The 71,434-nt window shown below is 33.2% G+C and overlaps 3 protein-coding genes across 3 annotated transcripts; 2 read left to right on the top strand and 1 right to left on the bottom strand.

The window, feature by feature from the left end:
- Positions 1-27,812: 27,812 nt before the first annotated feature.
- On the bottom strand, positions 27,813-28,508 carry LOC130810724 (uncharacterized). Its single transcript, XM_057676858.1, has one exon. The coding sequence runs from the start codon at positions 28,506-28,508 to the stop codon at positions 27,813-27,815; it is 696 nt and encodes a 231-aa protein (XP_057532841.1).
- Positions 28,509-38,743: 10,235 nt separating this feature from the next.
- Positions 38,744-58,229, top strand: LOC130809800 (uncharacterized). The gene is made up of 7 exons (XM_057675605.1): positions 38,744-39,094; positions 50,912-51,477; positions 52,366-52,549; positions 52,635-52,699; positions 54,376-54,586; positions 55,644-57,463; positions 57,863-58,229. The coding sequence occupies exons 1-6, from the start codon at positions 38,939-38,941 to the stop codon at positions 55,983-55,985; spliced, it is 1,524 nt and encodes a 507-aa protein (XP_057531588.1). The 5' UTR covers positions 38,744-38,938; the 3' UTR covers positions 55,986-57,463; positions 57,863-58,229.
- A 3,180-nt stretch (positions 58,230-61,409) lies between these two features.
- On the top strand, positions 61,410-69,184 carry LOC130809799 (uncharacterized). The gene is made up of 6 exons (XM_057675603.1): positions 61,410-61,679; positions 64,100-64,698; positions 65,971-66,154; positions 66,933-66,997; positions 67,090-67,300; positions 68,483-69,184. The coding sequence occupies exons 1-6, from the start codon at positions 61,512-61,514 to the stop codon at positions 68,846-68,848; spliced, it is 1,593 nt and encodes a 530-aa protein (XP_057531586.1). The 5' UTR covers positions 61,410-61,511; the 3' UTR covers positions 68,849-69,184.
- Positions 69,185-71,434: the final 2,250 nt, after the last annotated feature.

The raw sequence follows: 71,434 nt of genomic DNA, 5'->3' as shown, positions 1-71,434 counted from the left end.
TGAGTTAATGACTTTGACTTGCATTGAATGAGTTGTGTGCGTGCTAGAGTAATCAAAAACTCATGTTGAATGGGTGATAGTGGTTACTTTAGTATTTAGTTGGTATGACAAAGTAGTTAAGGGAACTTATTAGTTCTATTCCTAACTTGTATAGGTTCCCAGTTCATAAGAGGAAAGTAAAACCTTAGTTGGGTGGCTTTTGTAACTTTTGGTCGTGCAGTGACGCTTATAGGTACGTACACGCAGTAATTATTATCATATTCATCGTTTCATGGTATTATCATTAATTCATGATTATATGCATCGTATAAGAATTATAGAGCGCTAGAAAGTAAACTATTCTATAGAATAGTCGTAATAGTGGTATAGACAATTAGAATGAAAGCAATAGGAGACTATAAGAACAAACTCCTAAATAGTGGAGAACGCAATATGATTATGTGTGGTATCAAAGTGATTTTCTAGTTATTGAGCCTTGATTATGATTAGCTGGCGTGACTCAACTGGATTATGTCCGGTTGATTTAGTAGACCCCTAGGTGAGATCCGACGGGATCACCGTATGGGGGATATGAGCATAATTTTGTCATTGGGCGCCTGGTGGCCGATACCGCCCCTTGACCGAGGTGTTACCATGCGGGCCTTGTAAACCCTAATATGGTGGCCTCTTCACTGGATTCGTACCTAGTATGTTAGTTTTCCTGAAGGTAGGACGCGAGAGGGTCAGCTGGAGGGGGTGTGAGCTCATACTTTGCCATGGACGCTAGGTGGCCAATAACGCCCTTGGCCATGTCACTATGCCATGAATACGGTAAAGATCCACTACTTTTGAATATACTTCGAGGGGTTAGTAGTTTGAAAGAGAAATCATGAGTAAATAGAAGTGTTTAGGCAAATGAGTAGATTCATTATTGCTGTGCTGTGTCGTCGCCTATACCTTTTGTTCTATGATTCACTTGTTATAATTTCATTGATTACTAACATGTATGCGTTTGTTGTTGTTTGTTCATGACTTTCTATGATGTTCCCGCAATGATACATTTGACCATGGTCATTATGTTGAGCAGTAGGAGGACCATAGCTTGGCATAACAGGTAAAGGAGCTTCTTTTGCTTGGCATTGGGGAAAGAGTAGAGTACGATTATAGCAATCACTCTACGATTAGCCTGATGTTGTAGCTCTTGTATTATTTGTTAAGTTTTGGGTTGTATAATTCATTATTTTTGGAGCCATGTGATTCGTTGTAAAGTTATAGTTTGCTGCGTAGTTTTTGGATGTATGATCGTAAGAATAGTTCTTTTGTGTGCGTTAAAACCGATGCATTAACACTAGATACCATGATCCGTGTTGGAGTTGAAGACTTGAGGAGTCAACGATGATTCATTCCATCGTGACATATTTTGAAAGGCGTTGAGACCTCGGACCATCTTAGTTGTGTTATCTTACTTACTTACCTTGGATCACACCTTCAATTTTAGTGGAGGTGTTGCCGAAATCTCCACTCACCTTTTTAAGTTAATCTTTAACATTTATTTAAATTCTTTCCCTTTTCTTTTATGTAACACCCAAATTTCCTCTCGTCCCTCAAGATTTGGTTTCGTTTAAGGGGTTGGAAATTCAAGGGTTTTACATATATACTTGGTGGGCTACTCCTCTCAATAACCAATTGGTTTTCACAAATTCTTGTATGCAACGGTAATATCACATTAGTGCATCGGTGATTCTGGATAGTCCTTATGAAGTATGTGTGTAGTTAACCCTAATCTTATGGATTTTGTACACACGAGCCAATGGTGATTGTTGACTTGTCCAGATGAGCTTATACCCTTTTTTCAATACCAAACTCAAAGTCACATATGGGTAAAATGTTTTGTGTAGAGGTTAGAAGTGTTCAGCGGGCCGGGTCGGGTAAAAAATTATACGGTTCGGGGCGGGGTGGATCATGTCAAATGTCAAACGGGCCGGGGTGGGTCCAAGCCTGTTTAAATCCGACCCACTTTGACCTGATTTTTAACACTTGATAAAATAGTTTTTTTTATCATACTTTATGGCCCGTTGGATTGACCCGCTTATGTATATAATAATATCATTTAAAAATATAAAAAAGAAGTGGTAAATTTTTTTTCGCAATTAATTCTTATAATTATCTGACTCGGCCCGGCCTAACCTTTTATACGAAGGTCCATTAATGACCCGCCTTGTTATTGACCTGACCTGCTAATGACCCGTTAAAATGTGACCCTTGACCCGTTGGGTCGACCTGCCCCGTTGAACACCTCTAGTAGAGGTGTACCTTCGAATTAACAGGTCAGTTTTAGACGGGTGTCATTCAGTTCAATCAGATTTCAAATCGGTTAACTTTTTGGTTGTATCCTGCAATGGGTCATACTCCGGTTAGATCGGTAAGTTATAGGTTGATTTAACAATGATTATTCGTGTTATCAGGTTCACATTGGTTCGTGACTAGTTCAAATTCAAGTCCAGTGTCAATCAGGCTCGAGTAGTGATTGATCCATAATTAGTTTGATTTTTCGGGGTACAAATCTGGTTCGAGCTTTAATTTTTCAATAGCAGTTGGTTGCGAACTTCTATCGATCACGTCAATATCAGATTAAGTTTTGGGTCGAGTAACTTTCTGTTCCGATTTGAGTTTTTGGTCATGTACTCTAATTTAATTAAAGCCAATTAGCCGAGTCGAGTTTAAAAACAATCAAAAATTATTACCTACCTGCTAACAAATTAAAAAATGGGAAATTTCATATACTAACCCTGAGTTTTTGACTTTTTCACAAATATTTTTTAAATTCGCGTGGTGACCTTGAGATTTGAAGTTTTCCATGTGGTAGACAAAATGGTAAGTTTTGGTTAAGTTAAGTACTTATTTCGACATCATTTTGATATATGTAGTCAATTAGAGTGATCACGAAATTTAGTTTTTTGAAAAAAAAATGTCATTAAGTTAGATAAAAATAGCGTAAAGTTAACAAAAATCTTCTTTTTCTATCACGTTCAATCCGCAAATTAACAAAAAAAAAAAAAAAAAAAAAAATCTAAGAGCTAAAACCTCAAATATTTTCATTTAAACACATCCATTGCAATTACATTCATAATCTTTCATAAACTACAATCAAATTTCTTCATTTGGATGAAAAGAATTCTCATACCTCTCTTAGAATAAATTTATACCAAAAATCAGGGAACTAATCGCTATTTTATCTATTTTTCATTACTTTCTAATAAATTCATCAACTTTCTTTAATCCTCGATCAAACTAACTTTGTTTTTCTATTTTGACTTTTATTTACCTCTTAAATATTTACGCTCAATACAAGGACCCATAAAAGCACAAACAAATACATGGCAGCCACAACCTGTGATACACGGACACGGCACTGAACAGGCGTGTCGCGTGTCAGACACGTGTCGGACACGGACACGCGACGGATACGCGAAAATTCGTGTCCGACACGCCAAATGAAGTGTCCAATATTTTAATATTTTTCTGGACACGCGGACACGACAAGGACACGGAAGGGACACAGCAAAAGTCAATGACACGTTTTTAAAAAATAAAAAATAAAAAAATTGAATTTCAGAATAGTCACTCACAATCACTGATACACGAATTCCCTTTCCCAGTTTCCCTTCCCTCTCAATTCCCTCTCTTGCTCTCCTCTCACTCCTCTCAACTCTCTTTCACTCTAACCCTAAAAACTCTACACAACTCTTCCTCCACCTCCACTGTCGCCGCCGCACTCCCGCACCACGCCACCGCCGCCGGCTGCTCCTCCTGTCCTCCATCAGACCATCACAGACGAACACTGCCGCACTCTCTTTTGATTTTATTTAAGGTATTTTCACTCTTTATCCTAAATCCTAATATTAATCTTGTTCTAATCTTTAATCTTAGTGTTAATCTTAAATTCTTAATCTTAATTTCTTGTGAATTCAAATTTGTTAATGTTGAAATTGGGTTTAAAAAACCTGGAATTGGGTTTAAGAATTCTATTTGTGAATCAAATTGTTTCTAAGCTATTGAAAATTTGAACCAACATTTGAAAATGTTGAAATTTTAGTAATAATTTTGTTAGAATGTTGTTTTTTGATTTTTTTTTGTTTATGTTGTTTGAGTGATTGAAAATTTGTTAATGTTAAATTGTTAATGTGTTTGTAATTTGAATTTTGAAAAGTTAAAATGTTGTTCTTGATTTTTTTGTATATCCTCTTTGAATATTTGTTAATTGTTATTTGTTAATGTTAAATTGTTAATGTGTTTGTAATTTGAATTTTGACTTTGGAAATCTAGAAGATTCTATTTGTCTTGGCATGGCGGATCTTTCTCTTGATGAGCCCGAGTTGAAAACTACTTTTGTAGTAGCGGCGGATGATGATGGATGTCATATGGATGATGTGTGATGATCAAACTTAAATTTACCTATTTATTTGGTTTTCTTTGATTTGGTTTGTATGACTATTTTTAAATACTCATGTTGTTTATTTGGTACTTATTTGCATTTTATGTGAGTTTTATGTTTTTAAAGTGTTTATTCACAAATATCAAATGAAAGATTATAAAATTATCTTTAATTTGATATATTTATTATATTACCATTTTTCGTGTCCCCGTGTCCGCCATTTTTAAGTTGGCATTTTCCCGTACCCGTGTCGTGTCCGTGTCCGTGTCCGTGTCCGTTTTAGTGAAACCTAGGCCACAACCTTCCCTGTAGTTAGATGGCACATTAATGTAGTAAAGGGGTGTTTGGTATAATTTACTGTAATGGAAAGTGAATGGAAATAGATAAGAGGGGGATTGGAATTTAATACTGTTACTTGCACTATTAGTTTGGTTTAGAGGAATGTAATGGAAACAGTTACTCCTTCCCATTTCTTTTCTCATTCATCTAAATATTGACCCAATTAGTTTGGTTTAGAGTAGTTGTTCTTGTATTGGATTTGTAGAACGATTAATTGTAAAACTTAAGCTCTTGATTAGTGTTTGATAAAGAAACCTAATTGCTGGTAGAGGTCTTGTTCTTAATACTTTGCCAAGTTATGCAGAATGATCACTCAAGAAGATGGTTGTTCCTACAAAAAGCAATGAGGGGTTATCAGGGCCCGGAATGTTTTTCCGAGGACCTACTCCGACGCCCAAGTTAGTAACAGTATAAGACAAGTTTGGCTAATAGGTCCTTCCAGGAGCACTGTGGCTGCAAGGTGGATTACTACTTATGATTTATTTAGACGTGAGGTCTTTTTAATATCTGATTAATGTTCTTTTGAAGATTGATCGGAATAATTGCAATTACTCTTAGATTAGTAATTATGCTACCAAATTGTTTCTCTGAAAATCAAAGTAGGTCCTTGAAATTCAGTTGTAATAACTCTTTAGAAATAAATTGCTTAAAGTTCTTTTATCTTTTTCTCTTAATGATGGAGAATTTAAGTTACTTCATTTATGTGCTCTTTGATCCGTATTTATAGCTCATGAATGTGCTTGTAAACATTCTTCTGATATTTTATTAATCCCCATAACTTTCTGCATGCCACCGTGCTTGCTTTTGACGTGTCAATCCTACATTTATTCTATTGGATTTTATTCTTTGCTTCTACTTGGGACATGTGTCCTAATACCTTATAATGTCTTTCATAGTTGACAAGTGTCTCTTAACCACTCGTGAGCTTCCCATGCATTAATATTACTACATACATACAATATCCTTTTTGACCTTCCCAGATGAACGTTGCCAGATGACTATCTAATCTAAATAATTCTTCCAGATTAGTATTAATCTAGCCTCTTTGGATAATCTTTTACACACACAATTCCCCCCCTCCCTCAAACCTTTAAATTCTTTTTTTAAGAATTTATGGGTTTGTCCTTTAACCTGAACTCAGATTTAGAAACTTTCATTCTCCCGAATCTATGTAGAAATCAAGCAAACCTTTTTTCATTGTTCCTTTATCTTCAATATCTGGCCCAAGTTTGATCTGGCTACCTCTTCTCTGGGACGTTTGCAAGCAAAACTTCATTTTTCAAATTCCCGACAATATGAAAAATCTAAGTACTTTTTCCAATTTCTGGCAACATGAAAAATCAAGATACTTTTCCTCTAATCTGGCAACATGAAAAATCTCGTAGTTTTCAAATTTCTAGCAACATGCAAAATCTGAGTAGTTTTCAAATTTCTAGCAACAAGTAAAATTTGGGTACTTTTGTCCCTTCCCCTTTTTCCTGGGAAAGTTTAGAAACTTCCACTAGTGGAAAAAACCTCATTTGCTGCGGTTTTTTGGCCATAATATGCTGTGGTTTTTTGGCCATAATATGCTGCGATTTAGACCCCAAGCATTAGTGATAGCAGCAGATGGCCTATTTTAAATGTTGCGGTTTAAAACCGCAGCACAAAAAAAGACTATATGCTGCGGTTCCCACAAAACCGCAGCATATAGTCGTTTTTTTTTAAATCAAAAATACTCTATATGCTGCGGTTTTGAGAGAACCGCAGCATATAGCACATATATATTTTTTTCTTTTTTCGTTTAATATTAATAAATAATCCAATGATTAATGTACAATGTAATGAACAATTATTAATGTACAATGTAATAATCCAATGATAATCACCAATTATCACCAATAATCACCAACTAATATATATATATACACTCTCGATTGTATATATAATAATATGTACATATACAAATTAAAGTCCTAAATCTCAACTAATTACATTATTTACCAAGAACAAAAGTTAGCAAGATACGCGACAATCTTATCTTTCAATTCGCGCATTTCCCCATCTCTCAAAGGGCGTGTTTCCCTTGGAGTGTCTTATAAAACCTACAATATAATATTAAATTAAATGATACATAAACATTAGATTTTACCAATAGTAAATAAATAATTATATAATTTTAGAACATAACTAATACTTACAGCATCAATGTTTTCGACTCCAACCTCCTTTACGGATTGTAAGATATCATCCATGTATTTAAGAGTGTAGTAGCCGCAATCAACGATGTTATAATCTTGTTGAAAGCACTAAGAGAAAATAGATGTTAGTCTTGTGTGCTAAGTTTTGTGCAAAACAAACCAAGTTTGAGCTACTTTATGCGCAAAAGTGCCAAAAAAGCTTAAAAACCATTAAAATCGCAACTTAGCACGTAATTCTAGCATATGACTATGATTTTCAATTCTAACCACTTCAACACAATAATATGTACCAAATAGTGTTGTGTGCCGAGTTTCGTGCAAAACAAACCAAGTTTGAGTATGCGCAAAAGTGCCAAAAAAGCTTAAAAACCCTTAAAATCGCAACTAAGCACGTAATTTCTAGAATATGACTATGATTTTCAATTCTAACCACTTCAACACAATAATATATACCAAATAGTGTTGTGTGCCAAGTTTCGTACAAAACAAACCAAGTTTGAGCTACTTTATGCGCAAAAGTGCCAAAAAAGCTTAAAAACCCTTAAAATCGCAACTTAGCACGTAATTTCTAGCATATGACTATGATTTTAAATTCTAACCACTTCAACACAATAATATATACCAAATAGTGTTGTGTGCCAAGTTTCGTGCAAAACAAACCAAGTTTGAGCTACTTTATGCGCAAAAGTGTCAAAAAAGCTTAAAAACCTTAAAATCGCAAGTTAGCACGTAATTTCTAGCATATGACTATGATTTTCAATTCTAACAACTTCAACACAATAATATGTACCAAATAGTGTTGTGTGCCATGTTTCGTGCAAAACAAACAAAGTTTGAGCTACTTTATGCGCGAAAGTGCGAAAAAAGCTTAAAAACCCTTAAAATCGCAACTTAGCACGTAATTTCTAGCATATGAATATGATTTTCAATTCTAAGCACTTCCACACAATAATATATACTAAATAGTGTTGTGTGCCAAGTTTCGTACAAAACAAACCAAGTTTGAGCTACTTTATGCGCGAAAGTGCCAAAAAAGCTTAAAAACCTTTAAAATTGCAACTTAGCACGTAATTTCTAGCATATGACTATGATTTTCAATTCTAACCACTTCAACACAATAATTTATACCAAATAGTGTTGTGTGCCAAGTTTCGTGCAAAACAAACCACGTTTCAGCTATTTTATGCGCGAAAGTGCCAAAAACACTTAAAAACCCTTAAAATCGCAACTTAGCACGTAATTTGTAGCATATGACTATGATTTTCAATTCTAAGCACTTCAACGCAATAATATATACCAAATAGTATTGTGTGCTAAGTTTCGTGCAAAACAAACCATGTTTGAGCTACTTTATGCGCAAAAGTGCCAAAAACACTTAAACGAAACGTATTTCGAATAGGGTTGTGGTGTAACACCCCGAGATTTTCTAACGTAATTAATTAATATTTTAATGAATTTTAGGGTTTTTATAATTATATTAAATCAATTTAGAAGTAGTTTTAAAAAATTCCTTTTTTATACGAATTTTAATATTAACGTATAATTATATTAAAAAAATACGATTGTGACCTCTAAAATAAAGAGGTTCGAATAAAAATTATTATTTTATTTATACGTATGAGTACACAAAGGTGAGTCTCTTACTTGAGCCTCGCAAGAAAATGAATCTAGATTAAATAAATAAATAAATATATAAACATAATAATAATAATAATAACCATGATAAAAGGGCATGAAACCCTTGATGCCCCAAAACAAGCCGTCACTCCCTCCTTCTTCCTTCTCCATCTTCCTCTTCTCCCTGTGACACCATACTCCCTCAAAGCCTCACTCACGGCAGCCGGCAGCAGGAAGGCTGCTTCTGTCCTCCTCCACAGCAGCGAGCATCAGGTAGGTTGCGTGTCTCTCCCCACCACCAGCAGCTCGCCTACTGTACTGTCAACAGGGGACAGCCCGTGTGACTCCTTCTCCCCATTTCGCATAGTGAGTCACCACCACCACAAAAACCACCTACCTCCTTGTCCATCTCCTAGGTTCACCTTTGTGAGCCATCTCTTCTCTTTTCTCTAATTAATTTTCTAGTTTTATTTGGAGTTTTATTAAGTGTATTTAGTTTGATGTTGATTTTTTGTTAAGTTTATTGAATCTTTTTGTGGGTAAGAATTTGATTGATGAATTAAACATATTTATGACTTAGGGTTTGAAGTGTGATTTGAAATTATGGGTTGTGTGTTGATTTTGTATTAGTTTCTTTGAATCTTAGTATGGGTAGTAATTAAATATGTTATCTTTGAACACGAAACGATTAGGGCTTGAATTTAGAGATGAAATTACTAATGATGTGTGTTTTATACTATATTTTAGTGATGATTGATTAAATAACTTTAAAAGTTGTTTTAAGATTTAGTCGATTGGTTATTGTTGTGAATAATTAGTAACGGTGATGATGTTAGTTGACTATGAAAGTGATTTTGATTGATTAAATTGGGAATAATAGTTACTAATTGTTGTGGTTTGATTGTTGTGAATTACAAATACCCTTATTAGGTTGTTATTGAAGTTATAGATACATGATATTAGTAAGTCAAGAGCATAATGTCAACTTATCGTCGATGGTTGCTAAAGTAATTTGTTGAGTTGTTTTGACTATATTTCTTAATAGCTTTGGAGAATGTAATAAATGATATCCCGATACAAAAACTCTAAGATTTGCCTTATCGTTATATTAATGCTATATTAAAATTGTAAGATTTAGTTGTGATTAGTTATTTTTGGGTAACGCGAGCCGATATGCTCAAAATTAGTTAATGTAAAGAAACGGTTCACACATACTTCTACTCTAAATTGATGGAAAGACTTATGTTGTGTTGAGTTAATGATTTTTACTTGTATTGAATGAGTTGTGTGCGTGCTAGAGTCATCGAAAACTCATGTTGAATGGGTGACAACGGTTAATTTGGTATTTAGTTTGGTATGTCAAAGTAGTTAAGGGAACTTATTAGTTCTACTCATAACTTATATAGGTGCCCATTTCGTAAGAGGAAAGTAGAGCCTTAGTTAGGGTGATTTTGTGACTTTTGATCGTGCAATGACGCTTACAGGTACGTACACATAGTAACTAATCCTTATATGCAATTTGCTTTAAGATATTATTGTTTATTGTGATAGTATGCATTGTATCGAAACTATGAGGTACTAGTGAGTACACTTTATATGAAGAGCTATCGAATATGAAATCCTTGCGCTTAGAATAGTTTAGAGAATGAGAGTGTTAATAGAAGGCGGGAACCACCCCCTTATTTATTTAAGAATTAGATTATGCCTTAATTGGAGTTAGAATGACTCCTTTATAGATGAATTTCATATTTTTTGAGTGGCTTAGTGGGTTTTAGCGTGCTGCTATCCCAGGGCGCTCATTAATAGTCGAAAGTGGAAGTTATTCCCATCTGATAAAGTATTAGATTATGATTAGCTGGCGTGACTCAACTAGATTATGTCCGGTTGATTTAGTTGTTCCCTAGGTGAGGTTCAACGAGACCACCGTAAGGGGGGTATGAGCATGCTTGGGTCATTGGGCGCCGAGTGTCCGATACCGCCCCTTGACCGAGGTGTTACCATGCGGGCCTTGCAAACCCCAATATGGTGGCCTCTTCACTGGTTTAGTACCCCAGTGTGTTAGTTTTTCCCGAAGGTAGGACCCGAGAGGGTCAGTTGGAGGGGGCATGAGCTCATACTTTGCCATGGGCGCCGGGTGGCCGATAACGTCCTTGGCCGTGTCACTATGCCAGGAAGTAGAGCAAAGATCCACTGATATAAAGTTATTCAGTGATAGGAAGTTTATTCATTGATTGAAAGTTATTTAATGATAGAAGGTTCATTCTTTGATAGAAAGCTTACACATTGATAGAACGTTTACTCATTGATAGAACATCTACTTATTGATAAAATAGTTTACTCATTGAGAAGTGTGCCTAAGTTAAGTTACCTCAAGGGTATTGCAGACTATGATCACACTTACCTCAAGATAGACAAGCTGTATAAGGTCATGTGTTAGGTATTCTGTTAATTCCTTGGTCGAGTTGATACTATACGTGTTTTGCAAGAGTTTATGTTTGAAAAGAGGAGCGTGAAGACCTGCATTCTACCCAAGAACACGTGGTTCGGGTTGGAAAGCACGTAATGAAATTAAGAAGTATAAGTGGCCAATAAACGGTTACTATCTGTGCTTGCGTCTTATGAAATCATCTTATGTTGTTTTATAATATAATGTTATCTAGTAGTTGGCCTTATTATATTTGATGCTAGTTACTGACGTGTACGTGTTTGTGTTTATGTTTGATTGTTGATGACTTTCTATGATTGTCTTGTTATGACACATTGTCCTTTGGTCTAATGTCGAGCAGTAGGAGGATCATAGACAGGTGTAGCAGGTATTGGAGCTTCTTTTGCATTGCATTGCATTTGGGGAGAGTGATGAGGGCGAAGCATAACCTGTGTCATACAACTATCTTTCGATTTTGTAGCTCTTGTTATATTTTGTAAACTTTGGTTGTATATGTTTTGTTATGAGGCCTTGTGTCCTCCCTCGTATATTTGTATTTCCACCGCGTAGTTTATAACTCTGTATGGTTTTAAGGAGTTAAGTCTTTTTAAAATGCAAAAGTTGACACTGGAACCACGATCCATGCTTAGCATGTTGATTTGAGAAGCCGGTGACGAATCATTCCGCTGTGACATAGTTTTGATAGGCCGTTGGTGCCTTTACTTTATTAGCTTCTAAATAACTTTTGTTTTTCTACAAAGGCGCACAGTTTTAAGGCAAATGCTGCTGAAATTTCCACTCACTTTTTTTAAAGTTGATATTTAACATTTATCCAAATTCTTTTCCTTTTCTTTTATGTAACACCCAAATTTCCTCCCGTCCTTTACGATTTTGGTTTCGTTAAGGGGTCGGAAATTCTGGGGTGTTACATGTGGACCTTTACTGCTGTCCATTTCGGAAATATGGCTCTAGATATAGATCCCATTTCTCCACGCACTTTCTTCATTGTGCTGAAACGCATGGGAAAAGTATAACTATTTATATATCAATGCATGTAATAATATTAATATAATACTATTTATATATATATATACATATATATATATATATATATATATACATATATATATATATATATATATATATATATATACATATATATATATATATATATATATATATATATATATATATATATATATATATATATATATATATATATATATATATATATATATATATATATATATATATATATATATATTGTTGGCCTCTCAAGGTTTTGATGATGACTTCACTTTTAAATAAACAAACATATTTTTAGAGATTGTTTTGTAGGTATATATCCGATTTTGTTGAATCGTTGATGAAGCCTATGACTTGGTTCGTGGAAGATGTACATGTCTTAATATGTCCAAGATGTTAGATAAGTGTTATAATGTTCTAAGTAGACGTACAGTCTACTGTTCCTAAAATGAACATTCTGACTGAATATGAAGCTGGAGACAGTACGTTGTTTCTACGTAGCAGGTCTGGAGAATAACATCGACTGGAAAATTGCGAATTAATTATTTTCTGTTTTTAAGTTGACGTAATGGTTTAGAATTAATTTAATTGCTTAAATTAATTAGTAAGTTAATTGGCAAATCTATTTTTAGGTTTTCTAAAAATAGCCCAAGACTTTTTCTTTTAAGATTTAGATCTCCTATTTTTTAGGATCTTATGTTTTAAACTCCTATGCTATTTTTAGCATTGAGGAAACTGATTTTTCTTTGAGCAAATAACAGCCGGACACTTTCTTAATTGCACCACCTTTTGTTTTGAGAATGTGGGGAAGTGGAGGTATGTGTGAGATAGTGGACGTTATGCTTATGGTAACTGCTGGCTGTTCCCTCTATAAATAGAAGGGACTTTGCTCGAACCAAAATCAATCCAAGAAAATCCAAGAGGATCCAAGAGTGTCCATTAAAGGGAGATCATCTTAAGAAAAATATTTTCAGTTTTCCAATGCCAATTAATTTATTATATTTTTCTTAAGTAATTATTTTAATTTTTAATCTCTTGAGAATTGGCCTTGTAAGGGTTGATGTGTGATTTGTTGTAATTAGACTTGTGGGAAGTCTAAGGGAATCAGAGAAAAGAAACGTGAGAAGAGAAAGAGAAAGAGAGAATAGAGAAAGAGAATTAGGCCTAGAGTAGAGAAGCTTCAAGTGAAGCAAACATTGTTTTGTGTAATTGTAATTAATTGCCTAAACATAGTGAGAATTTTGAAATCCCGGGGGGTCGTGGTTTTTCCTTCTTATTAGGCCAAGAAGGTTTCCACGTAAAATCTTTGTCTCTTTTTATTTCTTGCTTCTTAAGTTTAAGTTTTATTTTGTTTGTTAAAATTCCGCAAGTTAGAGCAAAAACGTAGTACAATTCAATACACAACAATTCACCCCCCCTCTTGTTGCATTTGATCATCTCTTCATATTCCAACATATATATATATACATATATATATATATATATATATATATATATATATATATATATATATATATATATATATATATATATATATATATATATATATATACATACATATATATATATATATATACATACATATATATATATATATATATATATATATATATATATATATATATATATATATATATATATATATATATATATACATATATATATATATATACATATATATATATATATATATATATATATATATATATATATATATATATATATATATATATATATATATAACACTTAATTAATTGAAATTGGTAAAATTAATAAAATTACGCATTCAACAAGGCTTTGAATTTTGTATTGTGGGGCGGGCTTAAACCTTTTCATAATGAGTCGAAGACGTGCACAGTATTCGTCAAAGGACATATGACCAAAAGTATCCAATGCAAACTACAAGCGGAAATTTAAAAATCAACAAATTAGAGATTATGTGCATTTAAAAATCAAAAGATAAGTTCAATTTCAAAAATAAACTTACTCTTCCACATTTGGAGCCAGAATGAACGTGTGTTTAGATGCAAGGGAATTACTCAAAGCAGTCTCAATGTATGCTTTGACGTCATCTGGATCATTTACGCTTTTAGTACCCGAAATCGACTCAGGACAAAACCATCCAATTTTTATTGGAGGTTCGCAAGAATTTAGCTCCTTGTAAGCCGCACTAAACTCACGAATAAGAAAATGGTGTCAGTAATTCGGTTATTAAAACAATTAAACAATTAAACAATTCAATTCTAACCACTTCAACACAATAATATATACCAAATAGTGTTGTGTGCAAAGTTTCATGCAAAACAAACCAAGTTTGAGAACTTAAGTTTAAGCTTGAAAAAATAATACCTTGACAAAGAACAAGAATAAGCCCTTATTTCGTGGGTATTTGAAGGGAAGCAACAATGGGGGGTTTTAAATGTTAAAGAAGAAGAAAAGGACGAAAATGGTGGGTTTATTTTGAAATGTTCGTGGGTTTTTTGTGTGGGTTTAAGGAACTTGAACAAGAAGAAAGAACTTGAAGAAGAAGAACGAACTTGAAGAATAAGACAGTAGCAGTCTGTGCATGGGTTGAACAAGAAGACAGTATGCGAAATTGAAGAAGACAATGGAACTTGAAGAAGAACACAGTAGCAGTCGTGGGGTTTTAGGAGAATACAACAGTAGGTTTTTGTGAAATGGAACGTTGAAACGCGGGTTTTAAATTTTTTAGAGAAGGGTATTTGCTGCAGGTACCATTAAAACCGCAGCATTTGATGTGTCCAAAAGCTTATATGCTGCGAGCACCATTAAAACCGCAATATTTGTTGTCTTTTTTTTTTGCGTAATTCTTTTTCCTATTTATTGCTGCGTATATAAAAAACTGCATCAAATGATTAGCAGCAGATACGTTCTTTTCCACTAGTGTTCTTTCATCGATCTTTCTGACGGTTTTCTATTTTGGTGCAATTTTTGAAAACTTGTTGATCATGCTTTGGCTGTTGCAGTATTCTTTCATCATTATCCCTACTGAGCCGCACAAACATTAATTGCACATCCAATCACTGTTCCCTACACCTAAAAAAATTTTGAATTTTTGGCGGTTTCATCTTGACGGTTAATCTTCCTTTTCATCCTAATCTTGACGATTGATTTTCCTCTTGTAAATTTTCTAATGATTTCCCTGCCTATAATATCCTTATACTTGCATTTATTTCAGTTTACGTTTCCTTTAAACCTTAACAACTTTCAAACATTCCCTAATTTAATTCTCTGCAATTTACCCTGCGAATCTTCGTTTCTTTCAACTTATTTTCACATTAATTTCAATCATGGTTTCCTCTAAGACTTCCCTTCGTGACTTGACTTTTGATTTCAACAATGAATTGACTGACGGACTAATTTTTGAATTTCTTCTTTTTATGCAGTTAGAAGCATTACCACATGAACCTCCACCTGATTGGAGTATGAAGACTAATGGCTGGCTGCACCTTTACTGGACTGACTCAATTGTTCCTCCTTCCTTGGACAGTCTCTAAGGCATTCACTTTACAAGCACTAAAATATTATTTTATTATTTTATACTACGAAAAGTAAAATTTTAATATTATATTTACGGTTTTATTAAAACGTTACGTTTCAATTACGTTTCCTTAAACTAACTTTACTACTTATCATTTTAACCTTACAACTTTGATTTAATTATTTTATACCTAAAAATTAATTATTTTTCTTATTAACTTTAGGTATAGTTTTAACCAAAATTTTCTAAGTAAACTATCATATTTTCATAATCAAACCTTAATCATACTTTCCATTAATCTAAAACATTTCACTAGTATAAACTAGAAAAAAAATTTGATGAACCAAAATCCTTTTTACATCAATCCATAATGTTCATCACTTACACGAGCTATCATCATTTCCTTACACAAGTTAACCTTCTTCTACACTCCAAACTCTTACACATCCACTTACACACTCCAACTCTTACACATTCACTTACACACTCTAAATCACTTACACAAGTTAACCTTCTTTTTCATACAATTTTATGAACTAAAAAGTTGCCCAAAACCCATTATAAATACCCCTCCTTAGCCATGAGATCACTTGCACCCCATCATCAAATCTTTCTACCATTCTTTCTTATATCTTCACTTCATTAACATCTTACTAACTTTATACCCTTTTTATTAGTTGAAGAATCAAATGAAGATGGAGCTTGATCTTATCACTTCTTAAGCCAATAATCATTAACTTTTGAAAAGTCAAGTATTATCTTTTGGAGCTTGGATATCATTTTCTTTTGGGTAATTGAAGATCTACTTCTTTGAAGCTTGAGCCTTGAAGACTTTCTCTTTTGGAGCTTATTTCTTTAAGTTCTTATTTTTCCTATTATTATTCTCTTACTTGGTTTAGCACCACCTTTGGAGGAAAATGGTACACATTTTCTTAACTCTCTCGTTATGTGATATTTATTTATGTTTACTCGATAATATAAAAGCATGATCAACATGATTTTATTTTAGTCATTTAAACTTTACATGGTAATATTAAAGTCATATCCAGTTTAATGATATTTTCGTCAAAACAATAATACTTTTGGGACACTCGAAAAAAAAAAGTCATATATATGGAAATTTTTGATTAATATGATAATATAAATATATATGAATTTTACTAGTTAAATAAACTTATGTCTTTAAAATGATTCCATATCATCTTGGTGTTTTGATAATTTTTTTTTATTTTGGACTCAAGTAATTATAAAGAATTATTAATCGGTTTATTGGTAAAATAGTCAAACAAATTTGTTAAAATGCTTAGCGTTGTTTTTCTTGAAAACTCATTTCATATAGATTTTGGACCCTTAATAACTTGTCGGATTATGTTTTTCTTATAGTTATGATAGATCTGTTTTATTATTTTACTGGTTATTTGATAAAATACGTTATTAAGTACTTAGAAATATTACCCTTGACTTTTATGATTATTTATGACATAATAATGACTTAATTTAGCCTCAGGAATCTTAGTATAGCTACGAAAATTTGTTATTTAATTAATATTAATTTATTAGACACTAGTAATTTGTTTCTATTAAAATGGTAGAATTGTCAAAATTTTGACTAGTGGAAGTTTGACTTATAAGAATGTAAACTATTTCGATTTAAGAGTCTTGTTTGATATTGCATGATATTGATTGTATGACTCTGATAGTAAGGTAACGTCGAACCATGGACCGGCATGTAAAATCCCGGCGTCCGTGTTAGCCGGCACGTAAAATGCGGTGTCAGACAGGGGGTCCGAGAAAAACCCATCCTGTAAAGTGTCGAGCATAACAGTATTGAGAGGAGTGACGACTCCCACCACAGTTAGGGTTTAGGACTACAGTCCTCACCTAACCAGACCCTTACATATATCAGTTGTCATTATTGTTGTGATCTTGTGATGTGCTATGATGGTAAAGTTATGAGGCTTAATTGAATTTGATTAAATAAGCATTAAGGTTACCAAGTATTTAGTAGCAGTAATGAACTTCTGCAAGTATTGAGAATGTAACTTAGTGGCTTAGTAAAGGTCAATAATGAGTAATAACCTTCTATATTATGCTTGATGATTATTTTGTAAGCATGATTTAACTATCGCATCATAAGCTTGTTGAGAAAATTATACTCGGCTTTATCGCTGACCGATTTAATCGGCTGTCATCTGTATTATGGATGATAGTATTTTGCAGGAAAATTTAGCTCAGGTTTCAATCCAGGCCGCAACTTTAATTATTCTATCGAGTACTTAGCTGCATTGATTTTACTTGATGACTTTGATGACTATATTGTACTTAAGTTTTTTTTTTTTATCGTATTTAAGCAAACCTTATTTTATATTTTCTCAGTTGTAAGATTTTTTTTTAACTTATGTTTTGAACGGTTTTAGTTTAAATGGTTTTTAGCAGTTCGGCGTTTTACACTTCTGCATTATTTATCTTAAGTATAATTATTAATGTTAATTTTGTAACGAGAGTGCCGCTCTTGCTACATTCAAAGTCTTCGCCAGAAGAATCAAACTCAGGAAACTGAGATTAACTCTCTTCAGGCTGAGGTGGAGAGTCTTAGGGCCAAAAATCTAGCACTCGAATTCAAATCGTCCTCTCTTGTGACTGAGCTGCTTTCTCGCCAGGATCACAAAAATCTAGCACTCGAATTCAAACCCAATTTTTGGAGACTGAGCTCAAATCCCAGATTGAACTGATGACTTTCAAAGAGACTAGGATCCTGACTCTTGACATTGAGCTCACAAAAGCTAATGAGAATTTGAGTGAGCTTAATGCCAAATATACGGAGCTGCAGGCTGAGCACATATCCCAATCCAACTACATTTTGGAGCAACATACTACCATTTCCAAAGGCGTCGAGGAATTTGGCCAACTTTAGAGAGATTTGAAGAAGGTTCAAGATATTTTGACTTCCGTTGAGCAATCTTTTGCCAAAAAGGATGAGGAAATTTTGCATCTCAGATCCCAGCATCAGGAGTCCAAGTATCTGGTAAAGACTCAAAGGGGCATAATGGATGTTGAAGAGAGTGACAAGAACAAGTTAAGGGAGCAGATACCAGCTTTGGAAGCCAATGTGGCCAAACGGCAAACTGAGAAGAAGCATATAAAGAAGGCAACTGAATACTTCCAATCCTAGTTTCAATCTTACCTGGTAGCAGATAGAGCTAGAACTAAGGAGGGTTCTCTCTGGATCGCAATGAATGCAATTTTTACTGCTTACCCTAATCTGGAATGGTCTAAGATTGAACCTTTCTTGGCTCTAGGAACTCCAGTAGCTTCATGCATTCCAGCCATTATGACCCAATATAAAGCATCATCATCTGGTCAGAGAACTGGTACCTCTGCTCTTTCTGTCTCAACAACTCCTCCACCCAGCAAATCATGATCTTTGCCTTTTATTATTTTTTATTTTTTCGTGAGCTTCTGGAAACTTCAAAGAATTTTGTTGTACATTGAAGTCTTCCAGCCAACTTGTAATTACTTTCACCTAACTAATGAATATAATAATTCTGACTATTTTGATAGTATATACATGTTTCTCTTAAGTTAATGATGTTTCTAACTATTCATCTACATGATTTGTAGAGGTATCTGACTAAGTATCTTTATCAAATTTCCTCTTCAATATCTTCTTGACAGATATCTGCCTTTTACTCCTGCCAACTTTTAAGTTTTTTCAGAAATGAAATATACTTGAAAGATTTATGGCAGTTATAAATTTGTTGCATTCTTCCTTATGTCTGATATCTTCTTCAGACATTTTTTGGGTTCCTTAATTGTGAAAAACCAAGGCTTTCCCATGAACTCAGCTGGGCTCCTTAACTATAAAAGTCAGGGCTTTCCAATTGGCTCTTTTTCATCATTCTATTATTCATTTGCTTTACATAATATGGTACGTAATTGTTTTGAAAAATAATTATATTGAATCTCCTTACTTACAGATGAATGATTACAAATTTCTTCTATACATAATATTTTTTCAACATTTTGATGTTCCATTTGTGTTTTAACGGTTTACCATTAGATGTCTTTAACTTGTATGTTCCGTTTCCACAATCTTCAAAAACCATATAAGGACCTTCTTAATTTTTTGACAATTTTCCATGGTCATGCTTCTAGGTGGCCTTTGTATTTCTTAAGACCAAATCACCTATTCGAAACATTCTGTATCTGACTTTTCTATTATACAATCTAGCAATCCTATTCTAATATGCTGTCATTTTCAATGCTCCATTCTCTCTGACTTCATCTATTAACCCCAATCTAGGAGTCTAGATTGCTCATTTTCTTCTTGATTTAAATGTTTAACTCTTATAGTTTGTATTTCAATTTCAACTGGTAGGAGCGCTTCTAAGCCATAAACAAGTTTAAATGGGGTTTGACCAGTTGCTTCTTTCACTGTTGTTCTTAATGACCATAGAACATCATAAATGTCATCAACCCATCTGGCTTTTGAGTCTTCCAATTTTTTCTGAAGTCCATTTAAAATTTGTTTGTTTGCAGCTTCTGCTAAACCATTGCATTGTGGATTGCAAACTGATGAATAGGCCACAACTATTTTAAAATCTTCCAGATATTTTCTCAATGTTGCACAATCAAACTGGGTTCCATTATCAACAGTTAGGACCCTTGGTAGTCTAAACCTGGTGATAATGTTTTGCAAGATGAATATTTCTACCTTTCTGGAAGTGATTGTTGCAAGTGACTCAGCTTCTATCCACTTTGTAAAATAATCAATTGCAACAATCAAAAACTTTTAGCCACCTGCTGCCTGTTTGAATGGTCCTAGAAGATCCAGTCCCCACTGGGCAAATGGGATTGGATTATGAATGTATTTCAGTTCTGATGTTGGCTGGGCGATGTTTGGTGCGTACTTCTAGCACTTTTCACATCTCTGAACTAACTTTTTGGCATCTTCTGTTGCTGTTGGCCAATAATAACCAATTCTAATTGTTTTGTGTGCCAGAGCTCTAGCTCCTAGATGGTGATCACAACATCCTTCATGCAACTCTTTCAATATATAATCAGCCTCAGATGGTGTTACACATTTCAGTAACGGTCCATTCTTGGCCTTCTTGTACAATTCTCTATCTACTATGCAAAATTGAGTTGATTTCAACTTCACCTTTCTGGCAAGAATTGGGTCTGTTGGGAGTTCTCCACTTTCTTTATATTGTATGATGTCTTTCATCTAGTCGGGGACATCTCCTTTTCTAATATTAAAAACCGAGATGTTATATTTTCATGAATTGAACTGAGAGGTTTAACTTCTACTAGGATTGACCTTTTCAGATTTTGCATGCTGGAACTCCCTAATTTAGAGAGTGCATCAGCTTGCTCATTCTAGGATCTGGGTAGTCTCTCAACATGGACAACCTCAAATTCTGACATCAGATCTTGTGTTTTCTTTAGATATTTCTGCATGTTTTCTTCCTTGGCTTCAAACTCTCCTGAAATCTGATTCACAACTAACTGTGAGTCAGTTTTCAAATTGATTCTTTTTGCTTCTAAGGCTTTGCACAATTGTAACCCAACAATGACCGCTTCGTATTCTGCCTCATTGTTGGTAGCTTTGAATTGAAATTTCAGAGCATACTCAATGACTTTTCCCTTAGGTGTTATTAATGCCAACCCAGCCCCTGTACCAATAAGTCTGGACGACCCATCAGTTAACAGTTGCCAGATTGGCTCTTTACCTTCCTCTTGAGTTACACATTCCGCAAAAATATCTGTCAGTGCTTGAACTTTGATCGCCTTTCTAGGTTGGTACTTAATTCCCAATCCATTCAATTTTATGGCCCATTTTCCCAATCTGCCAGATCTTTTAATTTTGTCATGGCTCTTTTCTAGAGGTAAGTCTGTTAAGACTACTTCTTGATGAGCATCAAAGTAAGGTCTTAATTTTCTGGCCGCCTCAATCACGGCATATGCTGCTTTCTCTATCATTGTATATCTGGTTTCAGCATCCAACAATATTTTACTTACAAAATAAATTGGGAGTTGAACTTTATTTTCCTCCCTGATTAATGCTGTACTCACCGTATGTTGTGTAATTAATATGTACAAGTATAACGTTTCACCTAGGGATGCAAACGGGGGGGGGGGGGAGGGGGGGGGGTGGGGGGTATTGGAATTACCATCCGCATCCCCATCTGTTAATGCAATCCCCATCCCCACGGCGGGTATAATTTTTTTCCCTTCCCCGTCCCCGCCCCGATGGGTTTTTATCTAAAACCATCCCCGCCCCACCACCCATCTGGGTATCCATCCCTGTGTAATACCCATTTTCCCCGCCCCACCACCCGTCAAATCCCCGCTTAATACCCATCTGTGCCACATATTTATATTCAATCCTTGTCTCAAACAAACGCATAACCAAAGTCTAAAACAAATATACATGTCTAAAACAAAAGTATTTAAACATCAACTCAAAATCATCCAAAGTAAATCAATCCAGAATAATCTCATCACTATCCAATTTCATTTCGCATTCTTTTTCCAACTCTCCAACAATTTTAGCAAAATCCTTGTCCTTGAATTCTCCACAATCTGCAAATACAAATCTTTTTATAACCAATATTTATTAATGCATAAAAATTACACAATATTGATAGGATTAATACTTACTTTTGAGGGCAGCCCAAATCCAATTTTGAGAACACATTAAAGCTTCAACGGCTTGAGGTAGTAGTCGAATACGATAAGGATCAAGAACTCTACCACTTGTGCTAAAAGCTGATTCGGATGGAACCGTAGAAATAGGAATACTCAAAATATCCCGTGCTACTTGTTGAAGAATGGGGTATGTGCTTACATTTGTTTTCCACCAATTTAGAATATCAAAATTATATTCAAGTGGTATGTTAGCATTTTCCAAATACTTGTCCAAATCAGATTTTTCATAAGTTTGATTTTTGTCCCGCTCTAGAAATTGTGCAAACTCTTCCATATCAACATCATCACAAGAACTCCCACCATTTGCTAAATTGGAAGGTAGTTGCCTCTTACTTTGAGTATTCTCACTCCTAGACTCATATTCATCAACTAATCTCCTTAATAGATTGCTAATTCTACTAACCTCTCTATCATACTCATATTTATCAAATAATTCTGCAAAATAAAATCGAATAAGAGCCATTTTATACCTAGGATCAAGTATAGTTGCAACTCCCATCAAACCATTCATACTATCCTAATATTTCTTATATTTCTCTAACATTACTTCTGCCATCTTCACAACATAATCATATGGAGATGAAAGCCAAGTAGTTAGAGTAATTTTAAGTTTGCAAATTTTAGAAAAGTAAATATTAGCCGTAGGAGTTTTTGAGGCAGAGAAATCAAGGGTAAGTTTAGCAAACACTTCCAATAACTCACATATTTTCCCAATCTTCAGGAGTTGGTGGGTTTTTGTATAGTTTATCTCGACCACTTAAAACAGCAAACACTTCCTTATAATTAATAGCAACACAAAGCATTTCATATGTTGAATTCCAACGAATTTTACAATCAAGGGTTAATTTCCTTTTTTAACCGGAGGCTAATTGATTAGCTACACCTTCAAACTTTTGCACTTTCTTATCAGAACCAGTCCAGAACACAACACTTTCCCTTATTCGATTAACTCCATCATACACTACAACATTTAACCCATCTTGAACAATTAGATTAAGTATATGAGCACAGCAACGCATATGTAAGAACTCACCATCCAAAAGTAGAGAACCATATGGGAAAGAGTCCTTTATGATGTCCATCATAGCATCATTAGTCGTACAATTATCTACTGTGATAGATGCCAATCTCAAATCCAAGTTCCATGATTGAATGCATTGTTTTAATGCATCAGCAAGAACCTCGGCATTATGTGGGGCAGGGACATAAAGAAACCTAGTCAAAAAAAATAATTGCATCAAAAGTAAATAGGTAAGTAAAGTATGTTAGCACAAGTACAATTAGTAGTTGATAGTAATACCTTATGATTCGACTTTGCAACTTCCACGCATTATCAATGAAATGTGAAGTGACTGCCATATAGCCTTTCCTTTGATTACTTGCAGTCCACATGTCCGTAGTTAATGAAATTCGACTTTTGACTTTCCTCAACAAAGCTAGAATATTGTCCTTCTCATCCTCATATCTCTTCATTATATCCTTCATAGTAGTGGTACGACACGGTACTTTAAAACCAGGTTGTTAAGTCTTAGAGTACTTCCTGAAGCTATAGTGCTCAATCATGCTAATGGGATACTTATGCAATATAATCATCTCGGCCAAGTCCTTTCTTCCATCTTCTTGACAGAATTCATAAGGAGCCAAAGTCAAAGAATCACTACTATCATTCACATTATGTTGTGTACCGAATAATCTTGTTTGCCGAAGATCTTGACATATTCGCTTTCGACAACTTTGAATGTGGTCCTTCAAATGAGAAGTTCCCGCCTTTGCACCGGCGGAAAGTAGCTTATTACAATGATTGCATTCAGCCTTCTCTACCCCACCAACTCTCTTTCTCTTGAAATCATTCCAAACCGTCGAAGTGTGCTTAATTGTTATAGGTAACACGTTAGGATCGGAAACAATATGTGCTGGACTTTCATACTCATCGATGCTAATAGGAGTACAACTTGCAGTAGTTGATGGGTTTGAAGCCATATTAATTTAACAAGTAAAATAAAAGGATGTTTTAACCATTAATAACACAATTACAGTACATTACTCACATCGAATATAAACAATCAATTGTATAATATGATTAATTTCAATAAAATCATTTTATAAAACTAATAACATTATTACATAAATATCAATAACTAGTTAAAATACCAATCGACTCATCATTAACAACTTTGAACTCTTTTAACCATTTTTATGAAGACAAATGTGAGTCCGGACGAAGAAGATATCGCATTTACAAAACGAAAAAGAAAACGGAAACTAGCAAAAGACATCCATTCGGACTTAAAACATTATACTTACACAACTTTTATCGAATCCAAAATTATACTTACAATACTTAAAACATTCAAATCAATTTATACATAACTTAATCAGGTTTGTGGGTTACCTTTAATAAGAAAATTCTTCAACAAAATCAGAATTTCAATTCCAAACACCAAAAGAAAATTCTACCAGAAGTCCTAGCAATTAAACACACTGATTTTTGTAGAGATTATTACTTACCTTTACTTTTTTGAAGGATGGAAGATGATGATGATGATTACTTAGGTCTTTCTATCCCAACAGCATCTATAATCAAAATAACTCCAATTTAGTTTCCCATAATTCACACTGATTTTTGTAGAGATTTTAATTGAACTTTGAAATCCCTAAATTCCAATTAGGGGGTTTCTAATTTGATGAAGTACTACTCAAACCTTAATGGTCTCTGAATTTGTGATGGAAAGGTAGATTTAATTTCAGTTTGTTTTCTTGAAGATGGTAGGAAGGAGATGATGATATGTTTGAAGGATGATTAATGGTTGCACAGGTTTTAGTTAAAGAAGGGAGTATAACCGAGAGATACAAAGCATTATCAATAATCACAAACACACACCATGAATAACAAATAACAAAATGATTAAAATCGTGAAGAACTAAAAGGTCTAAAACTGAACACTGGATTCACTTAATCTTGAGACTTGAGAGTACCCATAAAGAACAAAGAAGGAGAATGGTGATGAACTAAAACAAACTTACCCAGTTAATGGTGATGAACTCGATTCTTGTCGACGTCTCAACGTGAATGGTGAAGAAGAAGCAAGATGACGGCGTGAAGATTGAAGAAGATGGGAGTCTGCCGTCTCACCGTCTGGCGTCTGGACGAATTTGAAGATGCAAGCAGCAGCCGCCAGCCAGGAAGAATGAAGATGAAGATTGAAGAGTGAAGACGGGATTTCAAATCAGAAATCAGAAGGCCCAAGGTAGATTTAGGCATTTTAGGTTTTGGCGGCCAAATTTAGGGTTTTGAAAATATTTTTTTTTTTAAATATAAATCGGATACCGGGTACCCGATTTCCCAAAATTTGTACATATTTTGAGGCGGGTATCTTGAGGCGGGGCGGGGCGGGGCGGGGCGGGTATCACCTAAAACCCATCCCCATCCCCGCGGTGGGTATGAATTTTATACCCGTACCAGCCCCATGACCCATCAAACCGGGACCCATCCCCTTCCCGATGGGGCGGGTCTCCTATTAGACCCGCCCCGCCTGCATCCCTAGTTTCACCTGTTACAAGTCTTGCCAATGTTGGCAGACTGTGTAAGTGTTCTTTCAATTCCTTAAAAGCTTGACTCTGTTCTTCACCCCACTAAAAAATTTTATTTCCTTTCAAAACTTTGAAGAACGACATTACTCTCTCAGCTGACTTGGAGATGAATCTGGAAAGAGCTGTCATTCTCCCAGTTAGTTTCATTACTTCATGCTTGTTTTTTGGTTCTTCCAGATCAATTACTACTTGAATCTTTTCCGGATTTGCATCAATTCCTCTCTGGCTAACTAAGTATCCTAAAAATTTTCCAGACCTAATCCGGAAAACACATTTTTTGGGATTAAGCTTCATTTTATACTTTCTCATGTTGCCAAATGTTTCCTGCAAATCTATAATCATTTCCTCCTTTGTTTTGCTTTTTACAATTGAATCATCTACGTATACTTCTAAATTTCTTCCCCTCTGATCTTTAAAAATTCTATCCATTAACCTCTGATAGGTTACCCCCGTATTTTTTAAACCAAAAGGCATCATGATATAATTAAATACCCCTACTGAGCAAATAAATGTTGTCTTTTCTTTATCAGCAGGGTCCATGAAAATCTGATGATAGCTAGAAAATGCATCCATACATGATAACAAAGCGTACCCAGCAGTTGAATCAACTAACTGGTCTATTCTAGGTAAGGGATAACAATCTTTGGGGCAATATTTATTCAAACTAGTAAAGTCTATACACATTCTCCACTTTCCTGGCTAGGGCTTTTTAACCAGAACAATATTAGCCAGCCATTCTGGATAGAGACATTCTTCTATGAATCCAGCATCCAGCAGCTTTTGAACTTCTTCTTCAATAATTTTATCTTTCTCTAGACCGAAGATTCGTTTCTTCTGCTTAACTGGCTTGACCCCTTTAAAAATTTTAAGCTTGTGAGTGATTACTTCTGGGTCTATGCCTGGCATGTCAGCTGCTGAATAGGCAAAAAGATCAGCATCCTGCCTCAGAACTTGGATTAAATGAAGACGAATTTGAGGATCCAGATTTCCCCCAATTCTCACAATCTTGTCAGTTCCTTCAATCAAGGGAACCTCTTCTGTTTCTTGATGGTCGATCTCCATCTGTGGGGTATTCTTTTATGTAATTTCATCCTTAGATGGTCTGGGATCTATCTCAACAGATTTCCAAGTTCCAGACTCAGATGGAGATGTGACAAGCTTCATTTTTTTGCATCTTTTTTCTTTTTCAATTATTTTTTCTGGCACCAATTTTAATTCTGACACCATTTCTTTTTCTTTTTACTTCTGCGCCTCAGTACTTGCTTTACTCATCAAATTGCAAGACCTGGCCATTTTTTGATTTCCTCTGGCCTTTCCCACCCTCCCATCTCTCCCGACAAAAAGTAAAATTTGATGGTGAGTGGAAGGAATGCCAGTTATTGCTACGGTGAATTTCCTTCCCAGAATACAATTATATCTGGTTGGGGCATCGATTACATAAAATCCTAGGGAACTGTGATAGTAACACCTTGTTTTTTTGTGATCGCTATAGGCAGGGTAATTTTTCCCTCTGCCTGTACTGATTCACCCGAAAACCTTACAATAGGAGTGGAGGATCTCTTCAAAACTTTGTCTTCAAGGTCCATCTGGTCCCAGCAAGACTTTTAAATAACGTTTACCTCGGCACCGCTGTCTAGTAAAACCATATGCACAAATTGATCAGCTATATCTACAACCATTACCAAGGGGTTTGAGTGAGGATATGATACCCCTCTACAATCCTCCCAGGTGAATGTCATATTTGGCATAGTTGCTGCTCTCACATGTGCCTCAGAATTTGATATCCCAGATGTCTTAAATATAACAAAAATTGCTTTTTTCTTTTTCTATAGATTCTTCCTCGTTTCTGGCTTGTTTTACCTTTCTGGATCCACTTCTTGTCTGCCTTTTGCCAGAATTTTTGTCTTGCTTGTATTGTTGGAAATAACCTCTTTGTTTTAAGTGTTCTATATTATTCATTAAAGACTTACAATGCTTTGTCCAATGACCTGAACATTCATGGAATTTTCAGAATGCTTCTAGGTTCTTTCTAGCAATCTTCTTCTGGATGGGGCGTTGCCATCTCGTATCTTCCTTATGTACATTGAAAATTTTTGCTCTGAACTCTTTTAATGGTGTGTAATTAGCATAGTTATTGAGTCCTGGCACATCAAAATCTTCAGCTCTCACCAGCTTTCTCCCTTTGTCATGCGTTTCTGCCGGTTTCTTGGCTTTCTCCATATTCCTTCCCTTCTGTTCCATGTTCCCAGTGATAGCTTTAAAATCTTCCACGTCAACATGGGATTGTGCATATTCTCTGACCTCTTTTAGAGTCTTCAGGTAAGACCATTGATTGCTGAATTTTAACGCTTCACTCTCAGGCCTATTAGAATTTAAGCCTTGCCTGAAAGAGAAAGTTAAAATATTCTCTTCTGGATTTAATACCTGAAAGCTTTCTTTGTCAAACCTGGAGACATAATTTCTCAAGGATTCATCCTTCCCCTGCCTGATGCTCATCATTTCGATGGATTGTTTTGTTCTGGCAGTTCTTGACGAAAAGTAACTTCTGAATTTTTCTGCCAGCTCAGGAAAACTGGAAATTGATCCCTTTGGGAGACATTGCACCCATTTCTGAGCAGTTCGTGTCAGAGTCAAGATGAAGTTCTTGAACCAACTTGCGTCGGTATGACTTTCCATATCCATTTGATTGTTAATTGCTTCCATATGAGCATTTGGACAGGTTTCCCCTTTGTAGGTCAGGTGAGCAAAGAATTTTACCCTTTTTGCTGGAGTTGCAGTAATCTCTGGCACGAATGGGGTCTTCCCAGAAAATTTAACTTTCTGACTTTCTGGGAATTTCGGTGGTAATCCTAGAATGTATGGTGATTGTCTTTAAGGGAATGAATTTCTGGCTGCATACTTTTTGCAACCTAAAGTGATTCTCCCTCTCCTTCTTGAATTTTCAGGGATGGCTGTGAAGCTCCAATCCTCTTCTAGATTCCTGATTGACTGGGACTCTTTCCCAGTCTGCTTATTGCATATCTTTTTGTTTTCTTTGATTCCCTTGTTGTTGCCTGGGAATCAGTTTGTGGGTAGACTGTTTCAGTCCACCCTTTTTGTATATGATTCCCTTGCTAAGATGAAGTTCCAGAATTCGATGGAGTCCTATACCAAGCATACTTTTTCCCTGGTTTTGACTCAGCATCCTCTTCAACACGAATTCCTTTGTTTGTCTGAGAGCCCAGTTAGAGTGACTCTCTTACCTTCTATTTTTGACTAGAAAGAGGGATGTATGATTCATCCTCCTCTTCCCCTCTTCTTTCTGAGGAAATCTGTTCTCCTTGGGATGGAGTAGCATCCTCCCTTCAAGATCTGATGACATTAGCCAGTGCAGTTGCCAGCTGAACTAACGCATCCCCAATAAGATTAAACTGTGGTTGAATTCCTCCAGCACGTGGTGTTCTAGGTGTTTCCTCCTGCATCTGAGAATTTGACACATTTTGCTCTCTCTGTGACTATCTCAGATTACGCCTATTATCAACTATTTTCTGTGCTATGTTTTCAGTTCCATTAGATCTCCTCCTATGAGGCCTACTTCTTCTGGATTGACTTGTGTTCTGGCTTTGATTTTGCGAATTTTTCAGCATCTTCTTTTATTGAAAATTTTTAAAGTGAAACTAGTGGAAAAAACTTTATTTGCTGCGGTTTTGGCCCCAAACAATAGTGATAGCAGCAAATGGTCTATTTTAAATGCTGCGGTTTAACACCGCAGCAAAAAAGGGCATTATTTGCTATGGTCTGCCCCCAAAACTGCAGCAAATAAGAGGCATTATTTGCTGCGGTCAGCCCCCAAAACCGCAGCAAATAATCACCACTTATTTGCTGCGGTTTTGGGGTCCGACCGCAGCAAATAATTATTTTTTTTTCTTTTTTCGTTTTATACTAATAATAATCCAATAATAATGTACAATGTAATAACAATGATTAATCCAATAATAATCCAATGATAATCACAAATAATCACCAATAATCTCTTTGTAATGAAAAACTCTCGATCGTATATATATAATATAATATTATGTACGTACATATATATATAATAATATACATTAAAGTCCTAAAAAATCTATACTAATTACAATTTACCAAGGACAAAAATTAGCAAGATACGCGGCAATCTTGTCTCTTAATTCGCGCATCTCTCCACTTCTCAGAGGGCGTGTTTCCCTCGGAATGTCATATAAAACCTATAATATAATATAAATTTAAAAGATTAATAAACATTATATTTTACCAATAATAATAATAATAATTTAAGAACGTAACAAATACTTACGGCATCTATGTTTTCGACACCAACCTCCTTCACGGATATTAAGATATCGTCCATGTATTTGAGAGTGTAGTAGCCGCAATCAACGGAATTAGAAGGTTCTCAAAAGCACTAAGAGAAAATAGATGTTAGTGCCAAAAAAAGCATAAAAACGCATAAAATCGCAACTTAATACGTAATTTCTAGCATATGACTATGATTTTCAATTCTAACCACTTCAACACAATAATATATACCAAATAGTGTTGTGTGCCAAGTTTCGTGCAAAACAAACCAAGTTTGAGCTACTTTACACGCGATAGTGGCAAAAAAGCTTAAAAACCCTTAAATTCGCAAAATAGCACGTCATTTCTAGCATATGACTATGATTTTCAATTCCAACGACTTCAACACAGTAATATATACCAAATAGTGTTGTGTGCCAAGTTTCGTGCAAAACAAACCAAGTTTGAGCTACTTTACGCGCGATAGTGGCAAAAAAGCTTAAAAACCCTTAAATTCGCAACTTAGCGCGTCATTTCTAGCATATGACTATGATTTTCAATTTTAACCACTTCAACACAATAATATATACCAAATAGTGTTGTATGCCAAGTTTCGTGAAAAACAAACCAAGTTTGAGCTACTTTATGCGCAAAAGTGCCAAAAACGGTTAAAAACCCTTAAAATCACAACTTAACACGTAATTTCTAGCATATGACAATGATTTTCAATTCTAACCACTTCAACACAATAATATATACCAAATAATATTTTGTGCCAAGTTTCGTGCAAATCAAACGAAGTTTGAGCTACTTTATGCGCAAAAGTGCCAAAAACGGTTAAAAACCCTTAAAATCACAACTTAACACGTAATTTTAGCATATGAAAATGATTTTCAATTCTAACCACTTCAACACAATAATATATACCAAATAATGTTGTGTGCCAAGTTTCGTGCAAATCAAACCAAGTTTGAGCTACTTTATGTGCAAAAGTGGCAAAAACGCTTAAAAACTCATAAAATCGCAACTTAACACGTAATTTCTTGCATATGACTATGATTTTCAATTCTAACCACTTCAACACAATAATATGTACCAAATAGTGTTGTGTGCCAAGTTTCGTGCAAAACAAACCATGTTTGAGCTAATTAACAATACCAAAGCATACCAAAGCAAGGTGAACTCCTCATTAACATATGCATCAAACACTGAAACGCCTTCATCCCACATCTTTCTCAAATCCTCAACGAGAGGTGCAAGATATACATCTATGTCATTGCCAGGTTATTTAGGACCCGAGATAAGAAGCGAAAGCATAATGTACTTACGCTTCATACACAACCAAGGTGGCAAATTATAGATCACTAAAAGTACCGGCCAAGTACTATGTTGAGAACTAAGATTGCCGAATGGGTTCATTCCATCCGTACACAGTCCGAGCCTTAAATTACGAATCTCATCCCCAAAATTCTTATGCAACCTATCAATACTCTTCCACTCTGGAGAATCAGATGGATGTGTGAGCAAGTGACCTTTCTTCACCCTATCTGCATGCCACCTCAAATTTAACGCATCTTTCTTTATAGAAAACAAGCGCTTTAATCTAGGTATTATTGGAAGATACCACAATACCTTAGCCGGGGGCCCTTTAGCATCCCGAGCCCCTTTACGCTTGTAGCGCGATAACCCACACCTAGGACACTCTTCTAAGTTCTCGTTTTCATTCCGATACAACACACAATCATTCGGACACGCATAAATCTTCTGGTACTCTAAGCCGAAAGGACACGTGAGCTTTTTGGCATAATATTTCGAGTTTGGAAGTTCATTTCCCTCAGGAACCATCTCACCTAACGCTTCTAATAACATTGTGAAACTAGCGTCACTCCAATTGAACTTTGACTTAATGTCGAAAATTGTCAACACTGCTGTTAGTTTTGTGAACATTGTACATCCAGGGTACAAAGGCTTTTGAGAAGCCTCTGTCAACAAGTCAAAAACACGAGGACATTTTCCTAACTCATCCTCGACTCCCTCCATAATCTCATCAACACGATCCACATCCTCATCGACATTCTCTTCATCTGTCTCATACCCATCAACATGATCTACTAAATCCTCATTGACATCGGCCACATTATTGACGTCCTCAACAACACTTTTCTCTTTGTAAACTCCCTCCTCACCATGCCAAACCCAAACATGATATTGAGGCCTAAACCCACGTCGAAGTATGTGCTCCCTAAGGATATCAACACTATCTACCTTGATACATTGCCACAACTGACACATGGACAATAAAAACCAACTCCCCCCGTCCTAACTTGATGTTCAACCGCAATAGTACAAAATTCTAATACGCCATCAATAAATTTCGACGATTCAACGCTTCCATACATCCAAGAACGATCTTTTGTCATCCTAATTAGTGTGATTAATTAATTCAAAACAAAATTAATACACAACTTTTAAACATATATACTTATTTCTAACAAACATATTTAAGCCTAAAAAAATATATACTTATTTATACCAAATCTATTTAACCCTAATTATACATACTTCATATTCTAATTCTATACTTCATACTTCAATATTAAGCACTACATTGTAAATAAAATCATATTCTAATTCTAATAGTTAAAGACATAACTATAACAACAAACAACATTTTTAACAAATTACACAAATATTTAACAAACTAATAACATAAACTTGAATAATGTAAAATTCACAAATATTAAAATTTTGCTTAAATAGTATCCAGATTTGGCATACTAGCATACAAGCAAAAGCAAAACAGTACATTTCATTTGCAAATAACAACTCAAACAAAAATTCACTAAATTACATGTTATACAATAAAGATATGAACTTGCAAATTAGTAAAATAAATATAATTACCTTGATTTCGTGGGTTATGTTATCTACAACGAAAAACAGAGAAAAAAAATTAGTATATATACAAATTAAACGGTTGCCATAATTTTTGAGTTTTTTCATGAATATCTTGCAAAACTTAAATGCTTAAAAAATTAAAAGGAGAAAAAATACCTTAATGTCGTGGGTTTTGAAGATGTACAAGACCAAAGTATTAAATTTCGTGGGTTTATGAACCAAGAAGATGAAGAACTTTGAAGAAACTGTTAACACACAGCGTTTTTCGAGTTTGCAGATGAAGATGAAGAACTTTGAAGAAGAAGGCTGTTACGTTTGTGAAGATGAAGAAGAGGAACGAAGCAGATGAAGATGAAGATGAAGATGAAGCGTTTTTTCAATGGGTTTGAGAGAACGAAGCAAAGTGTATACTGTACGTTGTAGTAATTGAGTTTTGTGAAAAAAGAAATGGCGGGTTTTAAATTAATATTGTCCAACGGTATTATTTGCTGCGGGTGGATGAAGAACCGGAGCAATTATTTTCCAAGTGTATTATTTGCTGCGGGTGGATGAAGAACTGGAGCAATTGCAAGACATATTTGCTGCGGACATGGAAAGAACCGCAGCAATTGAAGCTGCACATGAGTATTTGTTGCGGTCAAGGCCTCAAACCGCAGCAATTAATGGTTTTTTTTTCTCTTATTCTTTTTCCTATTTATTGCTGCGTATATACAAAAACCGCAGCAAATACGTTTTTTTCCACTAGTGTGACTTTTTGGCAAAGAAAGAAAAATTGGCCCTCCTTCTAGCGCCAAATTGTTCCTGTATTGGATTTGTAGAACAATTAATTGTAAAACTTAAGCTCTTGATTAGTGTTTGATCAAGAAACCTAATTGCTTGTAGAGGTCTTATTCTTAATGCTTTGCCAAGTTATGCAGAATGATCACTCAAGAAGATGGTTGTTCCTACAAAAAGCAACGAGGGGTTAGCAGGGCCCGGAATGTTTTTCCAGGGACCTATTCCAACGCCCAAGTCAGTAACAGTATAAGACAAGTTTGCCTAATAGGTCCTTCCAGGAGCACTGTGGCTGCAACTACTTAAGACTTATTTAGACGTGAGGTCTTTTTGATATCTGATGAGTGTTCTCTTGAAGATTGATCGGAATAATTGCAATTACTCTTAGATTAGTAATTATGCTACCAAATTGTTCCTCTGAAAATCAAAGTAGGTCCTTGAAATTCAGTTATGATAACTCTTTAGCAATAAATTACCATGAGTTCTTTTATCTTTTTCTCTTAATGATGGAGAATTCAGGTTACCTCATTTATGTGCTCTTTGATCCGTATTTATAGCTCATAATTGTGCTTGTAAAACATTCTTCTGAAATTTTACTAATCCCCATAACTTTCTGCATGCCACCGTGCTTGCTTTTGACGTGTCAATCCTTCATTTATTCTATTGGATTTTATTCTTTGCTTCTACTTGGGACATGTGTCCTACTACCTTATAATGTCTTTCCATAGTTGACAAGTGTCTCTTAACCACTCATGAGCTTCCCATGCATTAATATTACTACATACATACAATATCCTTTTTGACCTTCCCAGATGAACGTTGTCAAATGACTATCGAATCTAAATAATTCTTCCAGATTAGTATTAATCTAACCTCTCTGGATAATCTTTTATCATAATTACTCATGCTTAACCTTTTACACACACAGGAGTGATCCCAACTCTTATCACTTATGGACTTATGGGAGTTGATGGGTTTGTTGTTTCCACTGGTTTATTAACTCCAACAAAGTAATGGCATCCATTACCTTGTGATAATAAATTCCATTACTTTTTTATCAATCAAACAACCAGAAATGATATGTAATATATGTTTCCGTTACCTACTTAAAAAATTAGCAAACCAAACAACCCCTAAATGTTATACCAAAGAAGTAGCATTGAAGGGAATTGAATTTATCAATTTACAATTTACAATTATCTTTGGACTCGATGTTAGTTCAATTTAGTTAGTCAAATACTACTATGAAGACTCAACTCTCTTAAATGATGATAAATCAAAACACATATTAATTAAACAAATAAATTAAGTAATTATATTTAGTTGTTTAAGTCGGTCCAAAATCATATTAAATATAAAGAGAATAATTAATATATATATTTAAGTTCGAAATATATTGATGAAGTATTTTAAGTTCAAAATATTTTAAGTGTTGGTAGATTATTTAATAAACTAGGTAAGAATGAAATATGCTTGAAATACGTTTAAAGGACTTAAGTTTATCCTAAGGTTGAATTTATAAGTTTCGAAATAAGTTTAAATGGTTTTAAGATAATTATTTTGAAGATAAGGTTATTTTCGTCATTATCATTTGAAATATTTTAATAGGTCAAAGTATATTAAAATAACTTGGAAATATTTTAATAGGTCAAAATATATTGAAAGTATGTTTGAATATTTGAACATATCATTACACGTTTTATTATAAACGTTTAGATATGTGTTTTATCTTAAATTTGTATTTGAGTTTTAAAATAAACTTGTGCCTAAGATATTTAAATGCTCATTACACGTTGAATAGCTTAGTACACGGTTTATATTTGAAATTAAATAAGTTGTTAAGCTATGCTAATTAAAGATCTTTCCTATAAATAAAATGACAATTTAAATTGAAACTAAAAATAGGAAAAGACAATTTTAAATTAATGCTCAAAATAGGAATTAATTTTGAATAATTATTTACACGTTATATTATCTGGTTTTGCTGAGTTTTCAATATCTTGTATGAGTTCTAATGTGGCGGCATAACATTGGTTGTTAATAACAAAAAACGACACACAATGACGTAATTATATGAGTTGTCAGTGCAACGTCAGTTTGAGGTAAAGCTCAAGGTCTTGAAGACTGGCACAGATTAACCAGATCAATGAATTTGACGGATGAAGCTTTCTTGCTCTTCGAGGATATGTTGAGGCATGACATATATAAATACAAGGCTTCGTTCAAGGATTAAGATTGCACCTCTTCTTACAATTTTCTCTCATGTGTAAATAAGATCTAGTATTCTCTAAGTATTCAAAAGAGTTGTAATTCTTAGTTCATCTAGTTCTTACAATTTGTAATAGGAATAAGTGTTAAAAAGAGTTAGAATTTTCATAGATTAATACGCCTAACCTTAGAATACTTTTTAAAGTATTCATCTTGTAATCTCTATTGTGAGATTGAGATTTGCTTTTATTAAGGGACTTGTAAGACGTTCTTCAAGGGGAAGAACATGGTGAGAGAAGATAGAGAGATCTTCTAGTTTGTTTTAAAGTCTATTAATAAAAGGCATTGAATCCTACGGGCTAGAAGAGAACCCATTGGCGGGGAGTAGGTTGTTTAGAACCGAACCTCGTTAACATATCGTGTGTTATTGTTTAAGTTTATTTCCGCACATACGTTATAGTTTTGTTAATTGACCTAAAACTATTCCAGAATACAGTTTTGAAAGGTCATCCAAGCTCTTGAGCTAACTTTCCAAACAAAAATTTCAAATGACCATACTCTCTATTTACCCCCTTCTGGAGAGTATTCGACCTTCTATCAACTTTCATACTAGTTGGGTATAATAGTTTAAAGTTTCATCATAATTAATGAACTTCAAAACTATATAAGTTTATATAACAATCTAATCAATTCTTTAGATATATTTCATATCTACAATTATATCGAGTTTAAAGTATTTAATATCACCTATAGCCAAAGCAACCAGTGTATAGTTAGGCTTATAGATAGTTAGCTATAGGAGTAGTTTTATTCACTCTAAAAGACTAACTTTCAATTATTCAACTTTGTAATATGATCGCTTTATAATCTAATAGCTTAATATGATGTTTAATAGAGTACATAATTTTTTTTAGACATTAACTATAAATATTCTAATAAGTACTCCCTCTGTACCTTAAAGAATCTCCCATTTGTCATTTTGGGATGTTCCAATAATACTTATAGTCCCATAAGGAATCATTCTATTTATATCACAAATTTTGGACTAAAATAGCCTTATTCATCCTCATCTTAATACTTTAATAATACTTATGGTCCTATATATCTTCCAATAACTTTTAATTAAACAATTTTATATTACTTATGGTCCCCATATATTTCCTACTAACATTATAAAAATATTTTTTTATTAGTTGTGGTCTCTATATTTTTTCCACTCATTATCATCATCATCATCATCCTACCCAGTATATCCCGCTCATAGATATGGTCAGGGTTTGGGGAGGGAAAGACGGCGGCAACTCATACCCATAAAGGAGAGCGCGGCCAAAGGAGTCCCCCGACTCAAGGAAGACAAAGAGACGTGATTACACGTGAAAGATAACTTAAAAGCCTATAAAGGAACCACTACAAAAGAAAACAAAGCGCTAGTAGAAAGGAGACGTTAAAAGCAGAAGGTTAAGGACACTAAAAAGGTAAACTAAGAGGCCATTAGTAATCTACGACATGGATATGGCGTCTCCAATTGCTCTTATTCCTAGTCAGGTCTGCAGAGAGGTTTAACTCATGCAAGTCAACTCTTATTTGCTCACCCCAAGTTCTCCTGGGTCTTCCTTGACTCCTCTTACCCTCTACAATAATGCTTTCTACCCTCCTCACTGGTGCGTCGAAAGTCTTTCTCTGCACATGGCCAAATCACCTCAATCTATTTTCGCGCATTTTTTCCACTAACTTTTTAAATATTTGTTAATGTTTATGATTTCCACTTTTTTCCTATTAAATTTATTATTTAATAAAATAATGTATCCACTATCTAAAATATTTCATTTTTCTTAATTTCCGTGATTGTTTATCGTGGGAAATTCATTAAGCAATGGAGGGAGTATAATGCTACATGAATTAATAGATAGTTCATAAGATCACTCCTATTGATCGAGTTTCAATTAGTGAACTTTGGGGTCGAATCATACTACTATGCTATTAGTGTCGATGTTTATTAAACTAGTTTTTTTTTTTTATCAAATTAGATGAACATTATCAAACGTGATTTAGGATTTACAATTAATGAAGTAAACGTTTTAGTTTTGTTTCTCTTGGGTTGTTCAACAGCATTTCAATGATTGACATGCAAACGTTTTACGATGAACACGAATAAACAAAGCATTACCTGATTTGCAATATAACCATTTTCTTTAAATTAAATTACTTATAAATTTGATGAAATTATTCCATAAATTAATAATAACTTGATAAACTAATATCAATCATAACATTCTTGAAGCTTCAACTTGTTTTCAATTTAAAATCGGTTCGAATTTACAACAGTTCGATTAAAAATTAGTTCGAATTTACAAAAGTTTGACTAAAAATCGATTCAGATTAAGTCGGTTTTAGCTGAATCGAGTTCGATTTCGTGCATAATTGGGGTCAGATATGACTCCATTCGGTCAACATTAGGTTCGGGCAATCTCGTTTAATACTTATATGTCGGTTATAAAATCGATCGCAATTCAAATTCATTTTTCTAATTTCGTTTATCAACCAGTTCAGGTTCAACTTCGGTTCAGATATTATCAATTTAATTAACCTACTTAAAAAACATATTTTCATATCAAATAACTTTCGTTTGGAGTTCAGATTTCGGATCTGGTCACATTAAAACAACTCTATTATTGTGGTGGAATATAGTTATTGAATAATAAAAAGCTTGAATTTTCCACATGCATCTAATGTCAAACATAGGAAAATGATATATTATCTCCTTCCTCGAGATTCAAAACAACAAATAAGATACAAAATTAAACCTTTTCTTAATCCATCAAACCTTAAAAACTAAACCCTCCACTAACAAGCTTACATATGTATATATTACTTCTATGTCATTACTTGGTCAAACTCTAAAAAGATTTATATGTACTCCATGATTTTCGTTTTATTATAACATACAAAGAGAAAAGATGGAACCATCTTCTTCCCTAAAGATATGGGATTCATTCAAATGGGTTTTTTGTTGTCCATTAATAAAATTAAGAAGCTTTTCTACAACAACAACTGCTTTGATTTTCTTCTTGCTTTTCATCTTTACTCTTCTTTTCACTCCATGGCTTGATTTTGTAAGTCCTTCTACTATTTTATCTTAATTTTATTTTTCTTTTATTTGATTAAAATCATTTGTTGGGTATTTCATATCAATTTGACTAGTTGTACAAGTTATATCATTTCTTTTTTTAACGTATCATTTGTGTTTAGATATTCAGGTTGATTTTGAAATTTATATATTTGACTCAAAAAATGAGAATGCTAAGTATGGAAGTTTGACTGCTAATGATAACTTAATTTCTTCTGTAATCTTGCACCATTTATTTTTTTCACACTCGTTAATGTATGAATTAAATTGTTTATATCATTAATTATACATATCAACAAATTATGAAAACTATAAACTAATAAACTTCGAATCGAGACGATTCAAACAAAATCTCATATAAAAATGTTTTAATTTATATATTAGCGACAATATGAAAGTCAATATGCTTGATGAATAATGTCGAAGTCAACTATGGTGCAAGATTTAAAGAACGGAAAAAGCATTTGTTTTGGATTGTTGAATATTACCAAAAAAAAAATTATTTTGCATCTCTAAGATACTAATTGAAACTATTTTTTGAATATTGCAACCATTTAAAAAATTTGTTTGTAGTTTCATATGAATGTGATTCATTCAACCGTTATATGTTATAAATAAGATATTTACATAAATTTTTCTTTTGTATACTGAGAAGTCTTATACTCACTCCTATTCAGCTTATGTGTCTCATTTCTTTTTATGGTCAAGTCACCTTAATTGTCCCATTTCTATTTTTGGTATGGGTTTTTGACTTTTATGCCCTTAGTAGTTTTATCCTATTTTCAATTATACTCTTCATTACCCATACTAATTTTACTCCCTTACATTAAAAACTCATAATACCACTATCTTTCCTACCCTTAGAATCCTACTTTTGACTCTCCTTAAAATCCGTAAAAAGTCAAATGAGACTTCTAAGGTGGATAGGAGGGAGTATTAAATTCACCTTTCAGCCACCAAAACCTCGTAATCAGGTCTATGTCTAATGAATAGTGATTTGCATGGTGGATTTTGATTGTGGATATCGTGTTTAGTTGGGATTCTTATCATGTTTTTACTAATTGATTTTCACAAATTCTTCTGAGATTGAACAAGCTCAAAAAGAAAAATAAATAGAGTAAGTTTTTTGGTAGGTATTAAGAGTGTTTTAAGTAAACATATAGAATATTAGAAGTACTTAAGTGCTTATTGGTAAACATTAAGTATATTGTAAGTAAGCATAAGGATATAATAGTAGGTTAGTAGGCTAAGTTTCTCATGACGATTAAAAATATTGTAAATAGGCATTTTAAGTAATGAGCATTAAATATATTATAAATAGGTATTAAAGATAAATTAAGTGGACATTAATGTTTAATGGGCTGGGCTGGGCTTGAAAAATGTCTCTCAAAGAGACAATCTCTCAGGAGATCAGCTGATTGCTTTTTGATTGTTTGGTATTTCAAATACTTCATTTAGGTTTTATTCCACTGAATCCTTAAAAGGGTTTAGAACTAGACTTGTACAATATGCTGGATAAGTTTCGAGATAGGCTCAAATAAAAAATAAATCGATCTCAAATGGCTCGGGGCCTCTAGACATATTTTGATATGCATATATTAGATTGAATAAATGTCTTATAACTTAATTATTTACTATTATTAATTATAATTTCACTATTGATAATATAAATTTATAGTAACGTATTGCAATTCAAGCCAAAAAAAAATATTATAATAATAATAATAATAATAATAATAATAATAATAATAATAATAATAAGAAGAAGAAGAAGAATAAGAAAAGGCCATATAATCCCGGTCTTAGCCCATTTCTTTATCATCATTATACTCAATGTATTCCGCCCATAATAAATTGTGATTAGGAATTTAGGATTTAAGGAGGAAAGAAAGACGACAATTCATATCCATATAAAAGAATGCACCCAAAAAGTCTCTCAACTCGAGAAAAATCTTCAGAAGAAAGATTATCGCAACGAAAAGGATTGAGTGAACAAGTCTACTTACTACGAGTCAATGCAAAAATAGTTTTCGTTTGATTGTGTGAAGATTAAAAGCCAATCATGTTTGACGTTTATTTTGGTTAGCACCATTTCATTAATTAGCTAGTTACACATTATTTGTTACGGAAATAATATTCCTCTCCCAATTTTTAAACTATTGACTTCTATAATCCATTTTAAACTTCGAAAAAGATTTTGACCCTAAATCTAACATACGTAAACTATAAGCTATTATTATGAATAAGAGAAAATATTGGAAAGAAAATTTCAATAAAGCAAATCGTATAAAAATTTAAAGAAATTAATAAATGAGGGGAGTAGGCTAGATTTGTCTAAAGTGTGGGTAGATGCCTAATTGTTAGTAAGATTGGACTTTTATTAGTATTCAGAAGTAATTGGTATTAATTCCTTTCAAGAAAAAGTAATTGCTATTAATTAATATTGTTTGGTCCAATTCTAACCACACATGTTTCTTCATCATCATTCGTCTTACATTCCACTCAAAAATAGAGCGTGAATGAGAAAGATGATGAAGAATTTATATTTATATACTTTTAAAAAAAGAGTTAAAGAACTATGGTCATATTCATCCTAAAAAATAAGAGCCTTACATAAAAAGGAATATATGAGTGATATTGTTGCCTCAAGAGTAAAACTACCAAAAGACGGCAGATGCAAACAATATAGATAAATGAATTACTATTAGGTCGTTATTTTGTTGATTAATTAATAATCAAAATAAGTACAAATAAATTTCATGAAAGAATTAATTTATAAGTAAGTAGAAATAGCAAATAGGTGGTAAAAATTAAAGCAAGTTTCTATAATATGTGTTTGAGGAAGAAAAGAAAAAATAATCTCTCTACATACCAAGTACAAATGATATAGAATAAATGAATATGTGGTTAAGGAAGGTTAGAAAAAATCAGAAAAACTTAATGATTAAAGTTTGCAAAGTTTTCACTAATTTCATACGTTAACGATAGAAATAAACGAGAGTAAGTTTTGTTCAAATAATTGAACTAAATAAAATGGAGTACATATTGCATATAAGAAAGTGAAATATAATTTTGAAACGTGACAGTATATTCTTTCCTTATTAAATTAATTAATTAATCCTCTACAGAATATTATTTTATACTAGTATAGAAACTCGTGCAATATATAAAGTTGTTAGTATATATAAAAGTAAATATAAATATGAATTTTAAATAGAGATGCAGTTACATGTTATAAGTATATAATTATAATATTTCTTATGAAGTAGATAGGGAATTTTAGAGTATATTTCTTAATGAAAAAACATTGATTGTTAATATAAATATTAATTAAAGTTCTCTTGCTTTTAAGAAAAATGTGGATAATCTTTCAACAAAGTTATCATAATGATTTTTTGTCATTCTCAAAATAATTTTTGATGATCATGGATTTTTTGTTTCTTAATGAAATATTTTAGAAATTAAAATTTTAATGAAAAAACTTTAATATAATATTCTAAGAAACTTTAATTAGAAATCTTATGTACCTAAGTACCTTTTAAATTCAAAAATATAATAAACCAAGAAATTTTTTAATATACTACTCATATGTTAAAGGAATTCGTAATATTAACTTTAATAACAATTACTCCATATAAAAAATCACTATGAGAAAGTCATGGAATTTTATAGTCTTTTTATTAGATTATATGATAATATAATTTCTTAGAATGTTGTAGAATATGTACCTATTTTGTCTCTATGGTATTAAATTATTTGTTTTCATGTTGTACAAGATCAACTTCGGAATTTTCTTAAATATTGTAAAGGTAGATGTTGATTTAAATTACCATACCGGCTTATTTTATAAGCTTGAAATTAAGGGTTTTTAATAGTATTTTCTCGGTTCCTTAATGAGGTTTCTATAAGGAATGTTTATAAGAATTAAGAATAATAATTACTTTCAGATAGTAAATATATTATTTTTTTTTGAATAATAAATTTGATAGAAAAAAAGTGCTATCATAAACAATATTAAAATATGGGGTCTACAACTAATAAAAAATGTTTTTATAAAGTTAGTGAAAAATATGTGAGGATCATAAGTAATATAAAAATGTTAAAATAAAGATAGTAGAAAATATGTGAGTACCAAAAGCATTATTAAAAAATTAAAAAGAGAATGAACAAGGTTATTTTTATCCAAAATTTGTGACAAAAACAGATAGATTTTTTGTGGAAACAACAAATGAAATACCCTAAAATGATAAATGAGAACTTCTATAGGAAATGGAGAGAATATTATTTATGTCTTTTTCGATAGGCCAAAGCTTTATTTTGATTTGATTTTAGATTATAATACAACATTAAAGTAAAATGACTTATCAAGTTAAGTGCAACTATGTGAAGTTGCATATGAATTTTATTATGAACGTTGAATAAAAACATCCCTTTTAATAAATTAAGGGTAATGGTGTACACATTAGACTTTTAAATGTAAGAATGACTCGGTTGCGTTTCTCATTAATGATAATGTCAATATATACAAGATTGTCACTATATTTTAGGAAATTAAATATTTCCTAATATTCTACATAATCACAAAGATTATACAAAATAATGCAAGAAATCAAAGAGATATTATTCTAGGATATTCTAAGATATTCTAAATAATTCTAATATTCTAATACACCCCCGCAGTCGAATCGGGCGGTTTGAAGACGCTGAGACTGGAACGAAAATCATCAAATAATACTTGAGGAAGGCCTTTGGTGAAAATGTCAGCAATCTGATAACGAGATGGAACATGAAGTACTCGAACATCACCACGTTTAACTTTTTCTCGAACAAAATAAATGTCGATCTCAATATGCTTAGTGCGCTGATAATGGACCGGATTACCAGCTAAATAAACGGCACTAATATTGTCGCAATAGACAAGGGTAGCTGTGTTAATAGGACAGTGCAGCTCAAGAAGTAAATTGCGAATCCAGCAAGTTTCAGAAACAACATTAGTAACACCACGATATTCAGCTTCAGCACTGGATTTGGAAACAGTAGGTTGTCGTTTAGCTGACCAAGAAATTAAGTTATCACCTAGAAAAACACAGTAACCAGAATTTGAGCGGCGAGTGTCAGGACAGCCACCCCAATCAGCATCGGTATAAGACAAAAGAGTTGAAATATTAGAACGATGTAACTGCAGACCATAGGGAAGAGTACCCTTGACATAGCGAAGAATGCGGTGAATAGCAGCCATATGTTCAATGCGAGGATCATGCATATAGACGCAAACTTGCTGCACAGCATATGAAATATCTGGGCGAGTGAAAGTAAGATACTGTAAAGCACCAGCTAGGCTACGATACAAGGTAGGATCTTCACAAGGAGAACCAGCATTAGCACAAAGTTTGCCGGAGGTAGCAACAGGATTACATTGAGACATGCCAGCCTTTTCAAGAATTTCATAGGCATACCTTTGTTGAGAGAGAAAGAGGCCAGTAGAAGTACGAGTAACAGCAATACCCAAGAAATAATTAAGAGGACCCAAATCCTTCATGGCAAATTCAGAGCTAAGTTTGGACATAATGGACTCACGAAGAGAATTTGAGGAAGCTGTGAGAATAATATCGTCCACATATAATAGCAGATAAGCAATATCAGAGCCATGACAATAAACAAACAAGGAATTATCAGAAATGCTGTTAGAAAAGCCAATAGTAGTTGCAAAAGTAGCAAACCGATGATACCAAGCACGAGGAGCCAGTTTGAGACCATAAAGAGACTTACGAAGAAGACAAACATGATCAGGACGAGTAGAATCACGAAAACCCATAGGCTGATGCATGTAAACAGTCTCAATTAAATGACCATGTAAAAAAACATTCTTAACATCAAGCTGATGAATAGACCAAGACCGGGAAAGAGCAATACTTAAAACAATGCGAATAGAAGCAGGTTTCACAACCGAACTAAAAGTCTCATCACAATCAATGCCTTCCCTTTGAGATTTACCATCACCAACAAGACGCGCTTTATAGAGCTCAAAAGAGCCATCGGACTTGGTCTTGACACGAAAAACCTATAAAGATCGAGTGATATTAGCATTAGGAGGACGCGACACCAAATCCCAAGTATGATTTTCAATTAAAGCATCAAACTCTTCTTTCATTGCTAACTTCCAGTTTGGGTCACGAAGGGCATGTAGAGGAGATGTAGGTAAAGGTGAAAAAGAAACAGATAAAGCTTAAGAGTAGTATTTGGGATTGGGTTTGAAAATACCATGTTTACTCCGCGTAGTTATGCCGGTGGATGAGGAAGGAGGAGGTGGGTTGATTGGGCTGCGTGAGGCAGGCCCAATAGAGAAGGGGGAGGAAGAAGGGGGCTGTTGTACTGGGCTGCGTGAGGCAGGCCCAGTTGTGGGGAGGGAGGAGGAGGTGTACTTGATTGGGGTGGGGAGTTCTGGATTGCGGCTGGCTGGGGGGGACTGGATTGGGGCTGACCCAGTAGCAAAGGGAGAAGAAGGAGGGGATTGGATGGAAACTGGGCTGCGTGAGGCAGGCCCAGTAGGGGAGAGGGAGGATGGAGATTGAGGGATGGTATTTGGGCCTGACAGAGAAGGAGGCCCATGAGTTGAAGAGGGATGGCAGAGAGGAGGCCCAGTAAGGGAGGAAGAGAAAAGAGGTGATTGGAGGGGTACTAGGCTGCGTGAGGCAGGCCCAGTAGGGGGGGAGAAGTAGAGGAGGGAGATAGATGAGTTGGGTTGGATATGAAGAGAGGCCCAGTGGCAGTAGGTTGGCAAAGGGAGGGGGGATTAGGAGTTGGGCTCAGAGAAGAAGTAGGCCCAGAAGGTGGTGTATGGGCTGTTTTGAGCAAATGAAGTGGAATATTAGCATCTAAAAATTGGTAGTTTGGAGAAGATGAGAAAGGTGTTTGAGCAAAAGGAAAAGTGGCCTCATCAAAAAGATCATGCCGAGATATAATGATTTTACGGGATAAGAGATCATAGCACTTGTAACCCCTATGAGAAGAGGGATATCCTAAAAAGACACATGGAGCGGATCGAGGTTGAAGTTTGTGAATAGTATTAGAAGGAAAAAGGAGAAAACATAGACACCCGAAAACCCGTAGATGAGTATATGTAGGAGACTTACGGTATAGAATATGAGTGGGAGTAAGATTACCAAGAAGTTTAGAAGGAAGAATATTGAGGAGATAAGTGGCCGTGTTTAAGGCGTGAGGCCAAAAAGACGGAGGAAGAGAGGCATGACACAAAAGAGTGCGAATGATATTATTTATGGATCAAATTTTTCGTTCGGATTTGCCATTTTGGGATGATGTGTAAGGACAAGAAAAACGAAGTGAAATGCCTCGACTAGTGCAAAATTGACGAAACATATTATTTTCAAATTCACCCCCGTTATCGCATTGGAAAGATTTTATATTAAGCTCAAATTAGGTGTTAATAAAAGTATGAAAATTCACAAACACATCATAAACATGAGATTTGCGATATAACGGAAAAGTCCACAAAAAATTAGTATAATTATCAAGAAAAAGAACATAATATTTATATCCCGATGGACTAGAGATAGGAGATGTCCATAAATCACTATGAATAATATTAAAAGGTTTAGAACTCATAGCCATAGAATTAACAAAAGGTAATTGGATGTGTTTCCCTAAAGGACAAGAATGACAAACAAAATGAGGATCTTTATTACATTTAATTAAACTAGAGGAATACAAAGAATTTAAAACCGCATTGCCCGGATGTCCTAAACGGGAATGCCAAATACTAGAGGAAAAAACGGAAAAAGTTGATGATATTGAGGATGAAGGAGTAGCTCCATGTGCGGATGGAAATGGATAAAGATCACCCGTGCTATTAGATCTCAGGACGATGCTCCCCGTGGCCAAATCCTTCACAGAAAAGCCAAAAGGATCAAATTCAACGGAAACCATATTATCATGAGTGAATTTTCGAACGGAAATGAGATTTTTAATAAGTTTAGGTGCATGTAAGACATTTTTGAGGGAAAGGGATTTTTGGGAAAAAGGAAAAGAAATATGCCCGTGACCAAGAACTGGAATTAAATTACCATTACCGACAACAATAGCATTATTAAATTGATGCTTTAAAGGAAAATAAGGAAAAAGAGTACCTTGAGAACGAGTCATGTGGGATGTGGCACCGGTATCCATATAAAATTGCTCATCCGGAGTAGATAAAGAAAGAGTGTTCATTGCATGATCGATGTCCGTAGGAATAAAATTTGAAGAAGTATTAGTCCCGGTGTGATAGCTTTGTGTCGGACGTGGCCCAAGAACACCATCAGAATATCCATTGTTTGTAAATTGAGGAGCCTAAGATGTAGTAGGAAAGGGGGCAGCAGGCTGGGCCCAAGTATGTCCAGCCCAAGAAGGTCTCCCATAATAAGAAGAAGAGGGAGAAGGACTTGGGCCAGAATAATGGATGTTGGGCCGAAATGAATGGGAAGCAGTAGGCCTCGGATGGGGCTGCTGCCAGCGTCCATAACCACTGGTGGAGCCATGGTGGCTGCCACGGTGGGTCCGGCCACCACGACGAGAGTGGCGGTGGCCACCACGGTGGTGAGAAGGGCCGCGGTTGATAAATGGAGTGGAATTTTTAGAAAAAGTACCTTTGTTTGAAGCAAGAAGAGCCGAATCTTGAGCGTGAGAAGTATGCTTATGATTAGAGCGTTCTTCCAATTCCAACATAGAACGAAGAGTATCAAATGAGGGAATAGGATTCATATGTTGAACCAAAGACCGAAAAGTTTTGTACTCCGAAGTTAACCCATGAAGAACTTGAAGAGCCAAGCGATTGTCGATGATGGAAGTACCAAGATTATTAAGAGAAGTGGCAATACTTTCAACTTCATTGCAATAAGACTTTACATTGGAAATAGTGGATAAAGAAATGTCATTAAATTGAGATTCAAGATGAAGGATTCGGGATGTCTTATTATTTTGAAAATTTTTCTCAAGACGAGTCCAAGCATCAAAAGCACAATCATCGAGACGAACTATAATTTGAAGAAGAGAGGGATTAATAGAGCCATAAATCCATGTTCGAACAATGTCATCAAGACGTTGCCAATCGGAATCTTTAGGAACTAACACTTTAGAAGAGTCATCGGGAAGAATATGAGATTCCACAAGGTGAGCACGACAATGAAGCTTGAATAAAGTGACCCAAGTATGAAAATTGGAACCATCTTCATTAAGTTGAATGGGAATACTTGTTTTAATGTTAGTAATCAAAGTAGGGGGATGAATTGTGGTGGGAGAGGCCATGAAGAAGAAAGGTGAAAGAAAAGAAGGGAGAAGAGAAAGACAAGGAGAAAGAAAAAGGAGTCGGGATCAAAAAAATTGAAGCTTCTGATACCATGTAAGAAAGACTCGGTTGCGTTTCTCATTAATGATAATGTCAATATATACAAGACTGTCACTATATTTTAGGAAATTAAATATTTCCTAATATTCTACATAATCACAAAGATTATACAAAATAATGCAAGAAATCAAAGAGATATTATTCTAGGATATTCTAAGATATTTTAAATAATTCTAATATTCTAATATTAAATCTTGTAACGAATTAATGATATGTATGTGCTTTTTGGTGTGTTCAATTGATTGGCCTGTTAGTCGTTAATTTGAAAATACCCAATCAAAACGTAAGAGAGATTTTCCAATGGGTCGTAAAAATACATTTATAATAGAAGAATGCGATCGAGTGACAAATCAACAAATGAGTCAAATGATGTCTCAATAGTCAATAGCGGTGTTAGACTTATAGTTACAATTATAAAAAAAACCATTGGGTCAAAATTCATCAAATTTTATCATAAAGTTTCTTAATGGAGTATAGTAATACGTTGAAAGATGTTCATTTTGATCATTAAATCGATTTTAAATTAGGTATTTTAAATCAATTTGAATTGAGTTTTGTGTCTATATTGTTTTATTTTACATAACTTTAAATTCATGATTATGAAGTCGGGTTAAAGTTGGATTCAGTTACAAAGTCAGATGAATGTTAAGTTGTCGGGTATATTCTGAACATTTATACCTACACATTACGTAGCCAAGTCTTCACCATTTTCTATTTTTAATTTTTATCTTATTATCATTATTTTTATAATTCTTTTAAAAAAAATAGCAACGACCTGGGGTCGTAACCATATCGTCGCTTTTTTTGGTGCAGTTGTCAGGTCATAGCCGGTCCATTGCATGTCCAAACGTTGTATTTAATAAGTATACATTTCTCCATTATGACTTTATTTTTGATTTCTTATATCTCATTTCGGATTTTCAAAGATTTATTCTTATTTTGGCTTTTTCAAAACTTTTCCTCATTTTAATTGTTCAAGAACAAATTCATTGTAAATGATAATGCAAAAGATAGAAGAGCTTTTTTTACTTAAATCTATATATATATATATATATATATATATATATATATATATATATATATATATATATATATATATATATATATATATATATATATATATATATATATATATATATATATATATATATATATATATATTGATTAATTTGCTTTATTTTATTAAAATATATATTAAAATAATCTATACATGAATTTATGTATTAATATATTAAAATATATTTATTTTATTAACATGTATATCTATTTAATTTTAAATATTTTTATTAACAAAATTAAGTAATATAATTACATTAATCAATATATATATATATATTGATTAATGTAATTATATTACTTAATTTTGTTAATAAAAATATTTAAAATTAAATAGATATACATGTTAATAAAATAAATATATTTTAATATATTAATACATAAATTCATGTTAAATAATATAAATATTAATTATAAAAATAAGTAATATTAATATTTTTACAAAAATAAATAATCATAATATTCATAATAAATAATATTTATTAATGAAATAATTAATAAATTAACAATTAAAACGTATGTATTATATTCAAGGAACATGAAGTTTTATTTATTTATTTTGAAATTGGCGACGTGCCTCGTGTTGTCGCTAATTTTTGTTTTAAATCTGCTGGAAGGTGGCGAGTGTATGTGGCCAGTCTGCATAACATGCGTGCATTGTGTTTTAACTTAGCATTCACTTAAATTGCAACGAGCAAAAGACCATCGTTTGACTGTCGCTATAGTCATTATTTGTGCGTTTATTTGTAGTGTATAGATTATTTTGCAAATATATTTCAGTACGCGTTTCTTTTTATAATTACATTACATATAAATAAAATTTAATTTATAATTGAAAAGGAAAATGTTTAATTTTAAAGGGATAAATGAGTAGTTTGCTAGCTAACTAGTAGAAATTGTTAGTAGAATAGTAGACCTTGATACTCATTGGTAAAACATTATTATTACACCCTGTTTTGGTTTTAAATGTGAGCGTTTGAGTAATAATGTAACAAATTGATTCGACCATAATATTTTATATTTTAACACATCTTCGAGGTACGACTTTTTGGTCGCATTTTCCATTACGGGTATAAATTGTTGATTTTCTTCTCCTCTCATACTCTGATCTAGAGGTGTTCAATACAGACTCAAAATTTGACATTTACCCTGACTTTGGAACCGAACTCGACTTAACCTAATGTTAAAATAAATTTAAATTTGTGTCTTATCCTGATCATAATTTCCTATAAGTACGTTCCTATGTGCGGGATACCTTGTGTATAATGATAATTATCGTGAAGTTATGTAACAAGGATGTTGGAATAAACTACTAACTGAATATTCATTTTTGTGTATTTTGAACAGTCAAATTTCAGAATCAGAAGCAAATCAATGCCATACACAATATCAATATTCAACAAGAACAACGACCACAACTACACAAAAAGAGAAGAGTATATCCTCAAGTGCACCGCAAGCAACATGACAATCAAATGTCCATCAAACTACCCACCCAAATCCAATAATCTAAGCTTCGAATCGAACCGGACGTGCCCCGATTACTTTAGATGGATCTACGAGGACTTGAAGACATGGAGGAAGCAAGGAATTAGTGAAGAAATGGTGGATAGTTTGAAAGATGTTGCTCATTTTAGGTTGGTTATTGTTAATGGGACAGCCTATGTTAAGGAATATAGAAAGGCTTTTCAAACAAGGGATGTGTTTACATTATGGGGTATATTACAACTTTTAAAGTTATACCCTGGAAGATTACCTGACCTTGATTTGGTTTTCCAATGTCATGATCAATCTTCTATTAAGAAAAGCAATTATAAAGGAAACAAGGCTCCTTTTGCTCCTCCTCAATTTCATTATTGTGGGGATGATTCTACTCTTGATATTGTCTTCCCTGATTGGTCTTTTTGGGGCTGGTAATTTTTCATTTTTCCCTTTTTTTTCCTTAATTTTACATGATTTAATTGTAGCATCTATAATTTTGTTGATACAAATTTACTAATTTCTTGTATTTATCATGTATTTATTGTTAAAATATGTAAAATATTATGGGGCTTCTGTAATCAACTTAGACTAATGATTGAGGCCTCAAAATATGTTACATACTCTAACATGTCAAGAACTAACTCAACCAAAAGATTAAGCTAATTGTTAAAGTCTCTGGATATGTTATACTCTCTCTCACACAAAAGCTCTTTGGGCTAAAAGTGTAGATGCATCACATGCTCTTCCCATACCTGATGCGAAATATCTCACTTGAATTAAGGGGTTGAGATTCAAACATGTGTCCTTCTCATACCTGATACCATGATAACATCACATGCTCTTCTCATAGCTGATACCATATAGTCAATTCGACCAAAAGCTTTAGTTGATGGTTATTGAGGCTCCAAAATATATTACATATTCTAACATTTACTAATTTACACATAATTTGACTGATTGGTGTTAGTTTTTATGGTTTGAAACAAATTTATTTATGTTGTTTTTGGGAATGATATAAATTACAAAAATATTAATCAACATAATTGGTTTTGAATGTGCATGATGTAGCATTTATACAATTACCAATATCACAAATGGAAGTACAATATGTTTTGCATGTATATATCAATATATGTAATATATATATATATATATATATATATATATATATATATATATATATATATATATATATATATATATATATATATATATAGTAATAGTAATTAGCCCGTTTTTTATGCGTAATCATATGTTATATTAAATGATTTAGGAAAATATTTAGCTAAGTGATTTTTGATATTGGGAATAAAATTTAGGCCAGAAGTGAATATAAAGCCATGGGTGCCCTTGGAGAAGGATATAGCAGAAGAAAACAAGATTAAAAATTGGAGTTCTAGAGAACCTTTTGCTTTTTGGAAAGGAAATTTGTATACTGGTGCAAGACACAACCTTGGAAAGTGCAATTCCAAAAATGATTGGAATGCTGAGATCATTAACCAGGTTTAAGAATTTTTTTTTTAATTAAATGCCCATGTTTTATTAATGTATAAATAAATTGCTAATTATAGTAAATCACAATTTACAGGATTGGGGTAAAGAGGTAGCTGAGGGGTTCAAGAACTCTGATTTATCAAAGCAATGTCTTCATAGGTTCTCTTTTAAATATGTTTTTTTCATCCTTTTTTCCCAATAAAATTTATTGTATTATAGTAATATTCTAATTCAACAACCACCTTATCATATCACAATTGAAGAATTAATTAGGGTTGAAAATGTTTAAAATTTTGCCACGTGGCCTCCTTACAAACTATTTTAAAAAATTCAAAAATTTTCATAAGAAGCTAAAATACATTTGGTTATTAGGTATTATATACCAAACACATTTTCAAGTCTAAATTTTGCAAAAATACTTTTGGTTATTAAGTATGTAACAAACACATTTTGCTTTTATTGGGAGGATTATGAGTACTTTATCACCTTTCAAATCAATCTATCCATATTGAATTCTAAAATGTAATATTTTTTATATATATTAAATTTATATTGCTTTTGTTGCTTTAACAGGTAACATGTGTCAATAACTTATACTATTATGAGAAGTATTTAATATCCACATTGATTGAGTATTCTCATTTTTTTAAATATGATTATTAAATCTTTTTCTATTTGTATATTATTAATTGTTCTTAAAAATATCAAAATAGTTAAATTACTATATACATGAAAAGTTAAAAAAATCTAGTGCATTGTACGGGCATTACACTAGTATGTTCTATGACTTACCTTAATTAAACCCTCTAAAACTTATTCTGGTTATTTTATGTGTTTTTTTTTCAATTTAAGGCCTAAAATCGATTAAAAAATGAATCTAAATTAGCTAAGGTTGTGTTTGGGAATAAGTATTTCAATTAAAATTTTTAATGTTAATTATGAAATCATAAATGAGAAATCTGAGAATGACAAGGTTTAGCAAGTCATTCTCAAGTTCTTAACGTTAACTACTTTAAAGTTTTTTTATTTGCCAAACATTAAATTTGATCCAATGCTAGATTTTCAAATGAAATTATCATTTTCAAACATAATATTAAATATGTAGACAGGTTGTGGAAGGTTGTATCAAAGTCGGGTAAGATTGGCCAATGCTCGAATGAACATTGGCCTACGGTGATGTATTGTGCCGTTTCGTTGCTGTTTTTGTAATATCATACCCTAATCAAATTGCGCTATATATATATACTACTCTCCTAGGTCATTGTTTGTAAGCCAAAATCTCATTATTAGCTGCCTTGCTTGCCTCTTTATTTCTTCCACAAAATTACTTTCCTATTATAATTCCTATTAAGTTTTGATCTTTTATCTTTAAACACATAATTAATACAAATCCAACTAAATGTATGTATATGTAGCCTAAATTTAGTGAATCACGTAATCCTTACAGTGTTATTGTGTTTATGCTTTCTTATTGGTCATATCATCATATTCATTTAGCATATTTGTTTAGTTACATTTTTCTTGGCTTCAACTTTCCTACTTGTATTTGATGCTAACCAGTGTAACATAATTCGCTAATTAATTCGCTTTTGTAATTCGTAATTCGCTTAAAATGACTATAAAAATCGCCCAAAATTGACCATAATTCTTTTTTAATTTGCGATACGTAAGAAGATTAATGAATCATGTAACAGTGATTCTAATGTGACCGTGTTGCACCAAATCTTCTAATTCATTTAACTTACCCTTCAGTAAGCTTATTAGCTCTTATTCTATATATTTAATATTATTTTTTCTGAATTAAAAAAATTGATGATTTGATGTTGTGCATGCAGATACAAGATTTATATGGAAGGAAATGCATGGTCAGTGAGTGAGAAATACATCCTAGCTTGTGATTCCATGACCCTTCTCATAAACCCCATTTACTATGATTTCTTTTCAAGAAGCTTAATTCCTTTGAAGCATTATTGGCCAGTAAATCCTAACAACCTATGCAAATCCATTAAATTTGCTGTAAATTGGGGCAATAAAAACACTCACAAGGTATGCTACTAATTACAATTTGTCTTTCTAAATACAATCAATTCTAATCTAGTTTTTCCTCCCCTCGGATTACATTGTAATTAAAAAATTAAAAAACTTAATTTATTTTTTAATTCTTCTATTTCAATTAATCTTTCTTAATGATAAAGACTAAAAAGTATCACAATAATTATAGGCAGGAATGTAAGCATTTATTATTGACTATATAGAATTGTGATTATTGAATTTTAAGGGCTCGTATGGATTGAGTGTAAATATTTAAGAAGGTAAATAAAAGTTAAAGTAAGAAAAAAAAGTTAGTTAGAGAGGTGGAATAATTAGAAAATTTTTGAAACAAATAAGCAAAAATATATAAAAAAATCACATTATAGCAAACTTTTAAAACTATTTCTCAAGACAAGCAGTTTTTTTCTAGACCTGAGGTTTGGGTTTGTTCGCACGTAGTAACAGCGAACAAAGGCAGAGGGTTCACAAAGAGCAAAGGGTTTGGCTAAAACTTGGTCAAACAGGGGGATCTGTTGTTTTTAGCTAGCATCAGTTCGCTGTTACTAACTGCGAATAAAGACTGGAGATCAAAAATAGTCAAAGTCTTTGTTCGCTATTAATAACAGAAAACAAACTCTTTTATATTTTTTGACCTATAGTTAACAGCGAACAACTCCAAACCACAGCTTTGAGAAAAAACTGCTTATTTTGAAAATTATTTTGCAAAGTTTGCTATTGTATGAATTTTTTATATTTTTTTACTTGTATTAAATTTTCGAATAATTAGTTAAAAAGTAATAAAAAATGAATAAATAAAGTAGCAATTAGTTCTCTCATTTTAGGGTATAAATAACTCTAAGTGATGATGGGGAATTCTTTTTCCTTTGAACGAGGGAAATTATTCTCTTTTTTTATTTTCTTTTTTAATTTACTCTCATTTTACTTCTTTTATAATTATTTCAATTAATTTATTTGCATCTCTAAATACTTTTGTTCTATTAATTTGACTTCTTTTATCTATTAAATATTACTCAATCTAAGCAACCCGTAATAATAATGAATGTAAAAACAGGCACAAGAGATTGGAAAAGAAGGGAGCAAGTTCATATTTGAAGAGCTAAAATTGGAAAATGTGTATGATTACATGTTTCATGTATTAAATGAATATGCAAAGCTACTTAAGTACAAACCAAGTATACCAGAGGGATCAATTGTGCTTTGTTCAGAAAGATTTGCATGCAGTCCAAAAGGTTTGGAGACTGCAGATAAAATTGAGACCATGGTACACGAACCTTCTAGAATAAGTCCATGTCAACTTCCTCCACCATATGATCGTAAAACACTTCAATCTCTTCGAAGTCAAAAGGCAAAGATCAAGAAACAAGTCCAGATTTGGGAAAAGGGCAACGCATAGATTAAATTCAATCTCTAGTTTTATGTATGTATCATGTACTCAATAGATTATTAACTTATGAATAATTTTCGAATTATAGCCTTAAAGTTTAGCACTTTTGCGAATTACAACCTTAATGTTTATTTTTTTGCGAATTACAGCCACAAAAAATTTCAAAATTTACAGTTTTAGGCCAAAACACAGATTATGATCATTTTGATGGTCGGAATTTATATTTAAGTGGTTGGAGTTTTTGTGTTTTGGCCTGAACTTATAAAATTTGATACTTTGGTGGCATTAATTCGCAAAAAGTAAACATTGAGGCGGTAATACGTAAAAGTGCTAAACTTTAAGGCTGTAATTCGCAAATTATTCTTAATTTATACCAGCTAAATTAGCTGACATAAATAATTTTTTTGATACTGCTCACATTTTTCTTGCTCTACGGGATTAAAATTGATCGCGCGTATTTCTTATGCTCTCTCCCTAAAAGGGTACGGGTATGATCTGTCTGCAATTTTTTCCCCCTGAACTTTGACTTTGTGCGGGACATTGGGCTACTGACCAAGATCAAGACCAAGACATTATTATAAGAGGAAACTCCCAAGTCACATGTAGAAATTTTTTTTTGGGAAATTCCACGTGGTAACATGAGGTTTTTGGATTTTCCATGTGGTAACCAAAACTTTAAAAAATTCACGCGGTAACCCTGAGGTATACTAAATTGTTACACCATAACCTTTTTGCACATAAAACGTTAGCAAACGTTAATTTCGAAGCTTTAAAGTTGTTGTACGCCTATTTATACGACTCACCATTTCAAATGCCATTAATTTCAACCTTTTTCCCCATAACATAAACCCCAACTCTACCATCTTTCAACTAAATAATATTTTTTCCCCCAAATCCAAAGATGGTAGAGTTAAGTTTTTGTTTTGGAGAAAAAGATTGAAACTAATGGAATTATCGGAAAGAAATTGATAGAAGGCAACCAAACCCTATGAAAGATCCAAATGACATTATCATTTACAATCGGCTAACCCAACAAAACCAATTGTATCAGTTTCTAGCAGGTATCGATGAGTCTTTTGACAAGGACAGAAGAGACTTACTCCTTCAAGATCCTTTTCCTATAGTAGAGGAAGCATATGCAAGCATCAAGCGAGAAACAATAAGGCGAGGGATCATGAAGCCCTCATCAGATCTAGAATCTTCTGGCATAGGAGGAGGGTTTACTGTCAAGGGAAGAACTTTCCGGCGTGACGATGACAGAAACCACCTCAAATGCACTCATTGTGGTGGTACAAGACACACAAAAAGTGAATGCTTCAAATGGGTGGGCTACCCTGAATAGTGGCCGAATGCAAAGAAAAAAGGGGTCAAAGGAGTGACCAAATTAGTTGATCACAACAGAACCGGCAGAGCAGCAGTGGGCATGAGCATAGACAGCCCCATCAGAGAAGAAGAAGAGGAAGATGTAGCATTGAACAGTACCACAGGTATTGAAGAGAGGGGGAGTCTAAATGAATTAGGCCCTTCCTTTAAATAAGGAGGAAAGGGGTCACACATTTTTTAATAAAAATAATAATGACCTTTTGAATAAAGCTTTATCTATTTTGGTGGCGGTTGAATTTTCGATTGTGGGGTCATAGATACTATGTCATATGACCCTAATGATTTTTTTGACTCATGATAAACCGATGAAAAATATAATTAAAACTGCTAATGGTGAAGGAATTAAAGTGGAAGGAGCCGAGACTATTTCTTTTACAAACAATCTCACTTTAAAAAATTGTTTGTTTGTTCCTGACCTCTCTCATGAATTGTTATCGGTTAGTCAACTTATAAGGGATATTGATTGTACTGTTCTCATAAAATTCGGTTGTTGTATTGTGTAGGATGCTCAGACAGGGCAAATTATTGGGCGTGGTATTGAGAGAGGTGGACTGTACTACTTGGAAGAGGAGGTTCAAAAAGGCAAATCAGTTCTTGTTCACGAGTCAGAGGAAAGACAACTGTGGACATGACATCGTTGCCTTGGACATCCATCTGTAGGGCATCTAAAGAAAATTTTTCCTACCTTAGCGAGAATCAAATCAGATTTTAAATGTGAAACTTGTATTCTTGCAAAGAGTCAAGTAGTATGAATAATACCAATGTTCCTTTTATGTTTATTCATTCAGATGTTTGGGGTCCTGCTCCTGTAGTAGAAATGTATGGTTTTTTGTATTATGTTATGTTTATTAATGACTATACCCGTATGAGTTGGATTTATTTTCTTAAACATAAATTTGAGGTGTTTAAAGTGTTTGTCGATTTTTATAACATGATTTGTACCCAATTCCAAGCCAAGCCGCGTATTTTTATAACTGATACTGGTAAAGAATACATTGACTCAGACATGCATCAATTTCTCACCACTAAGGGCTTAATTCATCAAACCTCTTGTTCTGACACACCTTAACACAATGGAGTAGGTGAACGGAAAAATAGAACATTGCTTGAAATAACTCGTGCTATCATGCTTGAATCCCGTGTTCCTACTTCCCTTTGGCCTGAAGCAGTCGCCACAGCCAACTATCTCACCAATCGTCTTCTAACAAAAAGCCTTAACTATCATACACCGTTACAAACCCTAAAAAATCACAACTTGTTACCATTTGCACATTCCTTACCCCCTAGAATTTTTGGTTGCACAGTCTTTGTTCATTATCCCAAAAGGGAGCGAAATAAGTTGGAGCCAAGAGCGGTTAAGTGTGTTTTTGTTGGATACGGAAAGAATAAAAAAGGGTACAAGTGCTATGATCCTTAGGCTCGAAAGGTGTATACTACCATGGATTGTGAATTTATTGAGAAAGAGTTCTACTACCAGCATCCTCGATGTTAGGGGGAGAAGCAAGATGACGATCTCAAATGGTTAACTAATCCAATCCTGTCTAACCTAGACCCACCAGAACAAGTAGGCAATGTTGCAGAACCACCTCATCAAGTTGTTCAGTCCATGCCTCTACCAGTTCTGTCTGATCATCTGGTGAGTAATTTGGAAAATGAACTTGAAACTGTTGATAATAATGTTGTTGATTCTTTGACTGAGAAAATAGTTGCAGAAGAAAGTGTGGAAGCAAATAATCATGAATGTCAGGGTAATGAGATATCCTATCAAAACACCAGATGAAGGGAATATGTCACAAAGTGCCTTGGCGTTCAATGCAGCATTGTACGCAACCAAACTCCCAGCTACTGTTAAAGAGGCTCTAGCAACTGGTCATTGGCGAAAAGCTATGGAAGAGGAAATAAGTGCTCTCAAGAAAAATGGCACGTGGGAGGAATGTAGTTTACCGAGTAAAAAGAAAGTTGTTGGGTGTAAATGGGTGTTTACGATCAAGTACAAAGCAGATGGCACAATCGAAAGATACAAAGCTCGTCTTGTGGCGAGGGATACACTCAGACCTTTGGGGTTGACTATTCAGAGACCTTTTCTCCAGTTGTCAAACTCGATACAATCCAAGTCTTGTTTAGTGTAGCAGAAAATTTAGACTGGCCTCTCCATCAATTCAATGTGAAGAATGCTTTCCTTCATGGGGAGTTACAAGAAGAGGTATACATGGAGGCACCGTCAGGGTTCACTTCAGAGTTCTCAGAAAACGAAGGCTGTAAATTGAAAAGGCACTGTACGGTTTGAAGCAGTCTCCCACGGCATAGTTAGGAAGGTTTACATTTGCTATGAGAAGATTTGGGTACGGACAGAGCAACTTTGATCATACTTTGTTCCTTAAAAGAAGAGGAGGGAAAATAACATGTCTTATAATCTATGTTGATCACATGATTATTACCGAGGATGACAAAGAGGAAATCGAGAATCTCAAAAGCAAGCTATTCCGAGAATTTGAAATGAAGGATCTTGAAAAACTTAAATATTATTTGGGAATTGAAGTTCTTAGATCAACAGAGGAATCTTCATATCCCAAAAGAAATATGTTCTAGATTTGTTAGCTGAGACAGGGATGTTGGATTTTAAACCCATCGAGACACCAATGGTGATGAATCACGGACTGCAGATGCATAAAGGAGGGAAACTAGATGATCATATGCAGTACTAGCTATTGGTAGGAAAGTTGATTTAGTTAGCTCATACGAGACCCAACATTGCATACGCAGGAGTAGTCAGTTGGTTTATGCACAGACCACAGGTCCAACATATGGAAGCAGTGTTTGGAATCGTGAGATACCTCAAAGGATCCCCAGGAAGAGGAGTCTTATACCAAAAGAATGGTCATCTGAACCTCATTGCTTACACAGATGCAGACTGGGCATGTGACAGAGATGACAGAAAGTCAACTTCAGAATACTTCACTCTTGTAAGAGGTAATCTAGTAACATGGAGAAGCAAGAAACAGAAAGCAGTTGCTATATCTAGTGCAGAGGCAAAGTTAAAGGAGTTGCAAAGGGAATCACTGAGGTCTTATAGCTTAGAAAGTTACTAATAGAACTTGGGTTTACTCCCACAAGAAGTTGTGAGCTGTATTGTAATAATCAAGCTTCCATCAATATTTCAGAGAATCCTATTTAGCATGATCGTACAAAACATGTAGAAATCAACAGACACTTCATAAAAGAGAAATTGGAAGCAAAAACTCCCTCATGTGAAGTCAAAGAATCAACTAGCAGATATTCTCACGAAGGCAGTAGGGACTTAATTCTTTGAAGAATTTTTATGCAAGTTGGGTGTTGGTGACCCTACAATCCAACTTGAGGGGGAGTGTTAGAATATGAAAACAGAATATTTAGAATATTTGTAATTAGGGAAACTTCTATATTATGTAATTTTTTATTTTAAATAACCCTAGGTAGCTCCTTGGTATATATACCTCATTCATGATTATTGATTAAATACACAGAAATATAGAACACGCGATTAAAACCCAAAAACTGTGTTCTTCTTTGAATCATAAATCACTCAAAATCAAACTTTAAGTCGCCCATTCTAAAATGTAAAAAGCCAATTTCAACACTAAATTTGTCAATTTCAATCACTAACCTCAACAAAGACCCAACCTGTAATATATAACTTTTTATATAATTTTTTTCAATCAAAATTTAAGGCTTAAAAGACCAAATTCAAGATAACTTTTGAATTGGTGTTTTAAGCCTTTTAGTCATTTAAGTCTTGAAATTGAAATTTTCCTAAATAAACTATAACACCTAATTTAATAAATAAAATTAAATTGACTTAAGTCTTCAAATTGGTCTTTTAAATCTTAGATTTGACATGTTAAGTCTTAAATTGATCTTTAGATTTTTTATATAATAATTATACTCATGTAACCATTGCATACAAGTTTTTGTGTAAATTTTTGGGCTCATGGAAAGTTGGGTCCATGTTGCAGCTCGGCTCGGCCCATTTCAAGCCTTATCATGACCCATTTTTTTTAAAAAAAAAAAAATGGTGGACAGAACTATGATTCTGGTTGCAACTAGCAACTTGCAATAGTAATTAAAAAAGAGGGAGAAAAAGAAAGCAAGAGAGAGAGAATACAGAGAGATCAAATGAGGGAGTCTTCTTCTTCTTTTCCCCCTCATAATAATACTTCAAATGCTATTCATAAATTCTGGAATACAATAAAATGTTGTTCATCATCATCAACATCAGCTTCTTTTTTATTTATTTCTCTTTTCATTTGTACACTCTTTTTTACTCAATGGTCTCACTATATTGTAAGTCCTTTCTCTTTATCTCCTTTTTCTTTTCATCTTGTTTTAATATTATTTTTATTTTTGCTTTTATTATTAAATCTTATGCTCTTTAGATTTGATCAACATTTATTTTGTTTGAAATAGAATTTGATTCTCACCTAATTTTAATGATTAGAGTTGCAAATTTTTTGATTTTTTGTTTAATAAATTATGTTACAATAAAAATATCTATTTTATCTATTTATTGTTAAGTTGGATCTATCTTCAACTATAAATTGAAAAAATAGTTAAAGCAATTAATGAAAAATAAACCCAAAAATTTAGCCAACCCTTTTAAAAAAAGACATTTGTTCTTATTAAAGAAGAAAATATTCTAATTGAAAACAATTATAGAGGAAGTGTGAATTAAGATGTAGATTGGTCCTTTGACAATATTGTGAATAGTTGTCCACGTGATTTGATGTAGTTGGATACCCAAGTGGCCAATTGTATTCCTAGTATTGGCTACCAACTTTGTAAATTACTCCGGTCCAAAATGAAATTATTTATCTTATTTTGTTGAGGCTTCATCATGGTTGTTGAATGGTAGAGGCAATTTTATAATTATGAAGATTTTAAACAAATATGTAAGAAAAGAATTGCAAAACAAATGTAAAAGAAAAATCAAATGTACACCAAGTTGTAAGGGGGTGAAAATACTTATATTAATGTGATAATTAGACAATAAAATCTCACCTAATATAATTAAGAGCAGTATTATTGATCGTAGAGAATTGCTTGATTATAAAGTTAATAGTGATTCTTCTTAGAGGCGTCTTTCAGGTCCAATCGATTAAACTTTAATGTTCACTTATTGTATTTTTAATATCTACTTATATTATTCTTAATGTCTACTTACACTATACTTAATGTCCACCGAAAAAGTACTTGAAATGTCTATTTACAATATATATTTTTAATGCCTACTAAGAAACTTAGTCTACTAGCCTACTTACTATATCCTTAATGCTTACTTACATTACCTTTAATGCGTATTTACCATATACTTAGTGCCCATTTAGATACTTACTATATTCTAAATGCCTACTTATAATATTTTTAATGCTTATCGAAAAACCTACTTTATATTTTTCTTTTTCATTGGGTCATCCCAATTAGAAATGGTCTCTCAAAAATATATCTGGTCCCGTGTAAAGCTGCAACAATATCATAATGTTATAGAAAGTTGCAACTAGAGGATCCGCTTGACCTGGTTTTATTATGTATTCCATTTTTATATGTTACAGCTATACTCCACATCATTAAATATCTTAATACACCTTTTAGATTGAGTTGTTTTAGTCACCACATCCAACATTGAATCTTTTAATTTGCTTTGTCATTAAAGATGTTGTTTTGGCTTTAATTTCAATTCGTTTTTTTTTATTTAAACTAATTAAAAATCATTGAAATTTAGAATCTCAATGAATGATTAGCAGTTCATTTATTTGACATAGAAAGCAAATTCTCATTAGAATTGTTTATTTGTTTTATTAAATCCTAAGAATTCAGGTTAGTTGTTTGTCTGACAAGGGAATTTTCAATAAATAAGAGTTCCAAATCAACGTGGGGTGGGTGTGATAAGTTACACTTGGAGTTCTACATTTCCAATGGTTTTGGGTGTTTGGCAATTGGTTTTTGGTTGTTGGTTGTTGATTGTTGGTTATTGATTGTTGGCTTTTTTAGTTTGCTTGTTTAACTAGTTGAAAATGTTGGCTGTTTTTGTTGATTTTTAAGTTAGCTAAAAAAACTTGCTATTTGTGGAGATATTTGGTAAATTTAAGTATCGGATGTTAGCTGTTATTAGAGAAAAAGTGGACCAACAAGCCAAAAGCTAACCAAAAAAAAAAAGCTAGCTGGAACAGCTTTTTCATTTTGGCTTAAAAGCCAGCTTTTCAGCTGCTTTAAAAGTCATTCATCAAACACGTTTTTGGCTGTTTGATGAACCAAAAACCAAAAGCCAACCAAAAGCTAAGCAAAAAGCTAAGAACCAAACGCCTCCTTTAGTTTACTTTGTCGAATAAAAACATCTAAATTATCAAATCTCTAGGAACTTAAAATTCCCATGGTATATATTTTTTTAATTATAGGGTAGGCTAATAGAAAGAGAGAGTTATATGAGAATTGAACCCAAGACTATACATGAGAAAACAAGTACTTTCTCAATAATTAAGACAAAACCTAATTCTGAAAGAATTCATAATATTTAGGTGCTAAGAAACGACCTCTAAATTTCCACACTTTTGTGTATCTACCACTAATTGGTAATTCCAAAGAAGACATGATTAAGTATTAGTATTAAACAAACAATTTGAGTAAATGTTTTCAATTGTAGCACTAATTTAGAGAATATATTATACTAATACCCTTTTCTTATGTTTCCTTGTTTGAATTTGGTGAAGTATTTTCCTCATTCAACTTCAACTACAAATTCACTACAATTCAGCAATTGGACAACATTATCCAACAACAACATTAGTCATGACTACCCCAAAAAAGATGGGTATGTCCTTAACTGTTCTTCATCAAAAGCCCTAACAATAACATGCCCACCAAACTACCCTCCATCGAATCGAAATCATAAAAATTTTCCATCAAACCAAACATGTCCGGACTACTTCAGATGGATCCACGAGGACTTAAAGCCATGGAAAAAAGAAGGAATTACAAGAGAAATGGTGGAAAGTTTAAAAGAAAAAGCTCATTTTAGGTTGGTAATAGTGAATGGAACAGCTTATGTTAAAGAGTATATGAAGGCTTACCAAACAAGAGATGTGTTTACATATTGGGGTGTATTACAGGTCTTGAAATTGTACCCTGGTGCACTTCCTGATCTTGATTTAGTGTTTCAATGTCATGATAAACCTTCTATAATGAAGAAACAGTATAGAGGATGGAGAGCTTTTGTGTTTGGAAGTAGAGATCCTCCTCCACAGTTTCATTACTGTGGTGGTGATTCTACTTTTGATATTGTCTTCCCTGATTGGTCTTTTTGGGGCTGGTAAGTTCTTATCATTGTCTTAACTCTTGATCATAAACAATTTAGGGATGGTTGTAACTAGGGGTGTTCAATGCCGGGCCTTCATTTTGAGCCCTTATCCGATCCGTTTTTAGAAGGACTTTGTAATGACCGGGCTGAAAATGGGCTCTACTATAATTAAAATGATGCGGGCTATAAGAGTGCTCAATAATGGTCCGAAACTGATATTTGTAGATAGCATAATTATAATTTAAATATTATAAATCACAATGTTAATAAGAATTATTAATATTTTTTCAATTTAATTAGTATAAATCATAATTTAATTGTTATGAATTGATAAATGGAGATTAAATAATTTTTAGGTTGGGCCGGATTGGGCTTTCAAAGCCCGGCCCATTTAAAGCCCATGTTAAATTTAAAGGGCTCTTATACAACGTGATCCATATTTACTTAAATCTGATCCGGCCCATTGAATACCCCTAGTTGTAACTTATAAGTCTTGGACTCCAATGGATCCACTTTAGAATCATCCTTGTTTTTAAGGATTGAAAAATTTTTTTCCGAGATTCAACGACTCTGAGTCTAGTTTTAATTTGGGTAAAAACAATAAAATTCATATTTGAATTCGTGTCTAAGTTTTTTAACTTAAACCTAAATTTGACCTTGACTCTAACCTAAACCCTACTTGTAGACCTAGATTTTAGACCTGATTCGTACCCGGTCATAAATATTGAAAAATTATGAATTTTTCTTTGCATTGGAGAGAAATTTAGCAGAAGATAACTCAAATAGACGTAATGGAGATTTTAATTTGAATTGGAATGGGCTATATGAATTAGATGTGAAATTGTAACATTTTACGAACATAGAAATTCTTGATATTGTTTGGATTATTTATTAATTTTATAAAAACCAATGACTGAAATTAATAATTTTGCAATATGGGTATTATAGTTTAACTAATATAAATGATGAGAATATACTTCAATCATTTTGAGGCCATATTAGAGGTTAATTGATTAATAAAGAAAAGGTAAAAGTCACTCCTAGTAACCCGTACAAAGCAGGGTCCGAGTTTTCTTTTTCCTAAAAAATGTGGACAAAACATACCCGTTCTCCTAACGAGGGAGTAAAGAAAGATGCGCGCAGTCAAAAAACCCACTAACTGATATCTGTGCCTAGTAAGAGTCAAACTCCAAACCTTTTACTCCACACGCAAATGTGCTATCCATTGAGCCACAAACACTTTTGTTAAGTTAATTGATTAATGTGTTAATGAAAACTTTTCAGGCCAGAAGTGAATGTAAAGCCATGGGTTCCCTTGGAAAAAGATCTAGCAGAAGGTAATACAATGAAGAATTGGACATCAAGGGAGCCCTTTGCATTTTGGAAAGGGAACTTGCGTAATGGTCCTAGACCCAAGCTTGCCAAATGCAATTCTGTTAACAAATGGAATGCTCAAATCATTGACCAGGTACTTTCTCATCTTTTATGGCAATAGATATGACAATAGATTAGACTCGACTCGAATTATTCACCAGAACTTTATTCCGGATAAAATTCAGATTATTTTTTCTGTCTACATATTTAGGGACCAATCACTTGGCTATACTAGGCACGTCTTGATTAAACCAAGTCGTTGATCATATATAACGGTGTTTTATAATTATTGGTTAATCGGTTTAATTATTACCATTGATTTTATTTGTTATACTTAATCAGGTGCTATCATGAAAATGTTTGCTAAAATTACTTATTGGTATGAAAAAATGGGTTAACACGTCAAAACCTAATGAGAAAAATCGTCCAAATTTGTTTTATATTTTGGCTTTTCCGCTAGCTGGCTTAAACTCATTTAATAAACAAGTTTTTTACTTGTTTAACAAAATTTATAAGTTAAAGCCAAAGACAACCAACAAGGTGGCGAAAAAGCTAATTACCAATTACCAAACAAGTACATAACAATGTACTCTTATCCTGAAAATGGAATAAAAACATAGCAAAATAAAATTTGATTTAATTGCTGTTAATGTGTCATTGTTACCCACATGTGAGTTGTTCCACATTAAAGAAAGAGAAAATGATACGCCACTTTATAAACTTGAGAAGTAACTTACTACTACCAATTGGTTTAAATAGTGAATCTCTTTTGAATTTGTAAGTGAGTTACCTTTTCTTTTTGTTCGGGATGCCGAGACCAATTTTCTAAAGTTTAACAATAGGGGATGATTATATCATAACTTGTTAAGCAGGATTGGATCAAGGAATCAAGAGAAGGGTTCAAGGACTCAGATTTGTCAAAACAATGTGTTCATAGGTGAGTTTTGTTTCAAGTTTTTTGCTCCTACTACATTTATGTAATATGAGAAAAAAAAGGAATACTGAATAAAATTGTGTTATTACATGCAGATATAAAATTTATATGGAAGGAAATGCTTGGTCAGTGAGTGAAAAGTACATTCTAGCTTGTGATTCCATGAGTTTGCTTATTGATCCTAAATACTATGATTTCTTTACAAGAAGCTTAGTTCCTATGAAGCATTATTGGCCTGTTAACACTATGCGCCTTTGCAAATCCATCAATTTTGCTATTAATTGGGGCAATAATAACACGAAAAAGGTAACCATTCAATCTCTTATTTCCCCCCTCTTAATAATCAAACCCTCAATGGCTCTATTTAATATTCGAACTCATTTACAGTTGGTCTTAAAAGAGACGGCCTCATAATAAGACCGTCAATTTGTGTCGGTCCAATTTGCGCGTGTAATAACTTGGACATTTTTTCATTTTCTAGGCATTTTTCAATTTTGATTTTAAAGGTATCAATTTTGACCTTAAGGGTATCAATTTTCAAAATTGATAAATGCCCAAAAAATTGAAATGTTTTTACACGCACGAATTGAGCCGACCCAAATTGACGGTCTCATAATAAGACAGTTTCGTCCAAGTTTTTCTGACTCATTTATACTCTCTCCGTTCCACCAAAACTGTCTTATTTGCTTTGTGGGCACTTTTTATTGATTAATCATAATTCATATATTAGTTTTGAATTCATAAATTATAATATAATTAACGATTGTCCTGCTAATTTGATAATTATTTTGAATTCAATAAAAAATATAATATAATAATATTTTATAGAATATTCTGAATGAAGTTTCAAATAGTTACTAATTTTATTGTTTACATCACAACCGGGTACCCCGTTAGTCGGGTATCCATTTCCACGGCCCGTTATAAATTATTTTTGCGGCCCATGACCTGACCCGTAATTTATTTTTTTTCCTTCTTCATACCCCGCCATTTAAGAGTCGAGTCGGCAGGTTAACGGGTCGGGTCAAGCAGGTCGGGTATTTTTGAATGGGCCTAATCTATACCAATGTACCATCATATTTTCTTTTATTATTAAACTGGAAAAAGAGGGAGTACAATTTAGTATATCTGAATAAATCATCATGTTTTCATTCAGAATTGTATATAGAGACTCAGTATTTTATTCAACAAGTCTTATATGAGATCATCTTAGCATAAGGCGAGTTAACCCATTTCTCCAACTTATTACTTTAAAATTGTAATTAATCAGTTTAATATTATGAGTGATCACTCTAGGAATTTGAAAAGTAAGATTAATTTAAAGGTATAAGTCATCACTTTAAGGCTATAGAGTCAGTCCAATATAGATGTTCTCAATATAAGACCATCTCATTTGAAAATTTGTGTTTATTAAAAAGTATATATTTTATTTTTGATTGAAAAAGTGATTGTTGACTTAAATTATTGGAAATGTTGATCAAAAAACAGGCACAAGAGATTGGAAAAGAAGGGAGCAAGTATATATTTGAGCAAATCAAGATAGAAAATGTATATGATTACATGTTTCATGTATTGAATGAATATGCAAAGCTACTGAAATATAAGCCAACTATACCTGAGGGAGCAGTTGAGCTTTGTTCAGACAGATTTGCTTGCAGCCCAATGGGCTTAGAGACAACATATAAGATTGAGACCATGGTAAATGGGCCTTCAGAGCAAGGCCCATGTGAACTTCCTCCATCATATGAACCTTTAACACTTAAATCTATTCATGATCAAAATGCCAAGATCAAGGAACAAGTTTTAGCATGGGAAAAGGAGAATTATGGATGGTCATGGTGGACTTGGTGGTAAATCCTCACTCTCTATAGTCTCAACCTTTGGTGCATCAGCTACTCTCGCAAGACATTGTCTTTAAGTGAGATGATATCAAAACAAAAAGCGTATATCTTCATGTTTATATTACTTGGGTTATTTAATCCATACACTTCTCACGATGAGACCATGTCATACAACAGTTTATGTAGATACAATGTTTGATTATGACTTAGCCATCGAATTAGGTTACTACATTGGTTTGATATGTATATTTGAAAATAGATGAGTGAAAATATACTTATAGTGGCTAAAATTCCATAAACTAGATGCCATGGCTACAATTAAATTTATTTTTAGTGGGCTAATTCTTTATATGATTAGAATAGTTTGAAAATTTTTGTCTTCTTAAGTTTAGCGGGATGATTTTCTTGTTATTAATATTTAATGGGGGTATGTGAAACTTATTTTCGTAGACTAACTCATTGTTTGTTGACCATTTTCTATTTTAGGGAAGAGTAGTCTTAATATTTTGATATTAAAAATTGTATATTGTATCAAAATTGTTGTGAAGAAATTTGAATTAATAAGTTTTGATGAATTAGGATTTTGATATTGTTTTGTGAAGTTTCTTTTTAATGTCTTTTCGGACTTTTTATTTTGTTATGTGATATCACAAATGAATGAGATAATACATATGAATGAACTAAGCACAAGTATTCTTGCTTAATTGCCTTAGAGTGATCCCAACGGCTTAAGAATAATTTTAAATATAGCTTAACATTAGTCTGACCGAAAAAATGTATAAAATAATTTATTAAATCTTTAGAGAAAATATTTTCTTACAACAAAAGTCATTGCTTATACAAAATTTGATTTCAAATATAGTGGATCTGACTAAAAATAATGATGTCTAATTGAAAAACTTCATAACAAAACGAATCAAAATGTTTATAATTTTATAGGGTAATTTTTGAGTAAAAAACGAAATTTTACAAGATTATAACCCAATAATTTCTGGTTGTGTTTCTGATCAATTTCGAGTCAGATTTAATTCTGATAGGTTCATACATAATATACCATATAATTTAGAAAAATTTAATTATATACTCCCTCTTATTCACCATAAAAAAGTCTAGTATGGACTTAGTTCACACTAATATTAGTGTAAATAGAGGTGTTTGTTCGGGTGATCGGGTCGGTTTCGGACGGATGTCATTCAGTTCGGTTGTATTTCGAATCGGTTATTTTTCGGCTGTGTGTTACAACAGGTCACACTCGGGTCGAGTTGGTTAGTCACAGTTCGGTTGGAGATCGGCTATTAAGCTATCGGGTTAGCATCGATTCGGTGTCGGTTGAAGTTCGTGTCGAGTGTCAATCGGTGTCGGGTTGTCATCGATTACTAATTCGTTCGGTTTTGTCGGGTACAGATCAGGTTTGGATTTTTTTATAAAACAGAATTCAGCTACGTGTTACTAATTACTATCGATTGAATCAGTATCAAATTAAGCTGTTAATCATATTTTAATTGATGACAAGATTTTCTTTACTTATAGCAATATAGTTAAAATGCAAATCAATTAGTAATCATTATTACTTTTTTACTTTTACTTGTTTGACTAGAAATTAAAATTATAAATTTCTATCAATTTTCATCTAATTCGATTCAAAGTAGTTGAATAAACATTGAGCATTGATATTAACTCTAAATATATGAAAACATATATTTATAAAATTTAATTTATTAAAATATCTAACACTTTATTAGATTAACTAATAAGATGATTGAATATGAGTCTATCATATTTCTATGCTAAAAATTAGTTAGATTTATAGCAATTCGATCTAAAATTCGTTTGATTAATTCGGTTTTAGCCGGATCAAATTCGGTTTCGAGCATGATTCGGGTCGGTCATTATTAGGTTTGGGTAATCTCGGTTAAGGGTTATGTGTCGGTTACAAAAATCGGTTACTGCTCGGGTTCAGCTTTCTTATTTTCGGTTGTCAACCAGTTCAGGTACAAGTTCGGTTCGGATACTGTCGGTTCGATAAACCTAAAAAAGGAACACATTTTCGGGTCGGTTTACTTTCGGTTTCGGTTCGGGTTTTCGAGTCGGGTCACTTTTGAACAGCTCTAAGTGTAGACAACATTTACACTCTCCTCCACTCCACTCCACTCTTATTCTCTTACACTTACTCCACTCCACTCCACTCTACTCTACTCTACTCTCACACTCCACTTTACTCTACTCTTAAAAAAATTTTTAAAAATTAAAATTAAAATAAATTAAAAAATTAAAAAATTAAAATTAAAAAAATTAAAAATCAAAAAATTAAAAAAAATTTAAAATTAAAAAATTTTAAAAATTAAAAATTAAAAAAATTAAAATTAAACTCAAAAACTAAAAAAATTAAATTAAATTATTTTTTTCAAAAAGGTATTTTCAATTACTTTGGAGTATGTAATAAAGAGTAAAAAGAGTGAAGAGAGTAGGACTAGGAGTTTAAAACTTGGTCCACTCTATTTTAGTGTGCATCAAGTCCACACAAGAGTTTCTCATTCACCATAAGTGTCCCATTTGCTTTATGAACTTATTTAATTTTTAATAATTTTAATTATACATA

The sequence above is a fragment of the Amaranthus tricolor genome, chromosome 4, assembly GCF_026212465.1.
Source record: "Amaranthus tricolor cultivar Red isolate AtriRed21 chromosome 4, ASM2621246v1, whole genome shotgun sequence".
NCBI lineage: Eukaryota > Viridiplantae > Streptophyta > Magnoliopsida > Caryophyllales > Amaranthaceae > Amaranthus > Amaranthus tricolor.
This window is presented reverse-complemented; position numbering and strand designations above follow the sequence as displayed.

Coding starts and splice junctions, on each gene's coding strand:
- LOC130809799 (XM_057675603.1), top strand. CDS start 61,512: ATGAGGGAGTCTTCTTCTTCTTTTCCCCCTCATAATAATACTTCAAAT. Junction 61,680..64,099: donor CTCAATGGTCTCACTATATT/GTAAGTCCTTTC, acceptor AATTTGGTGAAG/TATTTTCCTCATTCAACTTC. Junction 64,699..65,970: donor GATTGGTCTTTTTGGGGCTG/GTAAGTTCTTAT, acceptor AAAACTTTTCAG/GCCAGAAGTGAATGTAAAGC.
- LOC130809800 (XM_057675605.1), top strand. CDS start 38,939: ATGGAACCATCTTCTTCCCTAAAGATATGGGATTCATTCAAATGGGTT. Junction 52,550..52,634: donor ATGCTGAGATCATTAACCAG/GTTTAAGAATTT, acceptor CACAATTTACAG/GATTGGGGTAAAGAGGTAGC. Junction 54,587..55,643: donor GCAATAAAAACACTCACAAG/GTATGCTACTAA, acceptor ATGTAAAAACAG/GCACAAGAGATTGGAAAAGA.
- LOC130810724 (XM_057676858.1), bottom strand. CDS start 28,508: ATGGAAGCAATTAACAATCAAATGGATATGGAAAGTCATACCGACGCA.